We start from the raw sequence: 72,089 nt of genomic DNA, 5'->3' as shown, positions 1-72,089 counted from the left end.
TTACTAGGTCTTTTTTTTTTTTTTTTTTTTTTTACCTTTCTTTCATTTTGGCATAACAAATAGAACTACTATTTCTTTGAAGATGGTCCCATTGTTGTTCCTGACTGTGGCCTCCTCTTTCTATATGCACTTTAAAATGCACATTTGTCCCTTTCAGGAGACTATCTCTTTGCTGGCACCTGCAGAAAAATATCCAATGGTTATTTGGACTCTTTATCTGTATGGAAACTGCAAGGAACAGAGAACACTGAATAGCAAGATGCTGGTTGGTAGCTACAAGTGAATCGTGCATCAGGGTGCAAGTACACATGACCTGCACCTCACTGATGGGTCCAGAAATGCATTGACATTTGATTGTCTATAAGCACTATTTCTGAAAATATGGCTTTAGAGAGTTACATATATATTGCATACACACATTTTAAGATTTATAATATAAATATGCATTAATTGCCTTAAGCAAAAAAATCCATAGATAAACAATAACACATGTATCAACACAACCAAACACTCCAGAAAAAAAAAGCCTATAAATACTGAAGAAAAGACATGGGTGAAGAAAAAACACAATCTTACCGATTTCAACCAGATACAAGTCTCTTAAAGTATTGGAGAGTAATTAGTATTAGTTTTAAACACAAAGAGTTGAGTTTTATGACTTAACTATGCTCCTGATATATGTACAATTGTATCTGGAGCCCAAATAATTGTACTTGTCCATTAAAATATTATAATCCAAATGACCCCACAACCAAAATCCATGATTCAATTCCATCCTGACAGGAAGCAGCCCTATCTTGTAACAGTAAGGCCCACACTGGCTCCCTAGTCTACCCTGCTTACATGCTCAGCCTGAGAACTTACAGGGCACTATTTCACCCATGACACCCTTCACTGTCTACCAGCCATACCCTTGAGGTTAATTTACCCAAGTTATGCTAACTAGACTCCTGTTACTCATCTGAATCTGCTTTTTGTGTGTGACACAGAAAACATACTTATCCCTCTTAACCTGATCTCTCTGTCTTGATCGTTAGATTTAAGTGCAAGACTTCATCTTGAATATTTTTACCCCTTGCCAAATCTAGCAGATTTTGGAACAGATAAATAGCAGGTAGATAAGGCAATTCCAATTTGTGATATAATTTAAGACATTACTGTGGCTTGGCAATAAATCAAAGTACAAGTAGAATGCACTTGGAGTTTGAGGTAGTCTGTTACTTTATTTTAAATGTCTTAAAAATTTACTTTAAGGGGTGATTATAAAGCCTTTATAACAGGTGATTACCATCTGTGGTAACTAAAGTGCTTTATTTTTTTTTCAATTGCTCTGCTTTAAAGAAAACAAGATTAATGGTTACGAGAGTGTCCTGTGAAATGTTTTGATTTTATCAAAATTTTCTATTTGAAATTGATTAGCATTGTAACTCTTCATTGATAGGTGCATTCATATGAAATAAGATTCATAGGAATTTTTTTGTTTTAATTACAGCGTGGAACTCAATAAAAGGTCCCCAAAAGAATTTTTAATAAGCCTATCCATGAATTGTCCTAATTGAACACACTTATATGTGGCAGCTGAGAACTAAGAGAACAATTATTGGAGGATAATAGATATGATTTATAAAATAACCAGAATTAACAGATTCAGAGGCCTTCTCAAGTCCTCTTTTTAAACAAAAGTGCATATACCTTCTATCATATTAATATATTTTCTGCCTAAAGCTCTTGGAACATTTTTTTATTTTTCTGTCTTCTCTCCCTCTCTCCTACCTCCCCTCTTCCCTCTCTCTTTCCTTTCTTCCCCCTTCTCTCATTGAGTAGGTAAAAAGAATTATTTATTTACTTATTATCAGTTTTTATATAGATAGGACTACATATGCAAATTCTGATTTCTTTGTAACCATTTAAAATATTTTTATTTATTATTGCAGGGGGAGCGAGAGAGAGAGAGAAAGGAAGAGAGAGAGAGACAGACTGGCTACACTATGGACTGTTGTCACTGAAAATGAATTCCAGATGCATGGGTGTTGGGGTCTCAAAATACCAGCAGCATTATTCTTTTCAGAAAGGAACTTTTTTAAAAATAAAAATGTTATCAGGTGTGTTGGCACACACCTTTACTCCCAGTACACATGAAGCTGATGTAAGAGGATCGTTGTGAGTTCGAGGCCAACCTGAGAGCACACAGAAAATTCCAGGCCAGGCTGTGCAGAGCAAGACCCTACCTTAGAAACATAAGACAATAAAAATAAAACTGTTGATCCTCACTCCAGAGCTACTGATTCATGCATTTTAGGGCTGTAGTCCAGGGACATTTGTACAAGTCTTCTAGTGGCACAAATGCCATTCTCAAGTTCCAGAACACAGATTTTTTTTTTTTTTTCTTGGAAGGAAAAAACATGGAATCTAGAATGCCACATTTTAAGTGTTCTGGCCATTTTTTTCTTACCTTCAGAAATCTAGTACAGAAGTGCAATAAAAATTCAGCTAGCATAGCTGACCATAGAGGGGTATAAGAAAATGCCACTTTGATGGTTCAGATTTTTTCTCTGTCATGACACTTTGTACTCAGGGTGGTTCTACTCATCTCTAGAGGGGAAGACAAACAATATGATTCATATTAACTAGCAGCTGAAAGCAGTTAACATTTATAAAAGGGCACAGAACAATATTCAAATAATTTATGCTTATGTGGGTGCTAGTGTGGGAAAGTTTGAAAACTTCACTTGAGGCATGGCAGACATTTTTTTTTTTTTTTTCTCGAGGTAGGGTCTCACTCTAGTCCAGGCTGACCTGGAATTCACTATGTAGTCTCAGGGTGGCCTTGAACTCATGGCGATCCTCCTACCTCTGCCTCCTGAGTGCTGGGATTAAAGGCGTGCGCCACCACGCCCGGCTAGCAGACATTTTTTAATCCTTGTGTTTTTGATACAACAGAAATAGTATATAACCATTTGCAATATCTATTGACACATAAATGCACTTTCATTTTTTTCTCCTCAGTTAATTTCCATGGCAGTTTTTCTAAATTCCCTTTCTATAATTGAATGCTCTGATTTGAAGGCATGTATTATATATAATCAAGAATAGAAACTTTCAAAAATTGTTTAATCTAACAAACAAACTTCAAAGTTCTTAACATATGGTTTTTGTTGATTAAATTTATCTAGCATAACACAAAACTAAGATATGATTTCATTCAGCAAAAACAAAGAGAAAGGAGCACACTGTAAAGCATCACTTTATGGAAGCCATTAGCTAGGACTAAAGTATGAGGTAGCAGGAGAAATGCAAATAACAACATAATTAAACTGTCAAATGTGATAGCAAAATTTATGTGAAAATGGATGCATCCCCACTTTTCTCTCATTTTTTTTTCCCCAAGTTTTCAAGACAACATCAAAACAGTTACTTCTGAGAATATTTATAATTTGTCGGGAAACAAGACTAGAGACTCTGGCTCTGCCTCCCTGAAGTTATGTTAGTTAGGTTCAAAGCACTATTGATGTAAACATTGCCTTTTTACTGTCTTGCAGAATAGGCTGCTATGTTGATAAGTTTAATTGTGCTACCAACATAATTATCTAAGAGCTACTGATATTTAAAACACAAATGCATTTTTTGTAGTAGAAGTATACATTTAGGATCATCTTTAATATAGAGGATGAGTTTTTTCTTTATTAGCTATGTACATACTCAGTGTGTAAACAGCAAATGTGGATACCATTCTTACCCTCATACCTAACACCCCTCAGCCCCCACTCTGCAAGGACCCTCCTCATTGAGGATGCCAGTTATCCCCATGGGGATTGTGGGCTGTGCATTGTGGGCATAGCCATCAGTTATGGGGAAGAGGCAATGTCTCTGTGCATAATGTCCCAACTTTCCACACCCTCTTCCATGAATTTCCCTCAGCAATGTTGGGTTCGTTTTAGGTAGACATCAGTGATGAGATCTTGGGAGCCTCTGTGTCTCTGGATCTGTGGTTTGGTAGAAGTTGAGTGTTCTCTGTGTCTATCTCTTTCATTCTTATGTTGATACCAGGTTCTCCAAGAATACAACCATTATTTTTATGTGGAGAAATAATATTACAATAAAAAAGATGCTGTAGGTGTGGATGTTTGACATCAATGATGGAAGATGGTTTTTATACAGATTCTTACATAAGGATAGTGCTGTTTTTGCTAGACTACACAGAATTTGGGACATTTCTAGATATTCACTGTTATACATAGACATCCATTCAGCTCAATGGTTTTCATATGCATACTGAGGTTATTATAAGAAGTAGGAAAATTCCTCTATGTTTATAAAATTAGATCACTGAACATACAATATATTACAGAATCTACTGCCTCTGTAAACAAGAAGGAAACCTTACTGATGGGTCGTATGTATTGTTTCTACAAACTAAGAGGTGGCAAGATGGAAGGAACACTTTGAATAACAATGAACATAGTAAAAAGGAAATGGGTATGTATCTTTGACTATGATACTTATTTTTCAATGTAATTCTTGTGGTACTGAGAGAAACTGTCACTTGAGCAAGCCATCAGCTGTTGTTATGGAACAAATATGAAACCTGCTTGCAGATAAGTTTTGTGATGCACTTTCATGATTTAGCTTTAATTTAATCACTAAAATAAATTCCAAATAGTAGGTCTTTTCACAAGCATTGTGAAGAAAAAGTAAGATATGATATGAACATGCACCATGTGAAAGTGTACTTTCATATGAAGTGTTATCTCTGTGGTCTAGAGAAACATATTTCTCAGATTTGTCAAAATGTCAAATGCCCTTAATGCAGCAGGATGAAAGATGCAATAGTGGATTTGAGTTATGTGGCTGTGACCAGTCGGAAGCACTTATCAAGGTCACATCCCTTCTCTACCTCTGTTAAATAGTCATTGATGCTACACCTTTTCCTAAGAAATAGGCTGTGGGTTTTCTTTTTTTCATTTTTATGGGGAAGGGAGGCATGTTCTCACTGGCCTGAACTTGTGATCCTCCTGCATCAGTCTTCCCAGTGACAGGATGATATATATGCATGTGCCACTATACAGATAATTTATATCCATCTTTATAATAAAAACTAACAAGACAAACAAAATGTGAAGGATCAGAAGAAATGATTCAGTGGTTAAGGTACTTGCCTGCAAAGCCTGCTGATCTGGGTTTGATTTCCCAGTAAGCCAGATCTACAAAGTAGTCCATGCATCTGAGGTTTGTTTGCAGTTGCTTACAGGTCCTGGCACACCCATACTATCTCTCTCTCTCTCTCTCTCTCTCTCTCTCTCTCTCTCTGTATCTCTCTGCTTGCAAATAAATTTAAAAAAATGTTTAAAGAAAGAATATGAAGAGAGACAAAGAAGGAGTGGGGATTTTAGAGATTGATTTGCTTCAATGAAAAGAAATCTCTAAAATAGTGAGGCTTTTTAGATTTACCCAAACCCAGGAGATATCTTTAATCCTTATTTTCCTTTATGTCCACCTCTACTTTGTTTTCTCACACTTTTAATCCATTTCATATTAATCCTCATGATGAAACCAACAATAAAATATGATGTCTTAATATAACACACTTGTTCACTGATTACGATGCAGAGATAATTTTCCAATGGGATATTTTATTTCTCCAAGAAAACTTGTCACTGTCAATTAACTTATAAATTGGCATTAAATTTGTTTGTTTATTATAAAAGAGGACAGTGTAAGAATCCTTATGGTATGGTTTCCCTAAATTCACATTAAATTTACTATAAATCAACACATTGTCTTACATGTCTGAGGACTAGGAATAAGAATCAGTGTTTAGATGCTAAAAAGAAAAAAAAATCTATTGTCCTATAATTCATGTAGTTTACTGTTATATAACTCCTCTTCCTTACACTAGAAAGTAAAGAAGATGCTCACATCCTCTAAATGGCATCCACAGAGTATATATATGAGCAGTATGCTGCTAGCCATTATACATTATCACCTCCAACTAATTCTAAGAGGACACCTTGTAATAATAATAACAGTGATACTGTCATGCAGTACTTTGAATTATAATAGTTTATCTTCATTACTCAGCACACATGCACTGTCAATGGGACAGAGACATGTGATAAGCTGATGTGGTCTATTAGTTTAGGTATGTTTATTCTGAAAACTCTCCTGAAAATTAACTTTTAATAAACTTATAAAAGATATTACCTCTTACTTTGGAATGATTTGAAATCCCATCAGACGTGACAAGTAAGCCTCCAGCAACTAGCAGTCTGAGAGGCTTTCTGAAGTATATAGGAGTGATAGTATCCCATCTCCCACGGTTACAGTTTTATTGTGATACTAAAACTAGGAATACTAACAAGTAGTCCTATTCTTTTGAACTTAGAGGTCATGTGATTAACATTTTTCTGAGGTTCTGCCATCTAAGTGGTGGGATCAATAGGGTTACAATGTTCACCTTCTTTAATTTTGAAGTATTGAGCTGAAGAGAGAGATTTTCATTATCATTATGGGAATAATTTCCCTGTCTGTGTCATTGGTACTTACTGAGCTTTCTTGTGATTTCTACTGAAAGGTTGTGATACTCTGTGCTAAACTCAATGGGGTGCATTAACTTCTCCTCCCACCCCATGCCTACATGTATAGCATAATAGGGCTTGGCAGAAGTATCAGTGTTGGAAAGCAATGTGAAAGAAAGGGTTAGGAAAGGAATGCAAGTATGCACAGCTTTAGGAAATACTGCCACAGACAAGATCAGATGGCACACCTTGTTTGGGGTTCAGACACAATTTTCAAAACAGCAGGGTTTTCTTCTCAGATCTTCAGTTCTTGCAGCCTGTGAATTCTTCATCAAGATGGGAAATGAAATCCTTTTGCTTTTTTTTTTTTTTTTGAAAATGTGAAGAATCTTTTGAATCTGAGTTTGCCAATGGTTCAAAAGAGAAGGAATATAGTCAAATAATTTGCAAAATTTTATTTAAAGAGTTACTTGAGTGATTGATTTACCAACTTACAGGAATATTGGATGATAATTATAATATTTTGTCAACATTGTTATATTTAATAACTAAGGCAAATAACATAATCCTATAAAGAACTTCTATGTGGACCAGGCATGCTGGCTCATACCTGAGATTTCAGAACATGGGAGGTGGAGGCAGTAAGCTCAAGGTTATATTTTGCTACATACTGAATTTAAGGCCAGACTGGACAACATGAAAACCCGTTTCAAAATGAAAAAAAAAAAAAAAAAAAACCCAAACTTTCATGTAATGAAAAAAAAAGGGGGGTTGACCACTGTCAAAGGCTGATGTTTTAAGGCTTGACCACTAAGCTATAGCAATATTAATAGCTATTAAAACTGTCTTTAAGAAGTAAAGATTTAGCAGTTAAAGAGTTTGCCTTCAAAGGCTAATGACCTAGATATGATTCTCCAGTACCCATGTAAAGCCAGATAAACATGGTGGTGCATGCATCTAGCATTCCTTTGCAGTGGCTAGAGGCCCTGGAATGCCCATTCTCTCTGCATATCTCTCTCTCTCTCCTCAAATAAATAATAAATAAATAAAATGCTTTAATAAAAGAAGTGAAGCCTAACAGGAGGAATTTAAGTCACAAGGCAAGTGCCCTCAAAGAGGTACTAAAGATCAGTCTCTGTCTTTGCAACCTGGTGGTCATGATTTGAGGAGCTTCCTGCAGGCTCTTAGCATGATGCCCTGTACTGACACAGACCCAAAACTAATGGCACCAAGTAACCATTAATAGGAGTTCTGAAACAAGAAGCCAAAGTGTATCTTCCTTCTGTTTGTGTGGATTATCTCAGGTAATTTGTTGTCACAGCAACACAAGGTATGGGTTTGCATTCTGGAATACTAACTTGATGATGGCATAACAAAACCAACATAATTTGTATGGAGAAAATACCTGTATTTCATACTACCATGTGACTTCCTAAGCTTGTTTACAATACCTGACTTTACATGGTTTATTTTGGCAGCCTTTAAGTTACAACCTATTCTCACACTGTATTCAAAGTCTTTTGTCAGTAAATAATTGATTCTCTTTCCATAGATCTATTGAATTTTTAGATTAGATAATTAAAAATGGTATGCTTTGTCAGTTATTGTAATTTATATCATCAAGTATACAGGAGACTAGCATATGCCTCCCTCGGATATGAAGAATAGCTGAAGAAGATAATGAAGATTCAGAGATGGAGGAGACCTCTGTGCCTTCCCTCTGTCTGCCTAAAATTGTGCTTTTCACAATAAAGATGCTTTGTAAGTATGAATTCACAGTCACTCTTTTGAGAACTACCAGTTCTGTGGGTGTCACATTTTGTGTGACTGGTTTTGCGCAGATATGAACAATTGTTTATTCATCCCAGATAGGGCAACAATGTCAGACCATACAAACAATTCCATGAAATCTAGCTCCATGAACTAATCTTTTGGGGTTACTTTCAGGGGCATGTGTGACTTTCCACAGCTGCATCCCTGAATCATATAGTATGCATTGGAGACTACTCATAAAAGCTGTGTCTTGGAACTCCTTGGTGAACTTGTAGGTAGCTCTTCAACAATTACTGAATATATAACCTTGAGAGAGGCCTTGTGAATCATGAACTTTCTGAGCTTCCCAAAAGTTCTAAGTTTCCTGGGTGTCATGGGCCACCCTGCAGAAAGGAGTGTAACAGTTCAGAGGAAGTATCTACTAGGTACACAACAGTCTGGCAGTGTACATGGGAAAAGGACATATAGATAAATGTATACCCTGTAACGCTACATGTTCCAATTATGAACCTTTGAATTATTTTCCACTATAAGTGGTATTTCCAAAGCATTGTAGCTGACAGTAGGAAGTTCATCTATCTAAACTTAAGGAAGTCTTATGTATTTGAAATTAGTTATTCTAATCTCAAATTTTGAGCATACATTTTCATATAAATGTCTTGAGATTTAAAAGATTTAAAACTTTTTCAAATGGATCACATTCTAACTCTTGACTATTTTTTATTTATGTAAAATTAAGAATATATAAAGTACTAATAATCAGGGTTAGTGTAAATATTAACATGATCATTCATGCTAGGTACAATGTAGACTTTTGTTCTTATTAGAATTTTTATTACATTTTCTCCTTTTATAAATTTGTTCACACATATTTTCTTGTTTGACCATCTGAAGAGCCTTTTGAGGTAGGAAAGATCAAATATATATATCCTGATTTGAAAATAAAAGATCTGTAGAGGTTCTCATTTCTAGAGGACCTGAGAAATCTTATAAAACCAGATGCAATCAAGAATAAAATGTGCCAACTGTATTTTATTGAATATTCCCAGCAGCATTTGTCACATCATTCATGCCACTACTCAGTGCACACAAAGGTTAAATTGTCAATGAGACCTAGGGTTTTGTGTGGTCTAAATATGAAGCATGCAGGGCTGGAAGGCATGTTCACATGTGTTCCATTCTACTTATATATGGAATAGTTTCTGGAGCATGCAAAAAGTGTCCAACAGATGATTTTAAGTCAATACTGGAAAACCCTTAGATCTTCTCATCCAAAAATATTCTCACAAGTGAAAACATAAATTTGGAAAGTCCTCTGTAGCAAAATACAAACTCTATACTACTGACTTTTCTTTTCCAGGAATTACTAATGAAGCGCATATAGAATTGAAGGAGAGTGAGCAGCATGATTGACAACAGGACTAGGAATATCTGAAATAGGTGGATCCAGGTTTCCATTTTGGCTTCCCACCTACAAACTAAACAAGACACCTACTTTCCAATATTTTTCTTGGTTGCAAGACAGGTAAAATAAATTCAGTCATTAGGTTTGTTGAAAGGAAATAGTACAGAGCAAATATTTTGGAATATTAAAAGCATTGTATTATGTATTATATTATATAATATTTATTATAATTATTATTTTAATATAATATTGTATATTATATTAAAAGCTATTATATATCACTATTATCTGAAAAATTCACCAAGATGTGATGATAGACTGAGGAACAGTTGGTGTGAGTTTGAGAATAACTTAGGCTTCATAGTAAGTTCTGAGCTAGCCTGGGCTGCACTTTAATACCTATTCTCTTTGTCTCTTCTATTTCTGCTAGTAAATTAATAAATAAAAATTTAAAAATGACCAAAAAACGAATTAGTGTTAGTTGGGCTTGTTATGACCTTTCACTTTCAATACTGATGGTAAGTAATATTCAGCTCCAAAGTTGTACATACTGAAAAACTGGAGCTTAAGCAGTAGTTATTTAGAAAATTATATTTTCTAAGAAATGCTTAAAGATCATTGAACAATAGTTTAAATAATTTTACTTTTTCTGTTAGAACTCATGAATACTGCATATTTACCAAACAAGTTGATATTTCAAAATAATTTGAACTGCCTGGAACTGGCATCAAATTCTTATTTGAGGTGAGCCCATTCTCATTTTTCTTGTTTTATGATGATTGTTAACTATGTTGCCATTATGTTCATTTTCAGACCCCTAAATGGTAGTTTTAATACAATAAAAACAAATATAATATTTGACTGAAAATTGATTTTTCTTTTTGATGAAATATTTTGAGTTTAAACTCCACATATTTTTTTCAATATACAAAATATTTTGGATTTTATTTTATTTTAAGAAAAAATGGTTAATACATTTTAAACAGTAGTTGTCATAAATTAAAAACAATACATTGGGCTAGAGAGATGGTTTAAAGTTTAAGGTGCTCGCCTGTGAATCCCAAAGACCCGGGTTCTATTTCTATTCCGCAGTACCCACATAAAGCCAGATGCATATGGTGGTGCAAGCATCTGGAGTTTCTTTGCAGTGGCTAGAAGCAATGGAATGCACATTCTCTCTCTATCTGCCTCTTTCTTTCTCTCTAATAAGTATATAACATATGCAAGTATATATATATATATATATATAAAACTAATAAGTTTATAAATATTTAAAAAATAAAATACTAAATTAAATCAAGGAATCATCATTTGGAGGTAAACTTTGTGATAGATACACTGGCCAACTGTACTTAGAATTTAACCAAATGTAGTGCTAATTCTTCATCATAATCTGTAGCAATGATCTTGGAAAGCAGAGTCCATTTTCTAAAAGCAGAGTGCATTCAGTACAACAAAATCTAAATTAATGATCCCAATTCTGCATTTGAAAGACTGTATGTACTCAGCCTTACTGCAACTGGTTGTGAAGTAACCCTAAGTGGGGGAAAAAAAGCCCTTTGAGCCACTTGACTCTTAAGTATCTTTAAATAAAAACATATTAATTAATTTTACTTCTAAAATCCATCTATGATATAGTAAAGGACATGCAGAATCGCTATGATTATACCAGAAGCATGTGATTTCAGTTGCTCCGTTTATTTTAAATATTATTTTGAATATGATTCACCCAGTAGCTAAGGCTTGAACACTTGAGAAGTTGAGAGCTTTTCCTGAAAATGTTATGACTAATATACATGAAATGAGTTGGTGAATTGAGAGTTAATATTTAAAATGCATAACAATACTTTTGGTGATGGATCCTACTCCTAGTTAAAAACTTTGTTAACAAAATACTATGTGATTATTTCATGTGTATAAATCTCTGTAAATTTACTAATTTCACATACACATACATTCTCTCTCTCTCTCTCTCTCTCTCTCTCTCTCTCTCTCTCTCTCTCTCTGTGTCTCTCACATGCACACACACACACACACACACACACACACACACACACACACACACACAAGTTTTGTGTACTTCAATTATGGGTAAATGACCACCAAATCTAAGATGAAAATAAATGGAGACTGTATAAAAACAAGAGAGGGCTACAGAGATTGCTTAGCAGTTATGGTGTTTCCCTGCAAAGCTAAAGAACCTTGGGTAGACTCCCCAGGACCAACTTAAGCCAAATGCATGAGGTGGCTCATGTGTCTGGAGTTTGTTTGCAGTAGCAGGAGGCCCTGGTGTGTCCATTCTCAATCTCTCTCTCTCTCCCTCTTTCTCTCAAGTAAATAAATAAATAAAATTTAAAAAAGAAGAGAAAGCTGTACATTTTTCCCCATCACAAGAATACAAAAGTAAGTCTTAGAATCAAAGAAGAGAAATAATTTGATCTTACGACCACCAGTAGAAGTCAGGGATCCTAACGGTTTCCCTGCTTTCAGGTATTTCCTGGGGAGGAGAATGGCAGGTAAGAAAGGAAACAGAAGGAAAAGGGATAGCATTTCAGTTGGGAGTAGAGGTGAGGATGTATCATACCCCAGGATTTTACTTACTCACTAGACTTTAAAGACTAGACTTGTAGACATGCCCAGCATTTCTAACCTAAGCTAAGGAAAGTGTAAGTGTAATTCTAGATATATTCCATAAATTTGTAATTGGCAAAAGATTAGAAAAGATTTCTGTGTCCAAGTTATGAGAAGGATAGAGTAGAGAAGGCTGGCCAAAAAAAAAAAAAAAAAATCAACCAATATATTAGAAGGAGAGCTATACTGAGGATTAGTAAGATGATTAAAGTATGGGTATAGAAATGATTACAATTAATCAGGTACCAAAAAAAGACAAAAAGAATGTTACTAACCAAGGAAGCAGAAAAGAAAAGAAGCATGGAGGACATGGAACTCAGATACCTCCACATTCACACATGATTGAATGTCAGGAAACTTTGTGTTTTATCTTGGAGCAGGAGAGAATCCTTAACCCAGTGACACTTGTATTACTTATTATTGTCAAAGAGACACATGATTAAAATTTGACTATAAAGACAGAATACCTGTAAGGTCAATTGAAACTGAAAATAAAATCATGTATTTGGCCATATATTATACAAAGATTATCAGAGAAATTATTGAGAAAACATGGACAAGTACTTTAAAAAGCATTCAAACAAAAAGATTCTTCTGACATGTGTATCTGTATTATGCAGCATATTTGAACCCTATTATATCTGCAGAGCAGTATTCTGCAATTCTTTGCTGCATTTGTAGTTTCTGTTATGTGGAACTTTATTTGAAACAAAATGAAATAAGAGAACTATGCATTTATTAATAAAATTGGAAAGAGAATGAACAATATCAGTGAAAAAATGACTTGAGATATATATTATCTCAGAGTTCTATGGGAAAAGATTAGAAAATATTTTTTAGTATATGCTATTAATTTTTCTGTTCATATACACATGCCAAGAAATATAGGTATATATACACACACACACACACATATATATAGGTATATATACATATATATATATATACACATATACATACATTATATATTATATTATATATGTATGTATATATACCTATATATATGTGTGTGTGTATATTTACATACATTAGTATATGAATTATAGATGGTCATTGTTTCTTAAAACTATGTTTTAATATGTAAAATCTAAGTTTTATCTTAATAGGTTTGGTTCTATACTTACCAAATTATTTTGAGGTTTATTTTATTCTTTTTTATTTATTTTTTAGATAAATTAAGCTGAAATGTAAGTTATAATGATACAAATGAATAAATAACAGTTTTTTAATGTCTTGTAGTTTAGTATATACCAGAATTTGAATTCTGTGGTAGTCTATTTTTAATCAAATAAAAGAAATTGCTTGTTATGTGTGCTTTTATGCCAGATTTTTCTTCACATGACCCTAGACTAATTGCTTTGAAATTCACAGCTCCTACACTCTGCCATGATTCAGTTTACGAAGCTTTAAAGCAGCTTAGTGTTCTCTTAAATCATTCTGTCACTTGAGATCCACCCCTAATTCTTCACATTTCATCCATTAATGTGCAGCCTTTACATTATAATAAGTCCTTGGGAAATTCACAAACGCCTCCCCCCCCCCTCACATTTTTTCACTTGCTTTATTTAAAATTTTTTCTATTTAAATATGTTGCTGCCTTAAGGATCAGAGCTGATGTAATGCTGTTAAATGAGGTTTAAAAATTCTTCATATGTGTTGTTTGATTGGATTTGAGCAGATATTTCCAGTAACTGAAATGTGAGTTCTTATGGACCACCATACCTATGTCAGAGTCATCACGTACGTAAGGAAGTGTGTGTAAGGTGGATGTTACTGGGTTGTCTGAAGAGATGCTAGTGAAGTCACGCGGTGTTGAGGTTTGTGAGCATGGTCTTGTGCTAGTCTTCATTCTGCGTGGTCGTTCTCTGCACAGCACACATAGGCACTACCCTGATTTTATTGGGAGCAAATCAGTGGCAGAAAACAATTTAGTCTTTTGATGTTTGGCTCTTAATATATGTTTCATACATGTTTCATGATGACTAAGCAAAATAATTGGGTGTGTAGTGTACATGTATTTTGTTATATATATTGTCCTTGTGTATATGGGTACATATGTGTACAAGTGTGTTGCAGTCAGGTTTGCATTGCTGGTAGAAATCATCCAACCAAAAGCAGCTTGTGGGACAAAACAAGGTTTATTTTGGCTTACAGGCTCAAGGCAGAGGCTCCATGATAGCAAGGAAAATGACAGCATGAGCAGAGGGTGGACATCATACCCTGGCCAACATAAGGTGGACAATAGCAACAGGAGAGTGTGCCCAACACTGGCAAGGGGAAACTGGCTATAACACCTATAAGCCCGCCCCCAACAATACACTCCCTCCAAGAGGCATTAATCCCCAAATCTCTATCAGCTGAGACTGTAGATTCAGAACACCTAAGTTGAAGGGGGACACCTGAATCAAACCACCACAATGTGTATAAGTGTGTATGTGTGTATAATTTGGGGTAAGAGATACCTAGTATCTTCCACAATCCTTCTACCCTACTTTTTGCGGGGGAGACATTGCCTTCCACAAAACCAGAGAGTCACTGATTCTAGACTAGCCATCAAGCAAGTCTCCGGGATCCTCCTGCCTCTGCATCTCAAGCATTAAAAGCTATCCTTGCTTTTACATGGGTTGTGTAAATCCAAAATCATGTCCTCATTCTTGGATAGCAAGCATTACCCCCACTGAGCTAACTCCCTATTCCCAAATAAATACTGTTGATAAATAAATAAAAATAAAATATTAAAGAAAAGAAAGGGCTGAAGGGATGGCTTAGCAGTTAAGGCATTTGTCTGCAAAGCCAAAAGACCCAGATTTGATTCCCCATGACCCATGTTAGCGAGATGTACAAGGGGGTGCACACATCTGGACTTCATTTGTAGTGGTTGGAGGCCCAGGAGTACCCAGTCACTTCCCCCTCTCTCCTTCCCTCTTTCTCTGTCACATAAATAAATAAATAAAAATAAAATATTTAAAGACTGTTGAATACAGGATGGCAAAGAAATTATAAAGGTTCTGAATGTAGGCGTGACATGAAAGACTGTTGACCTGAAATGGAGAGAGATTTGGGTCACTGAAGACTAAATCCTTCACCAATTACTTAACATTGACACATACTGGCTTCAGAATCAAATAGTGAAATGGGAGCTCTGAGAGAGTGTCCTCCATACATTGTACTCTCCTAGCCCATCAGTGTGTGCTAGTTCATTTACAATTGGTTACCTTATTAACTTGCAATAGTAGTCCTTAATGTATAAATGAGATAATGGCATTAAAAGTCTTTCATGTAGTAGTGTCAGCCGAAAGTTCTCTTAGCATGCATTCTTTCTTCTTCTATGATGTGGTGTTCAACTTGAGGAAGTTCACTTAGCTATATGATAGAATATCTTTCTTTTTTCCAAAGAAAAACCTCCTATGTCACTGATACAACTCTCTCTCTCTCTCTCTCTCTCTCTCTCTCTCTCTCTCTCTCTATATATATATATATATATATATATACATCATTTATGTTTTCTCTTATTCATAAATATTTATCACAGCAGTATCCACAATAACTAAGTTATGGGACAAAGTTAGGCATCTAACAAGGGAGAACAGACACAGAAAATGTGGTTTATAGGCACATCGGACTTTTTTCAGACATAAAAAAGAATAAATCTGTGTCATCTGACAGAAAATGAATGCAATTTTTGATAATCATATGAAGCAAATTCAATAATAACTATAAAGTATGCAGAGCCCATGATTAATGCAAGATTATTTATGATGAAAATTAATTTGAAAAATATTAGGAAAATTGAACATGTTTATAGCTGGTAGAAAATATTAATTTCAGATTAACTCCAAACACTTATTTTTCTATAGTACCAATAATTGCAACAAATATGTCTACTCTCTTGATTATTCTCATCCTGTCAAGCATTTTAGGAGTCATGTAGATGATTTCTCAATCTGTTTCATTATTTTTCCCAGCCCTTCATCTCCTCTGATAAGTTATTTGCTCTGGCTTGGTGGCCTTACTACTATGCATTAATAGTAGGCAACTGTAAGGATACTTAATAATTATTGAAAGTTTACAGCTCTTATTGTCAAATACCATGTTTAAATTTGAATATTTATGAAGGATTGCAAACGTGTGCATGTAAACCTTCACATTCAAATTTTAATTTTTTGTTATTTTTATTTATTTGAGAGCAACAGACACAGGGAGAAAGAGGCAGGGAGAGAGAGAGAGAGAGAGAAAGAATGGGTGCACCAGGGCCTCCCGCCACTGCAAACGAACTCCAGATGCGTACAGCCCCTTGTGCATCTGGCTAACATAGGCCCTAGGTAATTGAGCCTTGAACTAGAATCCTTAGGCTTCACAGGCAAGTGCTTAACCACTAAGCAATCTCTCCAGCCCAACCTTCGCATTCAAGACTCAAATTAACACAAGTAAAAAATTGGAGCACACTTAGGAGAAATTTTTAAAGGTAAGAAAAAATGGAAGTAGTCACTTGTTTATACTTGTTCTCTAAACATAGCTTTTACCATTACTACATGCATGAGTACTGAGATGACTTTCTATTAAGAAGGGAAAAGGGGCTGGAGAGATGGCTTAGCGGTTAAGTGCTTGTCTGTGAAGCCTAAGGACCCCAGTTCGAGGCTCGGTTCCCCAGGTCCCACGTTAGCCAGATGCACAAGGGGGCGCACGTGTCTGGAGTTCGTTTGCAGTGGCTGGAAGCCCTGGCGCGCCTATTCTCTCTCTTTCCCTCTATGTGTCTTTCTCTCTATGTCTGTCGCTCTCAAATAAATAAATAAAAAATGAACCAAAAAAAAAAAAAAAAGGGAAAAGGCAAAATAAAGTTAGAAAAGATTAGAGGTGTATGTAATATACCTATATGCACAGTTTATTGACCTCATGTATATTCTGTCAATATGCAGTACTTGACAGTCACTTAAACTTCCTAACTTCTTTCAATGACATGGAATTCAGTTAGAGTTTTCTCAAGGAGAGATAGAGGGAGGAGAGGAGAGGAGAGGAGAGGAGAGGAGAGGAGAGGAGAGGAGAGGAGAGGAGAGGAGAGGAGAGGAGAGGAGAGGAGAGGAGAGGAGAGGAGAGGAGAGGAGAGGAGAGGAGAGCGATCATTGGCCTGTTACCTAAATGTAGCATGTTGATTTGCAAGATTATTTTTGTTCTGCAGCACCAAAGTTTATCATATCATAGAAAGCTAAAATAGGCTGGGTGCTTTTTCCCTATTCTTCAACAATTAGGGAATATTTTGGTAACATTTCTTTTTTTACCCTCTTCTTGAGTATAAGCTCTTTTCTCTTCTTTTCTTTGGTATCTGAGAGTTAATATACCTGAATAAGGAAAGATTTATTTTCTTTTGTACTTTTTGCCATAAACTGTTTTGTGATATTTCATCAGACTGCATTCTTATAAAACTAAATTATACTGAATGGAGAAAACAAATTTATTTTGCCTTTTGCAGAAGAATATACTGTAAATACCAATAAAATTACCAGACCTGTCAGTTGGCTGCTGAGTAAATATGTGAAATATTCATGCCATTTTCTCTCTGAAAGTAGCACCGCAGAGATTTATGGTTAAGTATATGACTAATAAGAAACTGACAAATAAAAACACCTGAACTGATAATTTAAGAAAATACTCAAAATAGAAATAAAGTCACTGAAGCTTCACAATTAATGTAGTCATGGATGGATAATTGTTAAGTAGAGAACATCGGTGTGTTTTATTGTTTTACTGGAGATGAGGCAGAGAATGTGAACCCAGCTCTGCACCAGTGAAAGAGACTCTTCTGGGGAAAGACGCATTTCACACCTGAGTGGTTTTTTGCAAAATGAAATTGGTGCATCTTTCTTTTAAAGAATTCTGGTCCTCAGTGTTTATCTTTGTTGAAAATATACCTTAGAGATGGTTTTACATCTTGATTTTTAAGTTCAGTTTCCTGAAGAGAAATTAAAGGTGCATTTGTGCCACACTATTTTCCTAATTTTATTACTTTCAGATTTTTAACAATTCTGAAGCTAATTCAAGCAACTTGGTGAGATAATCAATGAATTAATATATTTATTTATGTGAACGCAGGTGTGATTGCATTTGCTGCTGATCATGAGCAAGAAGAGACTTTATTCATCATAATTCTGGGTTGAATAATTCATATTAGTATATGTACTTCTTTCCTTTTGGAAATGTATGTAACAATCTTGCAACACTTAATAGTGCTTCACAGAGCTAGTCTCTGTTATTAACACTGAAGCTAAAATTAAATTTGAAGCAATAAATAAATTTTATACAACTAGTTATTAGGTATTATCCCCCAAGTATTCTGAATTTGAAACTTCAGCTATAGGAACAGTAATAAGAAAACAATAAGCATTCAAAATTAATGGTAGAGAGACAAGTATAATAACATGAAACCATTTTAGGGTCAGGTACCTAACTTGAAGATTATATTGGTGGATGTTTTCTTAGGATATATTTTCTACCATGGTAGAGTCAGAGAAAGAAAGGAACAGCAGAGAAAATATATGTTAATTAACTATTGAGATTTTTTTAAGTGTTCACCTTAGGGAAACTCATTTTGTAAGTGCTTAATATTTTGGTTGGGTTTTAAACAAAATTGGTTTATGAGGTAGTGCTTAGTGTGGTGTGTAGTAACTGAATCTCAGAATATTCTGTGACAGAAATGTTCCTCCCATTGTGTTTTTTGCCTCTCTAAAAATGCCTGCAAAGGGCCATGTCCATGAGCTGGCTCTTTCATTCTCTATGATTACTTGAGATGATATAGTGACCACTGTACTAAAGATAATAATAGATTTTTATCTTAGATATCATAGCTCCAATTTAATAGCAATTCTTAGTACAGAATTCTCTCATCATATGATTGACAATAAGGAATTTATCTGCCTCTCAAAATACATTGCAGCTAGGCCAAGGATTTTGTATATGAAGTCTTGCATTTGTGATATCAATGTATTAAGAAGCAATATGAACTGGGAGTGGTGGCGCACACCTTTAATCCCAGCACCCGGGAGGCAGAGGTAGGAGGATTGCCATGAGTTCGAGGCCACCCTGAGACTACATAGTGAATTCCAGGTCAGCCTGAGCTAGAGTGTGTCCCTACCTCAGAAATCAAAAAAAAAAAAAAAAAAAAAAAGAAAGAAAGAAAGGAAGGAAGAAAGAAGCAATATGAATTAAGAATTAAGATGCATTACTAATGAAAATTTCAAAGTACACCACATTGCAATTTGAGGTAGTTTCACTACCTTTTAGGTATTATCTCCTGACAATAAGTTCTTTAGGCTCTATATTATCTACCACTGTCTAAATAAGTAACACTTTTCTCAGGTAATACTCAGCTATGTAGACTGATAAAGCTAAAGGATTTTCCTTAGTTGCCTTCAAGTTCATGGTCTAGTTGTTGCCATAATGCAAGGCAATGAAAACAGACTTGTTGATCAGATAGATCTTGCCATGGTGTTATATGGTTAGGTCCAAGTGAGTCAAAGCAGCAGAGCAGGCCTAGCTGAGATTTAGTGACAGTTAGGAAATGGTTAACATAGAGATGACAACTATACCTTTATGAGTGAGTCAAGTCCAAGTAATTCACTATCACTCATTGCCAGAACACAACAAATATGGAAACAAGGGCATTCATGGTAATAAATCATTTTGTCCCATTTTAATAACCTGTGTTTATATCTTTAGTTGCATTTATTATATTTCACTGATTATCTCGTAGAAGCAATGAGTTTATTAATATCATGAACTGTACCTTTGGGTTTTATTTTTCTAATTCTTATAATATTGTCAGTTAAATATGTTTGTGGTCAGTTGTTGTATAAGAAATGCTGATTTTCAAAGGTTTCTTTGTTGAAAAAAGTACTTTTAACTGTCCTATTTAGGGCCATTTCTTTCCCTTCTCCTTGGAAAATTAAATTATATCATCAAATTCCAAATGTCTGTAGCTTACAAAGAATTGATCATATTGTGTGTTGGCTATAGGTCAAAAAGATGATTCAATTCAAATTTTGTCCAGTGTTTGAAATAGTTACAGGAATTTGGTAAACATTTTATTTTTCAGATTATGAAGTAGCTTGATGGTCATATCCTATATCAAATAACTTTTTGCTTAAATTAGAATGCTGCTGGAATCTTATTGTCTATTGTTCTATTTATTTTATTAAATAATCATGTAAAATGTGTTATTAATCTAGGTTCTTGTTTTATTCTGACTAGAGGTATATTCCCTACTCAGTTTAAGATCATTCGTACCTGAATTGTTCTTACAAACATGAAGTTACATTTTCTTGCACATTTTGACACACTGGGGATATGAACAGTAGTCTGTTTAAGGTCTGAAAAAATGCAGTGTGTTTAATCAGTATATAAAGCCTTATCATGATATTCATTCCTGCAGAGTAAAATAAGAGTTGGTTTTGATTGAAATGAATTGATTAACACTGAAAACAATTTAAAATATACCTATAGTTCTGGATGTATCATGAAAAACAGAATTTTCGACTTATATATTAGGAGAAAGGTAGAAGAAAACAGTGTTCTTAAAAAAATAGAAGCTTAAATCCTATTTTACATACCATGGTACATCAGAATTTTCTAGAAGATGGAAGGTTTTTCAAATGAGTACATTAGGTACTGGAGCAAAAAACAAATTGGAGGTTATTTAAACCATTATAACGCATTGATATTCCCAGACACTTTTCTACTTAGACAAAATCCATTAAAACAGAAATTCTCTGGAGGAAGTAAAACTCCCCATTCATGATTTTGAAGTTAAGACAACATCCCTAGTTCCTGTTTTTTGGTTTTTTTTTTTTTCTTTTTCTTCTTGTTCCTTTCTTCCTTTCGTCTGATTTCTTCAACTTTTAATTAGGATGTTTGACTCATCACAAAGTCTGATAATTTGATAGATAACAAAATCATATTGAACACTTTACAAGGAAAATATTTTGTATTTGATAAACTACAGGGTCATTATGACAGAATGCTGTAATTTTCCATGTGAAAATACATTGTGTGGGAAGATCTGAAGGTATAAGATTATTGATGCCATTTTCTTCACAGTATTTGTTCACTAGCGATAATTTTCTTTTTCTTACTTTTTGGAACATGTTTATAATATGTGAACAAATCAAACTATATATCAAATAGAACTCGTGCTTTAAATATCTCCCATTCAACATTATAATGTTCAGCCCTATAAATAAATATGTTGAAAGAATTTAGGTTGTACTTACATTTTAAGAATTTGGATATCTTCTTAAATTGCCCATAATAAATCATAAACTATAAAACATTTGGATAACTAAAATATATTCAGTTATTTCAGTAGGTAAGATCCTCTTGTGGATATATGTATGCATACAGATACACACATATGTATATGTGCGTATATATGTGTGCATATATATACATACATATATATATATATATATATATATATATATATATATATATATATATATATATATATATCTTTTGTCACCATCTTTTTGGTTCCCTGTGTATTACTCACTATGAAGAGATCCTTTAATGTCTAGATGCTAAGTATTGCTTCTCATCAGAATGTCAGCTTATGAAGGGCAAATATTTTATGGCATTTAAAGTTTCATCACTCTCTAGCAGTATAATTGGGACATAGTAAGAGATAAGTAGATAGCAAAGGAAAACATGAGATCGTGTTCCTATGTATATAATAGGCACTGTAAATTAACTGATTTCACAAAATTGATGGGTAAGTAAACAATGTTATTGAATCACACAGAGCAAATGATCTTTTTGTAGCACATATGACCATATCATCACATTTTTATGAGACAGTATGTGAGCTTCTGATATTCTGTCACAAATATTACATGTCCTAAACAGATAAGAGAGGAGCCATAGAGTTTTATAGAACAGTTCTTTGTTTTTCCTTGAACCTGAGGCTAGCCATTCTCATTTGCTATTAGTACACAAGCACAATTTTATGGCAACTCAGTGACTCTATCCATAGCTTGATGCATTTTTCATAGACACTTCTCCTTAATTAGCTGACTTGGACTCTGTTTGCATATATGAACATTCATCAATAGTCTGAAAATGCAATAACAGGATTACAGCAGATATCTAGGTCAACTTAATCTATGAATTATTTTATTCTTAATTGAAATATGTAGGAGGTAATATATGAGTGAATGAAATGATTAATTGTTGCGTAAATTCCATGCCAAATAGGTTTAGTTCTAAAGTGTGTAAGAATACTTATATCTATATTCATTCAACTTATTTTAATCACAGTATATAAATAGCAATGCTTGATATCACAATACAGTTTCAGCATTTCTTCATCAATTTCACTTAATAATCATAATAATTCTAAGAAGTAGGTATTGCCTGTGATGTCTATGCTAATGAGAGGAAATTCAAGACTGGACAGAGGTGTTCCATTCTTTTAAAAATATTTTTGTTATTTGTGTGTGGAGAGAGAGAGGAAGAAAGACGAAGAGAGAGAAATATGGGCTTTGCAGTACCTCTTGCTATAGCAAATTAACTCCAGACAATGCACTACTTTGTGCATCTGGCCTTAAGTGGGTTCTGAATGATCAAACCCAGGCCAGCAAGTTTTGTAAATTAGTGCCTTAAAACCTGAGCCATTTCCCCAGTCTAGGTGTCCCATTCTTAATTTATTTTCTGTATAAAGGCTTTCCCTTCATGCTTATTTAGGCTATTAGCCTCAGATATGTGGACAACCTTATCACTCTGGCTTCTTTCATTTAAGGGTCAGGGTAATTTCACCTTGAATGTCAGCTTTAATAAGTTGATTAACTTGTTATTTAGATATATGACAAATAATTATCTCTGTGGTAGTTTGAATGGATGACTCCCATAAATTTAGTTTTATTAAAGTATCTTAGATCTCCTGCGACTTGACTGGAGGAGGTGTCACTCTGGGCAGATCCTGAGGTGTAGCCCTAAGGTGGATCTGAATTCCAGCTTAAGATATAAAGAGGTCTTAAGGTCTTCCTGGGCTCCTGGGGTATGCTTGCTTGTGCTTGTGGTTGCTTCTTTCTCTCTGTGTGAATCTTTGTGAAGCGGACAGCTTCTTCCACCATTATGGAACTTCCCCTGGATCAGTAAGCTTCAATAAATCATGTTCTTCCAATAAACTGTACCTTGTATAGAAGTTCATCCCATCAACTTGAAGCTGACTGCTATAATCTCTAATAAGTGGAGGTTGATTGAGATAGACATTACAAAATCTATTGTTTTCTTTTTTTTTGATTTCAATGATTTACTTAGGTTAACACATCAAATATTAATCATTTTAGCATGTGATACATGTTATGAATTATTACATATTTCATACTTTTATTCTCATGCTCAGTCTTCACAATCCAGCAGGAATTTTATATTACTGTGAATTTCTCTTTGAACCAGATATAGTCCATGTGCTCAGTAGTTAGCTTGTGGCTGTCATGTTAACAACTCAGATGTAAAGTAGCTGCTAGTCAAATTCTAGGTTAGAATAATAGTACTTGAATTCTTATGATGAATATATTAATTCTTGAATAATTACTCTAAGCTGGCAATGTCGGGTTCCCAAAATATTAAATACTACTTATGGTTTGGATGTCCTATCACATGAATTTGAATATCCCTTGTTTTCTTCCCCTCTTTTCTTTTGTATATTACTTCCTTCTTTACTATTCTGTTCTGACATAATTAATCTAAATACACTGCTTTCAGTTTACAAACACCTAGTAATAAAATTCTCCCTTCTCAATATTATATTCCCTCAAAATTAAAAATCTATCATATCATATTTTCATTTGTTATATTGCATAAGAAAAAAGTTAAATATTATTTTTTTCTGGTAATCTCAAAAAGAATTGAATTTGGGCTGCAGAGATGGCTCAGCAGTTAAGGTGCTTGCCTGTAAATCTTAGGACCCCAGGATTGATTCCCTCAAACTCACATAAAACAGATATTTGCACAGGGTGGCACATGCATCTGGATTTTGTACTGGCTACTGGCCCTGGCATGCCCATTCTCTCCCTCTCTTTCTATCTCTCACTCTCTCATAAATAAATAAATAAATAAATAAATAAATAAATAAATAAATAAATAAGATATTTTATAAAGAATCTATTTCTCACTAATAGTATCTTTAAGAGACATAATGGCATCACATAAAACTCTTGCACTCATGAGGGACTTGGACTCATGGTTGCCACTAAATTATTATAATATAGATTTCTGGACTTACCTCCATTTGGTGGTGTTTCTTGATCATTTGCCAAGAAGATTTCTAAGTCATGAGTTCTAATTCAGAAAATATTTTTTAACTTGTGAATATGGTATACAGCACTTAAATATAGGAAAGTGGCTATGTAAGCAAGTATAAGACTCTCCTAATGACCATTTTACTATGGCACAGATATTTCTTTGAGTAGTTGACATAATATTAGAAAATGCTAGTGATTTTTAAATAATCAAATTTCAGTTTTATCTTATTGCTTATGTATTGTTTTCTCTAGAAAGCATAAATTCAGTAATGTGTAAGTCACATGTTTAAATTTTTAGCTTATGTTTCAGACTGGTTGTTATCCCATGTTAGTAAGGGGCATTCAGAAAGATATTTCTATTCTCATGTCATTATATGTAGATGATGTATTCTGATAGTAATGTCACAATGACAATCAAGTGTTTTTCAGAATTTTTCCCATCCACATAGTGAATAATTGCCACAAATATAATGTATTATTCTCCATTGATAACAAAATACCTACAAAGTAAAAATACTTCTGAGAAATTGTACAAAATATCATTTAAAATGTCTTCAATCTTAGATCCTGAAATCACATGATGTTGCATTTTTAAATATACATGCATTAACATTTAATTTATTATTAGTGTTTAATCTTTTTCTCTAGTAACAGTGTCATAAATTATGTTCTACTATGGCAAAATATAAGTCAAGTGGGAGGCATAGGGCATGTCTTTCAATTATGATTAAATCAATGATATATTTCAAAGCATCAAGATGAAGGTCAATGTTCACTGCAATTTTTTAAAAAATTTCAAGAACTAAATTTAAGGTCCCCATACTATAGCAGGGAAGTTACAGCTCTATGATGAGTGTGAAAAGCATTTCAAAGGAGTTGCTGCAGCCATACTGGCCATTTCACTGAGAGGATATGTGTGTTATTCCGTATCATTGCAGTATAGTACCACGGACTGGACTGATTCTTTAGTGAAGAACAGCAACCAACCAAGCAATCAATGAAAACAATGCTAATTGCCTGACTACATCACTTGTATGAGGCACTTTGGACCAGAGATGATAATAGGAGTCACTACTTACTCCACAAGTTATATAGAAAAAGGAGATAGAACTGAATAGTGACATTGTATGTTCACCTCTTTATTTTATTTTTTTATTTTTCCTGAATGGGTGTGCCAGGGCTTCTAGCCACTGCAAACCAACTCTAGACACTTGTGCCCCTTGTGCATCTGGATAACGTGGGTCCTGGGGAATTGAGCCTTGAACTGGGGTCTTTTGGCTTCACAGGCAAGCACTTAACCACTAAGCCATCTGTTCAGACCATGTTCACCTCTTTAATTTCATTACATACTGACTTCATATCCATCTTCTGTGTATTTCACTGACTTCTAAAAATTAATAAATAAATACTTATGATTCCTTCATTTAAACCTATCTTTGATCTAAAAATAAAAAAAGAAATAAGAAAAATCCTGTGTTCTTGGCCAAGGATTTAGCTCAGTAATACAGCACTTGCATGGATGGGCATGAGTGATCCCTAGGTTTGATCACTAGAACCACAAGGGGAAAATTTTATATATATATATGGTCTATGTCCCCATTATTTGGATATTGCTTTCTTAAAAGTAGCATACTTATTCTATTAGGCATTTTAGCCTATATTTTTGTAACATTTTATTAACCACTTTCATACATATATAAAAATATCATGATCATAATTCCCTCCCATAAGCCTCCCTTTTCCCACTCTTAAATCTTCCCTTCACAGAATCCCTTCTTTTCAACTAGTCTTTCCTCTATTTTGATGTCATCCTAGTATGCATGTCTGGTGTATGTAGCATCAGGCACTGTAAAGTCATCAATATCAAGCCCACTGTGCCTGGAAGACAGTATTGTAACACTTCTCCCTTCCTTTGGTTCTTACGTTCTTTTCACCATCTCTTCTGCAATCCTCCCTGAGCCTTGGAGGGCATAATAGATATGTATCACTTAGTGTGGAACACTCCCCTGTCCCTTCTCAGCACTTTGGTGAGCTTTGAGTCATTTTAGTGGTCACTACCATGTGAAAAGAGAAGCTTGTCTAACCACCCCCCCCCCAAAAAAGGAATATCAATAACTTAGGGCACCAGTGATCTCCCTGTCCAACAAATTGTTGGAGGGCATCCCATACCCTAGTCTATATTTTTTAAAATTTTTTGTTTAGTTTTATGTATTTATTTGAGCATGACAGAGAGAGAAAGAGGGAGAGAGAGAGAGAGAGAGAATGAACGAACTCCAGATGCAGGCACCACCTTGTAACCACCTTGTGCATCTATCTTACGTGGGTCCTGGGGAATCGAACCTCAAACCAAGGTCCTTAGGCTTCACATGCAAGCATGTAACCACTAAGTCATCTCTCCAGCCCCCTAGTCTACATTTTTATGAGACTTATAAGTTTATGGTATCAGTGATGACTGATTCTGTGATGAAAATGCATGTTACCAGAAAAAAATCTTTGTGAAGGAACTGGATTTAAGGAAGAGAATGGAAGAAGAAGCAACATTGTAGCTGATAATAAAATAATTCATAGATCTTCCTTGGGCTGTTTAGAATGGAAGTTTATCCACTATGAAATCATGAGAAAGAACATCCCCCCTGACACCTAGATTCTCAACAATATTTACAATAAGTACATTATTAAAATAAAACTGAGAATAATCAAAAATTAAGAAAAATGCAAAATAAAATAAACACACTATATAGGTTATATTATAAAATCTTATGAAGTGACTAGCTTTCAGAGGAATTTGCAAAGGAATCAAAAATAGACTACAGACAGCAAATGATATGCAGAAGTGAAGGAAACCTTTCTGAGTAAGCCATCCAATGTTTCGTTTAATCCTTCTTTGTCTCTATAATACTTCAGTATAATTTAAATTTTTTTTGTGGGAAAAAGAGGTTTATTTTGGTGAATAGGTTCAAGGGGAAGCTCCACGATGGCAGGGGAAAATGATGGCATGAGCAAAGGGTGGACATCATCCCCTTACCAACATCAGGTAAACAATAGCAACAGGAGAGTGTGCCAAACACTGGCAAGGGGAAACTGGCTGTAACACCCATAAGCCTGCTCCCAACAATACACTGCCTCCAGGAGGCATTAATTCCCAAATCTCTATCATCTGGGAACCTAGCATTCAGAACACGTAAATTTTTGGGGGACACCTGAATCAACCCACCACATTCCGCTGCTGGCCCCCATAAACTGATACCTATACATGATGTAAAATGCAGTGCATTCATCTAACTTTAAAAGTCTCCATAGTTTTTATCACTGCTAATGATGTTCAACATCCCCATAGTCCAAGGTCTTTTTTTTTTAAATTTTTATTAACATTTTCCATGATTATAAAATATATCCCATGGTAATTCCCTCCCTCCCCACCCCCACACTTTCCCATTTGAAATTCCATTCTCCATCATATTACCTCCCCATTACAATCATTGTAATTACATATATACAATATCAACCTATTAAGTATCCTCCTCCATTCCTTTCTCTACCCTTTATGTCTCCTTTTTACCTTACTGGCCACTGCTACTACGTATTTTCATTCTCACGCAGAAGCCCAGTCATCTGTAGCTAGGATCCACATATGAGAGAGAACATGTGGCGCTTGGCTTTCTGGGCCTGGGTTACCTCACTTAGTATAATCCTTTCCAGGTCCATCCATTTTTCTGCAAATTTCATAACTTCATTTTTCTTTACTGCTGAGTAGAACTCCATTGTATAAATGTGCCACATCTTCATTATCCACTCATCTGATGAGGGACATCTAGGCTGGTTCCATTTCCCAGCTATTATAAATTGAGCAGCAATAAACATGGTTGAGCACGTACTTCTCAGGAAATGAGATGAGTCCTTTGGATATATGCCTAGGAGTGCTATAGCTGGGTCATATGGTAGATCAGTCTTTAGCTGTTTTAGGAACCTCCACACTGTTTTCCACAATGGCTGGACCAGATTGCATTCCCACCAGCAGTGTAGAAGGGTTCCTTTTTTTCCCACATCCCCAAGACAGCAACAAAGGAAATAATCAATATACTGAAGAACTTTGGCTCCTTGAAGCCTTTTATAGAGAACACTTGTGACCCACAGACTCTGAAAGAACATGATCTACTGCCTTGGCATCTGCATTTATGCTAACTTCTAATGGATTCATTGTAAATCCATAATGATGCTCAGATCCAATTATATTTGCTGGAGATAAATGCCAGTTAAATTATTCATTACTATTCATATGTACATTTTCCTCCACAACTTTTAAATACTTTCTAACCTTTGAATGTATCCTTTCTGGTTTCATTAACTTCTAAATTTCCTGGTATTTTTAGGTGGTTTTACAGACAGCTCTGTGAGGCATTTCTTTGAGTGTAGAGAACATGTGTTCAAAGGTTAATGGATAGGAAAAAAAAATATGTGAACTAAAACAACTGAAAGTAGTATTTTAGAGAAAACATGACTAGTTGGATGGAAAAACACTTTTAAAGGAATTCCTCTTGAGTATGCAAAGTGGTTAATAGAAACTCAGTGGAAATGAATTACACTGGCATGGTGGGAGACAGATACTTGAGCCTTCTGAGAGACCAAGTGTACTTAAGTACTAAGAAAAACTGCTGTTACACAGAAATTTTTAACCTACTCACTGAGATAATATATGTTTTACTAGTCAGTTATTTACATGTTATTTAAAAATGAAGATATGAACATATATGTGAAATATGATACTGTGTATATATTTTTGTTTTTATGGAAATATTCCCCACTAGTTTCTGTCCTGTTCTCTCTATTTTTTTGGAGGTAGAGCATCACTCTAGCCCCTCTAGCCCAGCTATCCTAGAACACATTCTGTAGACGCATGCTGGTCTTGAAATGATAGCAATCCTCATACCTTAGTCTCTTGAATGCTGGTATTAAAGGTGTGCACCATCACATCCAATTGGATATTTCTATTTAAATATATTATCTATATATAAAGTTGTATCCCATTATTTTTTTCTAAAAATATAAAATATCAAAGGACATTGTACTTACTAAGAACAAATTAACCTCAAGGAGGTACCTAATAATGATACCAACTATGAAAACTCTACATTTTAAATAAGTATAATTACTATGAGGAAGGTAGAAACTATGTTGTCTCTTTTCAAGCCTTATGCTATGATTATTTTTAATGTTACTTGAGACTGACTTGGCTTTGTATTCTACTAGCACAGGAAGAAGTTTAAAAATATTTCCCACTTTAGATCTCTAAGGAATAGGTACTAATTAGATTGTTTATGGGTAAAAACAAAACAAAATAGAGCAGAAGATGTTATGTGGCACTGCAAAATAATTAAGTGAATTTTTACTATGAAAAATGTAACTTATCTTGAAATATTAGGCAATGATCTATTGACATAAAGAAACAAAGGCACCTACGCAAACTGACTCTCTTATAAACAAGCTGATTGCTTTTAGTAAAGCAAATTTATCATATTGCTAGGTCAGAGTGTGAATTATTCTTCCCCTGTCAGTTTTGTCTCAAAATGTTGCAAGTGGCTGATTTGAAGAAATTTATATATAGCTCTTGGCAGTGAACTTGAATTCTTGGTCCAAGGATTTGGACTTGAAATTTAGAGACTTGACTTTATTTAAGAGATTTATAAAATATCATTGACATCCAAAATTATATTTATTGAAAAATAATCAAATTAATGCTCTTTGTGAACATAACTGTGATGATTGTCAAATATACCTACTCAAAATGACAGGGTGGGGGTGGCACAATATAGGCTGGACTTTTTCTCCAGTACCATGCAGTACTGTGGTAATGCAGTAGTTTCTACAGGGTGGGTTGGGCTCTCCATCTGTAGATGCCTCAGGTGTCTGGCCTATGAGTGGACCTTTGCCAAGGGCCTTTTGTTTATTCATTTCTTTCCAAAGGAAGCCTTTCTTGGTTTACGATTGACTTCAAAAAGTGAAAATGTAAATTCTAGGTGTTTAGGTCACATGTGTTTTTTTCATAGTTAGATTTTAAGGTTAGCAAAGTGGTGGGTTTCATTATGACATCATAGATAGTTATTCTTATTGGTTGCCCTCCTCCACCTTGGCCATCTCTTGTGCGTATATGTGTGTGTGTCAGTATAATTTTTTTACATTTCCATACTTTTTTTTTGAAATGTTATGGTCCCATAATTAGTTATGACTAAATAAGATTTTGTAGTTGTTGTAATAATAAACACAGATGTGCTAGTGTGTATTTCTATTGTGTACACACACACACACACACACACACACACACACACACACACAGGAGTAGTAGAGCTGGGTCATATAGTCACTGTGCTTTCAGTTGCTGGTAAATGCCAGTACTAAATTCCACAGCTGTTGCTCAGTTTACATTACCTCCAGCACTGAATAAGTGTCTCTCGGGTTCCTGTTTCCCACATCCTCTCCAACATGTCTGGTCATCTGTTTATATATATATATATAAAATAACCGTTAGGACTTGACTGAAAAAGAAACTCACTATAGTTTTAATTTGCATTTCCACAATGGCTAAATATGTTGAACACATTTGCAGTATTTATTGGCCATTTGTTTTTCTTCTTTTGGGAGCCTATTTCTTAGGTGAAATAGCTGACAAACATTTATTAATTTGAATCTATTTATAGTATTATTTAACTTGAGAGATTTTTTGTTGAATTTTAATTTGGAAAATATATCTCAAGATGAATGTGCAATATTGTAGCCATTTATTTTATGATAACCTATCTGATCTTTTATGACTTTTAGTGTATTTTCATTATTGTTAAGTAGAAACTTTGAGTGAATACATCATGTATTGGTACTATCATACTATCATTTTCATCCTCCCTGCCCTGATTTCACTGAGGGCCCTCCTTAGTGAAAGCAGGGATTTCTGGTATTCACTATGGGGTTGTGGGTTAGGAGTCACAAGAAAAACAGTCAATAATTGAGTGAAGGGTAATACTGGGGATTTCCTCCCATCCTGTGGCTCTTAAAATCTTTCTGCTTCCTCTTCCACAAAATTCTCTGAGCCAAAATGGGTGTTTTCTTTTTTTTAAAATTTTTATGTATGTATTTGAGAGCAATAGACAGAGAGAGAAAGAGGGAGAGATTGAGAGAGACTGGGCATGCCAGGGCTTCCAGTCACTGCAAACAAACTCCTAATACGTGTGCCCCCTTGTGCATCTGGCTAATGTGGGTCCTGGAGAATTGAGCCTTGAACCAGGTCCTTAGGCTTCACAGGAAAGCGCTAAGCTATCTCTCCAGCCTCATAATGGGTGTTTTAAGTTTACATTAGTGTTGAGCTCTCAGCAGCTTCTGTATTTCTGCTTTTGTACATTTTGAGTATCTGTAGTGTCTTTCTCCATCACCCTGACACAGGTTGTTGAAGCAGTACTCTTTTTGATACAAGCTCAATACACTGCCTTTTTTTGTTGTTGTTGTTGTTGTTGTTTTGTTTTTTGGTAATGCTAGACTGAGAGAGAGAGAGAGAAAATTGGAAATTAAGGGCCTCCAGCCACTGAAATCTAATTCCAGATGCATGTGTAACCCTATGCACATGGGTGACCTTGTGTGCTTGAATCACTGTGCATCTGGTTTAAGTGGTACCTGGAGAGTTGAACACGAGTCCTTAAGGTTTGCAGAGAAATGCTGTAACTGCTCTCTAGCCCTGAAGCAGCATTCTTTCTCATCTTGCTGATTCCACTGTAGTTTCACCTGGGCATCAGCTGATGTGTGAGGGGTGGTTCATCTCCTGCCAGGGAGTCAGCTATCTTTTCATGTCTTGTTGATAGAGTTGGGTTGTCATTAGTTCTTGCTGCCTTCTGCCCCAAGAACATAGGCCCCAAGCCTTTTACTGGTTTCTAATGAAACTGAAACATCCAAAATTCAGTGTGTAAACAGACACAACTAAATGTTTTGAAAGAAAATATTCTTCTACTAATATGGAATGGCTCTCTTTATCACTTCTAATCAATTTGTTTTGAAGACTACTTTATCAGATTACAGAATATATACATATATATATATACATATATATATTACAGAATATATACATATATATATACACACACACACACACACATATATATATATATATATTTAAAAAGATAACGTGGACAATATATATGTATATGTTAAAGGATATACATACACACATATATACATATATACATACATACATACATAATGTGCCCAGCTTGGTTTTTCCTTCTGTTTTGCTTGCTGGTTACTTTCCATCTTTAACTTGCATATGGGTGTCTTCAAAGGTGAGGTCTGTTATTACTGAATGGGGCTTGTTATGGTTTCTGATAATATTTTTCCAGTTGGCTTGACTACTGTATGTTGCTTTCTTCTTAAGAGTGTGTTGGGTTACACTTTTTTTTGTTTTATTTTATTTTATTTATTTATTTTTTTATTAGTTTTCTATTCAGCAAATACAGGCAGTTTGGTAGCCCAGTGGTTATATGACCAATATGCAATATGTTCATATAGTAGAGCTTATAATTAACAAATTAATAAAAAGGAACTTTTAACTGGAATGGAAAAAAGGGGGGAAGGAGAAAAAAGGAAAAAGAAGAAAAAAGGAAAAAAAGAAAAAAAAAGAGTGTGTTGGTTTGATGAATTAGATGATTGGTTCTTTCCTGCCTCTCTTTTGTTTATCTGTTTCTGTCATGAAATTTATTCATTATTGTGTCCTTGTCAGTAAGACTGTCTTTCTTCCTCCTCTGTATAATATTAGTTTAAGTATTTTCAAGGGGACTGGCATGCTTGGCATAAATTACCTTAGTTTTGGTTATGCTTTGATGTTTTTGTTTGTCCATCAAGTTTAAAAGATAACTTGGACACTTGTAGAAATCTTGGTTGCAGTTATTTACTTTTATAGCTTGAAATGTATTATATTCCATGGTTTCCTGGCTTTTAGGGCCACTGATGAAATCTGAGTTATTTCGGTATGTCTGCCTTTGCAGATGAATTGACATTTTTCATTTAGTGGTTTCCAGATTGCTTCTTTACTTTGTATTGTTGATACCTTGGCTATGATTTGGCAGGGAGAGCTTTTCTGGTCAGTCCTACTAGTGATTCTAATGACTCACATTTGTATCAATACTTGTTTCTCTAATTTTGGGACTTTCCTGCTATAATTACATTAAATAAATGGTCTATGCCTTTAAACATTATTTCAGTTCTTTCTTCCATCCAATAGATTATTATGTTTGACCTCAAAATGTATCTCAAATCTTGCAAATTTTTTTCACACTCATTTTTATCTAAATATATGTTGCATGTATTATGGTCTCTAAGGCCTGAGATCCCCCTGGCACTTATCTTGTTGGTTTCTGTTTCGTTCTGCTGCACAGTTTTTTCAAGGTAGGGTTTCACTCTAGCCCAGTCTGACCTGGCACTCCTCCTGTAGCTCAAGCTGTCTTTGAATTCATGGAGATCCTCCAATTTCAGCCTTCCCAGTGCTGGGGTTAAATGTGTGCTTCCAACATGTCTGGCTCCACTGTACATTTTCTTTATAAATTTGATAAATTAATTCATTTTATTTCAAGTATTTTTGTGTGCTTGTTTTTCAGAAGCTTGATCTCCTTACTGATTATTTTTCTTCATTTTTAAAAATCTTTCATTAAAATTGCTATTTCAGCTACATTTCTACTCCAGTACTTTGTTAAATTCTTTACTTTACACATGTTAATACATATGTTTTAGCCTTGTATGTGGTCATTGGTCCTTTTCAAAAGTAAATGTTGAAAACTGTTTGTTTTTGAGTGTCTTATTACCTCTGTTTTCTGGTGTTCAGGAGTTGTGAGCTTGTGGCAGTAACCTAGTGTCTTATTTTCTCATATTTGTTTGTGTCTCTTGTATTTTATATATTTGTTGCTATGGCTATATCCTCCTGACTTTTTTTTTTCTCTTTTTCTACTCATATTGTTTGTGTCATTTTATATGCCATCCTGGTGACCTGTCTTCACGTGAACTTATGTTCCTCACAACTAGTTAGATGTGAAGCCGATTTTAGTAACAGTTTAATGACTTGACAACAATCCTGATGTTGCCCTGTGTTATAATGTACTTGTGTACTTCTTATATGTTCCCAATGGGATTGAGAGAACAGCACTATGACAGTGAAAAGGGAAAAGTGAGTTTATAGTTTTTTATGAGGAAATGCTGTTGATAAGTACTGAAACAATGTATGAATGAGAAAAGGGACAAAGAGGATTAAACTATGAAGGACAAGGAAAGTGTGAGTCAAAGTTATGAGAGATGATGGAGAAAATGTAGAGCAGGAGCAGAGACAGAGAACAGCTTTAGAAGCCACTCAGGCAAGCTCTGAACAAAACAACTAAACGCAAAAGTGTAAATAAAACTAAGAAATAAAATAGACATTACCAGAACCTTGGGTAGTGTTTCTTCTTGCTTTAGATGAAGGGGCCTTTTGCCCACCTCAACTATGGTCTGCAGCAATCTCTGCAGGCCAGGCCAGGATTGTTTGTCTCAGTAACTATGTAAATTCAGTCAGTTTGTCCTTCCTGTGGAAAAGGTTGCTCTTTGGGGAATCCACTTTTTTACCAGGATTCTGTCTGAGAATACCAGCCTGCTAGTTACGACGTTCTCTCTGGTGTTTTCAGGGCATTGTTTCCATATGGAAGGGAAGGGTGCTTTCTATGGCTGAGGCACTGAGTGGCATAGACAGCTTGTTAGCCAATATTTATCTTTGTGCTCTGTTTCTGATCTTGCAGGCATGCCTGGGCCAAGTTCCACAGGCCATTTCTAACATTTGAGTATTTCTCTCAGGCAGGCTATGGAAAGGATTATGTTTTCTCAAGGTATTAACTCAATAGTGTCTATGGGAAATCTCACCTTCAGACTCCTGAGCCATACCTTTTCCTCTGTCTCTCTCTCTGCTCTGGTTATATCTAGACATTGGTCATGTCTGCATGCATGGCCGGGTTTCTCAATTCCCCCACCCTCCTCTCTGTCTCTCTCTCTCTCTCATTCCTAAATCTTGGTTTACAGGTGGGGAGAGCAGCTCCCTGGCAGCTACTTCGGACCCCTCCTGGGGCCAACATTAGAGGTGAAGCTGATCATTGGTAGACACTGCTGGTTGCATTATTTTCCACAATGCAGAACATTAATACCCCTCCCCCCCATGCATAGTATCTTTTATATTTCATTCATGTATCTGAACACAGCAGTAGTTTGTTCCTTGTTATCAATGGAGAAATATTCAATGCAGAGATATAGTGCAATTTATTTATCCATTCTTCAGTTAATAGATAAATGGACTATAGTCAGTGTAAAGCAATTGGCAATAAACTTCTGATAATCTGTAGGCATTTCTGTGTCAATAGGATTTTTCATTTGTTTGTATATTGATATATATGTAAGAGCATATATTTTGATATGGCATATCATTATGTTGGGGACCACCCTTAAGAAATGCTTCATCTTTTCCTTACCCCCTCCTCCACCCCCGCTGCATTCTGGCTAAAGAATAAACATTCTGCTCTGCGCCTGCAGTATCAAGGCCCCTGAGTTATGACGTCCCAGAACAACCACAATGTCTCTGGCCTGAGGCCAAGAAGAGTTTGTAACCTTCCACCACCTAGGTCACCCTGACCCCCTTCCATATGATTCATGTCTGCCATATGATTCATGCCTTGTGCAAGAAGATTCTGTACTGTCTCACCCTCTACTCCCCTTACCCCTCCCCTACCTAAAACTGACTTTAAAAGATGAGCCTTCTGGCTGAATAAACGACTCTCGACAAGCGTTGGTTTGCCTGAGTCCATTTCCCTCTCTCGCCCATTTTCTTTGCAGGCTAAGGTCCTCCTGGTGCCCTCACGAATAACTATGTCCCGCTGGTCGGGGCATCATTATATCTACAGAAAACCTTTTTTACCTTTTCTAATAAATATATAACTATCTCATCACATTTGGAAAATACTGACCAATATTGATGAACACTTTATGTGCTTGTTTGTTAGAATTATTTTTGCTGCTTTCTGTTGTTAATTTTTGTGTGTATGATGAGTGTGTATATTCATGTGTTTGAATGGGGTTCTATGAGTGCCACAGTCTAGTTTATAGCTCAAAGGACAATCTCCTGTGCCTCACCTTACCTTTTACTTTGTTTGAAGCAGGGTCTTTTGCTCACTGCTCTGTTCACGAGAGGAGGTCGTCTGTGAACTTCCAGGAATTCTCCAGTCTCTGCCTTCCACATTGCTGTGGGTGCATTTGGGATATCAGATGTGCACTATTTTTCATCCACTTTACTTGGGATCTGGAGATCTGAATACAGGACCTCATGCTTGTGAAGTAAGCATTTTATCAACTGCACCATCTTTGCAGCCGTAGCTCAAACATTCTTGACTATTATTTTTATATGGTGATGTTCTCTTGTTATTAGAATAATTGCAAATTATTAAAATGTATATGTTAGGGCTGGAGAGATGGCTTAGCGGTTAAGCACTTGCCTGCGAAGCCTAAGGATCCCGGTTTGAGGCTCGGTTCCCCAGGTCCCACGTTAGCACAAGGGGGCGCACGCGTCTGGAGTTCGTTTGCAGAGGCTGGAAGCCCTGGCGTGCCCATTCTCTCTCTCTCCCTCTATCTGTCTTTCTCTCTGTGTCTGTTGCTCTCAAATAAATAAATAAATAAATGATTGAAAAAAATATTTAAAAAAAATGTATATGTCAGAAGGTCCTTTTGTTTAGGTATGCATTTTATAAATAAATCCCTGTCTGAATCGAAGGCCTTTTGTTTTTATCCTCTTCCCAGCAATAGTAGCCCTTTGACACACAGCAGCATCAGAGGACTTTAATTCTATGCCCCTTCAAGAGGCAACACAAGGCTTTCCTGGTGATTATGCCTTTCACTTGATAGGCAAGACGAACCCATGAAATACTGGGAATGTTGTATTGGTGGTACCATAGAGGTTGATAAGCATTGTTGGTTTTTGTGTCATGCCTACTCCTCTCTCATGAGCACCGCTGGAAAAGAACTGGGAAATACATGTTAGCACATTTTATACCCGAGCTCCGAGAATTCTGAGTTCCAGCCTAATCTACCCATGACATTGATGAATTTGCTAAGATTAATAATAGCTTTACTTCTCCAAGTTTATGGGCCTTATTTCTTCTACCTTTGTCATACCAAAGATGGAGTAGTTATATATACTACTTGTGCATGGTTATGGTCCTATCTCATTTCCAAACCCTGTTTGCCATCTCGTGTAATGTAATTCCCTGGTTGCTTTGCTTGATATTACATTTTTGGACTCAATCTCGATTTTTGTTGTTTTTGTCTCATGACACCAATGTCCTGTCATAGGTAGAAGAGAGGGTACCATGGCAGATTATGTTGTACAGAAAATCTTATGGTGTAGATAGGTAGGGATAGGTCATAACCAGGTTGTTTGTTTGTGAAGGTATTTTGGACATCTCTACTGGCATTAGCCAATAAAATAGACTTTATAAAAATTAAAGTCCTTGTATAATGCTGATGCTTGTGGGTCCTTTTTTTTCTTCCAAATTCAGCATTGTAAAAGTTAAACCAAAAATTTACGTTAAAAGTATTCACAGTTAACTTGCTCCTCATTTAAGTTGTATAAACTGAATATTAAGAATAATAAAAATGCCTAGTGGAGCAGTTTCTCCTGTTGATATTTTAGAAATTTAGTAGTTATTGCACTAAGCAAATAAACATACTGAAAATTGAATTTTTATATTACATTTATATGGCATCATATATATTAAATTTATAGTTAGTAAAGAGCACTTATACAATTATAGTCATAAATTCATTAAAATGATGTATTGTGGCAATTTCCCACTGAATTGTAGTATAAATAAATGTATTATAAATACTGAACCAAACATTTATTAAAAAACATATCAACAGTTAGCTTGCTACTTTTCTGTTGTGATACACAATCTTGGGTGTCTGATATCCAAAAAATTCAGTTATTAAAGTGTCTGGAGATTTTTTATTGTTTTGAGAGATTTCTCTTAATTACCAACCTCATACTAGAAGTTATCTTCCAACTACATTTGACTTTATTCCCCCAAAGATCTATTTCTGAGTTAAAACCAATAAGTGACTGCAAAGACTATATCAATTAAGCATAGTATTCAATATATATGACCTCAAAGAGAACATAGACAATAGTGTAAGGAGCTACACAGAATTCCTGACACACAAATTACTTTATCAGGACTATTGAAGAAGTCCTCTTATCTTTCCAAGTATGATCTTTCCTGTGTTTGTTTTTCTGGACCCTCTTCTGTCCTTTATGGATGGAAAATATGTAACAGCACATAGGCCCTAGGAGGGTCACTTTACATTCATCCCATTCTGCCCCACTTCAGCTTCGCCATCATGATCTGGGTTGGTCCTCTGGACTACAACACACTAGGTTGATTGCGGCTTACCTAATCAGTGAATCAGCAGGGGCTTGAACATGAGCTGAGTCATGTTCCTTTTGGTTGACCTTAATTCTGAATATCAGCCTAGAAGTACACATATTTAACAAAATGTTGGGGAATAGCTTAAAAAATTACAGCACACAAGATTTGTATGAATTCTATGTTATATATGGATAGCTTAAGGGAAAAGTACAGTAAACACAATAGGTTGAGCACCTTAAAAATAACATGATAGCTTAGGCTCATTTCTCTTCAGGTTTTTACCCCACTTTATCTAGACTAAATGCCCTCTCTAAATATATGGCCTTGTGCTAGAGTCCATTTTCTTTTATCTTTCAAGTAACTAGAATTATGTTTTCCAACATCAAAATGGCTGTTTATTTTAATCTATGGTTAAGTAGAAAATAAGAAAGTGGGAACAAAGGAAGGAGAACATTGGAAGTTATGTGAGCAATAACTGGTTATTTCTGGATCATTCATAGTGAGCTGCATGCATCTCTATGTGAGCAAAAGGGCATTCCAGAGTCAGTTTGACCATACCAAGTCTAGTTCCCATGATCCATGACTGTAAGGCAAAGAACAGCTATTGATTCTAACAATGGTGGATCCAATTTATTCAAGGATCACACAGCACTGCAAACATATCTACTTCATTCCACATGCACAGATATTCATCTCCAAGAGGAAAACACTTATTGTCCATCAGTGTACAGCCTTGATCACAACAAAATAATTTTGTGTGGTGTGATAATTAATTGATTCCATTTTGGTACTCATATATGTATTGTCATTCTTTTGGAAATAATATTGTGGGTATGTTTTAGGGAAGAATATACAGAAAGAACATTGATGAAAAAACCTTCCTTCAATGATTAAGAGACAGTCCATACAATACACATAGCCATTGATAGTGGGGCACTGACTTGGAGTGGGAGCATACCATTTGTCACATGTGTTAGAAGGAAGATTGGTATCTTACATGAGAGGAGGAGTTCATTAATGTAGGAGAGAAAAGTGCCTGTGTCTAGACAATAGAATTAAAGATGCATCATCAAAGATTATGGGTGTGGGTTTTATATGTGATACACAACTTTCTTCTTGTTTGAGGGGCTGAAGAGTTCTGGAGGCTGGCTTAACATTTCTATTAAATTATTTATTTATTTATTTTTATTTACACATGCACACATTTGCATAGACATTGAGATCAAATGCATCCAGATGACATGATTCTATACATAAAGGACCCTAAAGACTCTACTAGCAAGCTGTTAGAGCTGATCAAAACCTACAGCAATGTAGCAGGATACAAAATAAATACACAGAAATCAGTAGCCTTCATATATGCTAACAACAAACACACAGAGGATGAAATCAGAGAATCACTCCCATTCACAATTGCATCAAAAAAAATAAAATACCTTGGAATAAACCTAACCAAGGAAGTAAAGAATCTACACAATGAGAACTTTAAAACACTCAAGCGAGAAATTGCAGAAGACACTCGAAAGTGGAGAAACATCCCTTGTTCCTGGATTGGAAGAATCAATACCGTGAAAATGGCAATCTTACCTAAAGCAATCTACACATTTAATGCAATCCCTATCAAAATTCCAAAGGCTTTCTTCATGGAAATAGAAAAAACAATCCAAAAATTCATTTGGAATCACAAAAAACCTCGAATATCTAAAATAATACTGAGCAACAAAAAAGAGGCTGGTGGTATCACCATACCTGATTTTAACCTATACTACAGAGCCATAGTAACAAAAACAGCATGGTACTGGCACAAAAACAGACATGTAGATCAGTGGAACAGAATAGAGGACCCAGATGTAAGCCCAAGTAGCTATAGCCACCTGATATTTGATAAAAATGCCAAAAATACTCATTGGAGAAGAGACAGCCTCTTCAGCAAATGGTGTTTTGAAAACTGGATATATATCTGCAGAAGGATGAAAATAGATTCTTCTCTCTCGCCATGCACAAGAATTAAGTCCAAATGGATTAAAGACCTTAACATCAGACCGGAAACTTTGAAATTGCTAGAGGAAAAAGTAGGGGAAACCCTTCAACATATTGGTCTTGGCAAAGACTTTCTGAATACAACCCCAATTGCTCAGGCAATAAAACCACAGATTAACCACTGGGACCTAATGAAATTACAAAGATTTTTGCACCGCAAAGGACACAGTGAAAATAGCAAAGAGGCAACCTACAGAATGGGAAAAAATCTTCGCCAGCTATATATCTGATAGAGGATTAATATCTAGGATATACAAAGAACTCAAAAAGTTAAATAATAAGGAATCAAAGAAGCCAATCAAAAAATGGGCTATGGAGCTAAATAGAGAGTTCTCAAAGGAAGAAATACGAATGGCATATAAGCATCTAAAAAAATGTGCTACGTCACTAGTCATCAGGGAAATGCAGATTAAAACTACATTGAGATTCCATCTCACTCCTGTCAGATTGGCCACCATCATGAAAACAAATGATCATAAATGTTGGCGGGGATGTGGAAAAAAAGGAACCCTTCTACACTGCTGGTGGGAATGCAATCTGGTCCAGCCATTGTGGAAAACAGTGTGGAGGTTCCTAAAACAGCTAGAGATTGATCTACCATATGACCCAGCTATAGCACTCCTAGGCATATATCCAAAGGACTCATCTCATTTCCTTAGAAGTACATGCTCAACCATGTTTATTGCTGTTCAATTTATAATAGCTGGGAAATGGAACCAGCCTAGATGTCCCTCAACAGATGAGTGGATAATGAAGATGTGGCACATTTATACAATGGAGTTCTACTCAGTGGTAAAGAAAAATGAAGTTATGAAATTTGCAGAAAAATGGACTGATCAGGAAAGGATTATACTAAGTCAGGTAACCCAGGCCCAGAAAGCCAAGCGCCACATGTTCTCTCTCATATGTGTATTCTAGCTACAGATGACTGGGCTTCTGTGTGAGAAGGAAAATACTTAGTAACAGAGGCCAGTAAGTTAAAAAGGAGACATAAAGGGAAGAGAAAGGAATGGAGGAGGATACTTAATAGGTTGATATTGTATATATGTAATTACAATGATTGTAATGGGGAGGTAATATGATGGAGAATGGAATTTCAAATGGGAAAGTGTGGGGGTGGGGAGGGAGGGAATTACCATGGGATATATTTTATAATCATGGAAAATGTTAATAAAAATTAAAAAAAAATGCATCCTTCTATCTTTTTTGAATCCACGCCCCCCCCCCCCTCCACCAGTTGTATCCCATAGAAGAGAGCCATTTACGAGGCACTTCAGGACATTCACTTCCTCTACATACTCTAATCTCCCCTAAGGAATGAAGGTAGGAGACACTGGCCAGAACAGAGGCTCACAGTGAATCTAAGCTTCATCTGCACCACATGCCTTTGCAAGACAGTGTTATGACACAGACTTATGACTCATAATTTGGTCCTAATACAGAGATTGCAAGACTGGCTCTGGCAGGAAAAAAAAAAACAAAAAACAACCTTTGGCTGCCCAGAAATCCAAATGATTACATGAAGCTTTTTATTTTTTTATGCAATTATAATGAAGTAAAAGTGAAATGCTCTGGGTGATCCCAAGACTCAGGCACTTGGGTCTTTAACTTTCATAGGCCATCCCCCTAATATGTTCAGTACAGAGTGTGCTTCACTTGCATATGGCATCCCAACTCCATACTGCTTTTACTGTTGAGGTAAGATTATGTCCTATAGATTTAGCTTAACTACATATGAAGATTATTCAGTGAGTGTACCAAAGAGCTGGTCAGCTGAGGTCTTCTGTGTTTCTGTGGCCATTCCAGCAAGTGATGTGACCACTAAGAGGATGGAAAACTTCACCTGAGCCATGGATTCAGATTCTCAACAGGCTTTGATGCAGAGCTATAAAGACAATAGCAATTTGGTAATTTGGTAACTAGGGACAGAAGGACAAATTTCATATATATATATATATATATATATATATATATATCTCACACACACACATATGTATGTATGTATAAAGATTTGATTTAAGGCTTAAATCCAATAGTTTTTCTACTTAGATTAAGTTAAGGTAATCAGCACTATAAAAGCATCTTCAATATATTCAATAAAACTAAATATCTTAACAAATATAAATTTATTGCCAACAATGATCAACTTCATTTCTTTTACTTGCTTTCAGAAGTGCATATGTTGTTGCATGCCTGTAACTTCAGTAATCTGAAGGCTGAGAAAAGAAAATCAAGAATTCAAAGCCAGCCTCTGATATATAGAAAGCTCTAGGTAGCTTGGGCTACATGAGATTTTCATCTCAAACTATTCCCACAATACCAAAATATTATTTTAATATTTAAATAAATTATGTTATTCATTTTGTTTATTTTAATTGGAATTTTTGAAATACAGTACCATTATTTCCAGTATGTTGGTATTAATAGTTATTTCATATTTATTGTAAAAATGATAAACTTTTCTTTTTAGTTATAATAATTAGTTTTTCTTCAAAAACAAATTCATTTAAGGATCATAAGGTGTATTAATTTATGTGAGTCCCATTGGTGGATATCTAGCAACACAAAAATTAAAATGATAAAAATAATATATTTGTTTAAGTTTAAAGTGTTGATTAAATAAAAATATTAATTAAATACCACTAAAGCAGATCAAGCTATGGCAAAATCTTGAACATTGGAACATTGTTTAGCAATTACAAAGTTTCAGAAAAAAACTAGTTTTGGGAGACAAAAGTCTAAATGTGAGATAGTCTTGGTAGAATTCTACAAATAATTTGAAGAAACTTTGATATGATTATGTAGGGATACCTGGGGTGATATTAGCCCACTTCAGAGTCCTGTATAATTTCAGGCTACATAGACTACAAAAGTCCCCTCATAACCATTTTTCATACCTTGAGTCAAAGCTCTTTCTGTACTATGATATCTTCAGAATTCTCCCAGGGATTTGAGAGGAAAAATCAACTCTGCCATTTCTTTGGGAAAGTCTGTACTTTTATGTGAATATTTAAATTACCAACTTTGGGTTGAATTTCATAAATTCAGCTTACATTAGCTCTGGGAAAATGTCAAAATTCTTAAATTCTCTTTCCATTTCTTATATATGAATGTAGGATAATAATTCCTAAATCAGTTAATGTTAATTAAAAACATATATGTGATATGTATATACAATCTGACTTTATTAATCTGAACATCATAGAGTTATTTTCTGTTAACATAATCTTAAATTCTTGGAGAAAGAGAGTTCCTCTTTTTGTTAGAATTTAAAAAATGTTAAATGGGTCATAAAATGATCATGTTTATTTTCAGCTCATATATATATTTTTTCCCAAAGTGAACAATAGTGTGATTAAGTTTGGACCACACACCATATATATCACAAATTTGTTTAAATCATACCTAAGGGGAAAAAAATCAAAGCATTCTGATATATCCATAGCACAGTTCATAAGATGTCATATTACATATATTTTCTACTTACAATGATGCTAAGTGTATAAGAACACAGTTGTAAGACTTGGGGAAAAATATTAAAATGTGTCTTGGGCTGGAGACATGGCTCTGAGGTTAAAGGCACTTACATTCAAAGACTAAGGTCCCAAGTTCCATTACCTAGTACCCATGTAAAGCCATATGCAAAAGGTGGCACATGAATCTGAAGTTTGCTTGCAGTGCATTGGATCCTGGCACTCTCATAATCTCTCCGACTCTATCATCTGTTTCTCTCTCAATGAATAAAAATAATTATAAAAATAAATAAAAATAAATGAATAAAAAAAATTAAAATATGGGTCTTAACATTTCAGAATGTTGGTCCTCCATGCTGATAAGCAGTTTTTTTGAATGTCTTCTGGGGAAAAAAAAAAATACTGACATTCCTTACTAGTTAAGTAAAGTTGAAACAACCTACCCAGTTAGAAGGAGCAGATCTAAAATAGGGCTTTTACAACCAAGTAACCTGTCTGTTGTGCCCTTGACTAGGTTTTGTATAGAGCTCGCACAGTTGTCGACTTTTTGATTATGTGAAACAGTAGTACACACAGTCTATTGATAAACTGCTGTTGGTTGACTACCATGTCTTCTTTATGTGACACAGTTAGCTGGTAATCGAAAATGAAGACCATAGCCAGAGAAGAAGGTCAGAAATAGTTTAAATTAGAATCACAATTGAGCTTAGGGTAGATAGCCTTAAGGCAGATCTTCCCCCAAAGCATCAAAGGAAATGTGAGAATCTTATGTTAAGCAAAGGGACACAGAGGACCCTGAACATTAGTCTGTTCATCATTGTCTCCTTTATATTTCTGGAATTATGTGAGCATATTGAAACTTATAAAATTATTGTGGATGTGTGTATGGTATTCATGGAGCATTGTATGCAAGTTCCTATGTGTATGTGTGTGGATACATGTGCACACGTGTGCATGTGCATATGGAGGTCAGAGATGACTATTACGTTTCTTATTTGATTGTTCTCTGCCTTATTCTTTCCAAAAGGTGATCTCATTGCACCTGGAGCTCAACTAAACTTGCTAGTCAGTGAGCCTTAGAGGTGCCATTTATATTTTCTATAGTTATGTATCATTCCTTAAGCCTAGGAATTATAGCCATGCACTGCCATATCCAGCTTTTACATGGATACTGGGGATCGAAACTCAGGTCCACATGCTTGTGATGCAAGCATTTTAGTCACTGAGATATCTCCCCAGTCATGACTGAATGGATCAAAACTAAGACAATTTGACAAAATTAAATAGCTGTTTTTCCCTCACCTGTTGCACTATATTTTCCTTCTAAATTTATCCTACACTCATGTTTTCTGCTCTTTCTAACCTGGCATGCAAAAGGCACTTATTTAAGAGATTTATTTTATAGGATCTTGAGATTACTTTGCGACGAGTTATAAGCAATCACTCTGAAAAGAAGTAGAGGATGGATGCAGCCATATGCTAACTGTTCTGTATTTCCCCATTCAGGAAGAAAACACACTGGCATTCCAGAATCCTTCATTTTTCCTCTACTTTGGCTGTATGAACTGCATCCTAGGAGATGCAATAAAAATGATAATTCAAGAGAGCTTCCAATTAAGCTACGGAACTAAGAAAACAAGTCAAGATGACTAAATTTTTACTTCTGCTCCTTCACTTAATATTCCCTCTTATTTTTCCTTGGACTACTGTAAAGTCTCTGACTTTGCCAGAAGTTCAAAAGTGACATGGAATTGTATCTGTGGCCCAATGATCTTGTCTAAGTCTTCAACTGGTAGAACTTGCCAATAATTGTTACCTATGCTTTTAAATATATTAAAGCAGTCCATCCTGGACATGTATAAAATTAACTGATTTTTATAAACTATCAAGTTTAAACCTTAATATGTTATTTTTGCCACATATAGATGTTCTCATTTTATCAATATTTTATTTGGTTATAATAAAGCTCTTAAGAGACATTCCTTTAAAAAGTAAATAACTACTGGTAGGGCCCTTATTTCCTAGTCTCTGTGGTGATGGTAAGACCTTAAATGTAACAATGTCCAATTTAAGACACATTTGTGGCAGCATTGCATTGATCTAACTATCCATTAATTCTAATAGGTTGCCACTATTTAACTCAAGAGCTTTCCAATTCTTCTACGTTTCCTTCCAATTGAATTGAGTTTTACCTCTCTATCATTGCAGTGGTCTTAACTCTGCTGTGGGAGCTGTGAATGAAGCCTTTTCTGTCTATCAAATTCCACAGAATTGGTTGACAATACACAAAAACTGACTATGTTAACAACACATTTAGAATTACTTTCTAGGGTGAAATTGTGAGGATAGATATGGCCATGAATAATTTAAGATAGACTTCCATACTCTCAAAGGAATAATAATTTATAATACATGTGACAGTCTTGCTCTAACAAAGTCATCGTCTTTTTGTAAAACTGAACATACCTAATAGTTGTACTAGGGAAAAATCTATTGAAAATTTATTTTAAGCACCTTCACATGGGTATTGTACTTCTGATTTTCATAAGTATGATCTACAAAATATTTGATACAGCATTATTATGCCTATTGAGTATGAAAAAATGAACTTGAGCAAGGTTGAATGGATTCCTTCATGTCATTTGGTTGATAAATAAAGAATTTCACAATCTTGTGTCTGCTCCTCTAACTCATGTTATAAAGAGCTCCTGCCTGCTAGATCTGTGCATACAGAGTATTCTTGTGCCTATTCTGTGAGCTGTTTAACAGTTTCTCAATAATATTTGGGAAGAGGGTTGTGAGAAATGTGAATGTTTCTTCTGAATTGTTATCAGTTAGTAGGGAACAGACTAAGAAAAGGAAGTTGGCAGAAAATTGAAGTTGAGTGAAAGACAATGCAGAGTAAAGCAATTTTTGCCCACTTTGGCACAACTACATTATTTGACTGTATTCAAATTAATAGCCTTAACATTTGTGAATAAGTTTAAAGTCCCATAGTTTCAAGAAGCTTTCATGAAGCTGCTTGACTGGTAGTTTATAATAAATAATGAATAAACTAATGGTATCTAGAATCAGATGTAGGTTATGTCTGAAAATTCTAAAGAGTATGAATATCATAAGAAAGACCAAAAAAATGCAGAAAAGAGAACTATAACACATCAGATTTGAAAGCTGGTAGTTTCAAAACAGTGGAAGATACCTAGGAAAGAAAGCTGTAGGAAAGCACATCATGTGAATACACATTTAAGAAAAAAAAATTAAAAAATCACTCTAGTATGATTTGCCTAGTGATACAATACATAAGAGAATTAAAGGAGCAAGGCAAATTTAAGGATTATCCTTCTAAAATTCTTATTTTAAAAGAAATAAAATGCCCTCAAACAATTACTATATTGTTTTCCTGAATTAGAAAAGTCACTATTGTTAAGACAATAGCATCCCTTTAATGTATAAATAGAATAAAATAAATCATTAAAAATTATAACACCTTTTAAAAGATATTGAAAAGTAATTCTGAAATTTATGTGAAAATACAAAAAACAAAATACCAAATGGAAAAAGAAAACAAACCCTATAATGTCTTAACTTTGTAGGAGAACAAAGTTGGAGGAGTAACACCAATTGAAATTATGATTCATGGGTTAGCTATATCAACTCAAAACTTGTAGTGTGTTATTGACATGATTGTAGGGAAATTGTTGGAAAAGCAGATAAATGCTAGACCTTCACATATTTGGATAATTGATTTTCAATAATGGTACAGAAATAGCTTACCAGAGAAAAGATTGCTTTTGATAAATGGGGATGAAACGATGAGAAATCTATATGTTAAAGAAAAACAAAAAAACTTTGTTCAAATCACAACAGAATACCACAACACATCACATAACAATGATTACTCAAAAAAGACCCTATTAAGTATTATCAAGAATGTGGAGGGGCTGGAGAGATGGCTTAGTGGTTAAGCGCTTGCCTGTGAAGCCTAAGGACACCGGTTCGAGGCTCAATTCCCCAGGACCCACATTAGCCAGTTGCACAAGGCAGCACATGAGTCTAGAGTTCGTTTGCAGTGGCTGGAGGCCCTGGCGCGCCCATTCGCCCTCTCTCTCTCTCTCTCTCTCTCTCTCTCTTTCTCTCTCTCTATCTGCCTCTTTCTCTCTCTGTTACTCTCAAATAAATAAATAAAAATAAAAACAAAAAAAATTAAAAAGAATGTGGGAAATAGACACTGCCTTGTTAGTGGTAATATAAAATAGTGCAGGCATTGTGGAAAAAAGCAGAGAAACACATCCTCGTGTTACTTCCCACATCAGGAAGCACATATCCCACTATTCACATTCTGTTGTTGAAAACAAGTAATACAAACAGGTAAGCTAAGGAGCAAACCTTAAGGGGTTACTCATTCTCAGCGCGGTCTAATACAAATCAATATTTGTATTGTACTAAGTACAAGTGTCCCCTTAAATTTCACATTGCAGGTGCCATGTATGACTCACTCTTATAAACTGCTCAAAACCAAACTTGAAAGCACCAGAGGCTAAGAAACATTTCTGAACCAAGAGTCTTCCTCTCAGTGACCATGCTTCATGACAAAAGGAGAGTAAATTTGGATGAATAGCTTACTGTCTGTTTTGTTTTTGTTTTCTTTCCTTTCTTTTCCTTTTCTTTTTTTTTTGTTTTCTTATTCCTTCCCTTCTTTCTTTCTTTCTTTCTTTCTTTCTTTCTTTCTTTCTTTCTTTCTTTCTTTCTTTCTTTCTTTCTTTCTTTCTTTCTTCCTCTCTCTCTTTCCTTCTTTCTTTCTTTCTTTCTTTCTTTCTTTCTTTCTTTCTTTCTTTCTTTCTTTCTTTCTTTCTTTCTTTCTTTGTTTTCTTTTCTTTTCTTTCTTTCATCCAGTACTGTGAGAAATCGCTGAAGAACATGGTCTTACTTAGAGTTATCCAGAGAAGCACAGTAAACAGGTTATATATAATGACGTAAGAGGGGATTCATGTTTGGAATTAGCTGTTGGGATTATAGAGGACAAGGAATCCCACTACATGCTATCTGTGAGCTAGAGAACCAGGAAAACTTGCACCATAGACAATCCAGTGCAAGTGGGAAAGGGCTGAGAACAAGGCTAGGAGAGCGTGGCGATCTCAGGCAGAGGACAAGCTGGGAGCTCTGAGCTCTCTGAGAAGGTGTGCCAACTCCAGGAAAGAGCAAACTCCCCTTGTGCCTCTTATTATTTATTTTTACATAGCCAATGGATTCAAAAGCTGGTATCTTCCTAAAACTTCCAGAAATAGTGTCTTATAGCTGTGTGAGCATACTAAACCCAGGAAAGTTGACAAAGACTTTACCATCACATACTGTTTATTCCTCTTACTCTTATTCTCAGAATGTAAGATGATGATCAGTGAAAGGAAGATAAAATTCTCATGTGAAGAAAGGAGGGAGGGAGAGACGGAGGGAGAGGGACAGAAAAATGGAGAGAGAGAGAAAGGGAGGGACAGAGAGAAAGAGCAAAAAAGACAGAGAGAGAAAGTTGGAAGTGGGGAAGGCCTTTTACAACACTGGCAATATACTAAATTTAATAAATTGTAGTCAATACAAAAATTATTTCAAAATTGTTTAACTCATTTTTCATAAAAATCATGGCAGAAGTAAAATCAAGTATTTTGTTATCAGTTTCCAAAGAGAAAAATTGAGATCTGATGATAATCATGCTTCTTTCAGAATACAAAGTGTTTAATTTAAATCTTTGAATTAATATTATATACAATTACATTTTGTGAGCATGTGTAGTAATTTATTATCTTTTACATATTAAGGCAAAGGGGCCAATTTGTACAAAAAGATTTTCTTTTGTAATTGTAAATACTGTTATTCAATATCTTTAAAATACTTCCTCTATTGACTACATCATAATGTAAATTCCTTATTAAAATATTTTAGTAAAAGTCATTTCTTTTTTAGTATCATCATACTAGGGATTTCTACTGGTAAAAAAAATTGCTTCTATTATTCACAGATATTAATTTTAAAGCACTAACTTTACATTTCTGGTTATGACAATAGTTATAATTTTAGGGCTGGAGGAATAGCTTAGCAGTAAAGGCATTTGTCTGCAAAGCCAAAGGAACCAGGTTTGATTCCCCAAGACCCATGTTAGCCAGATGCACAAGGGGTGCACGCATCTGGAGTTCATTTGCAGTGGATGGAGGCTCTGGCATGCCCATTCTCTCTCTATCTCTCTCCCTCTTTCTCTGTCCAATAAATAAATAAAAATAAAATATTAAAAATAGCTAAATTTTTACATAACAATTATAGCACTCTCATTTAAATAGCCAGATTCTTTTAGTGTTTTCAATATGCAGAGCATAATGAATTTAAAAGACAAATGACAAGACCATGGGTGTTTTGGTCAAATTTGTTCTATCTTCTCTATACAGATGATTGAATGAATCCCAAGCCTGCTATAATTTGAAACATGCCTATGCCTCCTTACATCTTGTGGTGGTTTGATTCAGGTGTTCCCCATAAACCTATATGTTGTGAATGCTAGGTTCCCAGCTGACAGAGATTTGGTAATTAATGCCTTCTGGAGGGAGTGTATTGTTTGGGGCAGGCTTATGGGTATTATAGCCAGTTTCCCCTTGCCAGTGTTTGGCACACCCTCCTGTTGCTATGGTCCACGTTATGTTGGTCAGGGGGTATGTACACCCTCTGCTCATGCCATCATTTTCCCCTGCCATCGTGGAGCTTCCCCTCAAGCCTGTAAGTCAAAATAAATGTCTTTTTCCCAGAAGCTCCTCTTGGTTGGGTGATTTCTACCAGCAATGTGAACCAGACTGTAACACATCCTATCAGGTTACCATAAAGGCTGTTAAAAAATGCATTTATATTTGGATATATAAGGCCTCCCTCACTCCCTCCTTTCTTTCTTCACAGCTCTGTTGGGATTTTTATTGGTATTGCATTAAATCTGTATATTGCCTATGGTAAGATTGCCATTTTCAGAATGATAAATCTGCCTATCCAGGAGGATGGGAGGTCTTTCCATTTTCTCAAGTCCTCCTCTATTTCTTTCTATTCATTGTATAGGTCTTTCACAGCTTTGGTTAATGTTATTTGAAGGTATTTTATTGCTATTGAAAATGGGACAATGTTGCTTAATTCTTTCTCTGTATCTTTCTTTTTTGCATAAAGAAAAGATCCTGATTTTGTGCATTGGTTTGGTATCCTGCTACTTTACTGAAGAAGTAATCACCTTTAAGAATTTTGCAATGGAGGTGCTTGGGTCACTTATGTATAGAATCTTGTCATCTGCAAATAAAGATAACTTATTTTTTCCTTTCCAATTTGTATGCCTTCTATTTCTTTCTCCTGTCTTATTACTTGAGCTAGGCTTTCCAGTACTAGAAGAGCAGAGGTGAGAGTGGGTACCCTGTCTTGTTCCTGATCTCAATGGGAATTCCTTCAGTCTCTCCCCATTAACTATTATGTGGGCTTTAGGAGCTTGAGATATAGCCTTTATTATGTTGAGATATAAACCATCCATGCCTATTCTGTCCTATGTTTAGCTCATGAAGTCATGTTCTATTTTGTCAAAGGCCTTTTCTGCATCTATCAAAATGATCATGTGGTTTTTGTGTTTAAGATTATTTATGTGGCATTTTACATTGACAGATGAGCATATCCTTAGCAAAAGAAACACATCTGGAGGCATCAACATACCTTATTTAAAGCTATATTACAAAGCCATAGTAATAAAAACAGTATGGTACTGGCATCAAAACACAATTATAGACCAATGATACAGAATTGAGGACCCAGACTTTGGGTGAAGTAACTACAGCTACTTGATATTTGACAAAGGCCCTAACAATGTATACACACCTATGGAATTTTGTAAAGCAATATGATGATGTGTAAACAGATAATTGCAATGCCTATAGAAAATGTCATATTGAGGACTTCTGGTTAAGATGGCGATGTAGGTACCATGCCAAAGCAGCCTAGGGGGGAAACAGACCAAAAAAACTCAGCAAAATACACACTTTTACTAAAAAGTGAAGTGTATAGGAAATTAAAAAGACAGGGGAGAAGTAGAAGAGATCCAGAGCATCCAGAGCCTGCATAGACTGGCAAAAGTGGCCCTGGCAGGTATGCCAACTGCGGCAGCGGTGGTGTACCAGAAAGCCACCAGGCTCAGCTTGAGCCACAGGAAAAGCCAGGTGTGGGAGCTTCCACTCACACAGGAGCTCTCCACAACTCAAGAAGCATGAAGGGAGAGTGGCAGTGAACAACAGAGGAGCAGACCATGAGGTAGAAGAACATGTGGAATAGCGAAAGAACTAGAGAAGCTGTGACTCCCTCCCCTCTCCAATCACCTGAGCCCAGCTCCAGCAAACAGCGCAGTGGTCCCAGGACCCAGCCATGCCAACTTGAGCCTACAGCAGGAACCAAACAGGAGCAGGGTCTGGCAGCAACATCAGTGGCTCCGGCACCAGCAATAGCGGCCCCAGCAGTGGAGGATCCAGTAGCGGCAGCTTCAGAGGCAGCAGCAGCAGATCCAGCAGTGGCAGCTTCAGAGGCAGTAGTGGCGGAATCAGCAGTGGCAGCTACAGCAGCAGCAGCAGCAGCTTCAGCAGCAGCTGTGGCAGATCCAGCAGCAGCAGCTTCAGCAGCAGCAGCAGCAGTTCCAGTAGTGGGGGTGCTGATCTGCAGGGCCACAGTTGCCAACCTCAGTGTGCCCACAGGAAAGGCCAGTGCCCAGCTCCAGAAATCATGATAGAAGCCCAATGAACCAGCTAGCAACTTGACTGAAACCAAAATCATCCAAAAAGGTAACTGGGATTGATTGCAACAGGGAAGGGTCTCACTTGGTCACAAGCTGACTTGGATCCCCCAATAGACCAGAAATCTTAACCTTGTTGATAGAGGGTCTAGTTGTTATAATAACTACTCTTGCATAAATATTTGGTGCTGATTTTGATTTAATGTGTACAGTGTTTAGTTCAATTTTAGAATCTACCAGTATTTTATTACACTCAGCCTACTTGAATACTCCCACAACAGGGAAACTCAACCCCTAGGAACACCTTTGTAGATACTCTGAGAGCCTTAAGAGCCACACCTAACACCTTAAGCTCCTATCCTGAAGATATATAACATCAAGTCAATTGATACAGCTAAGAATACCTAGCTAGCTAGAAAATCCAAGCATTAACTTAATCCAAGATGCAAAAATATATACATTATAACACAAGGAACACTAAAAAGCAAGACAATATAAACCCGCCTAACAGTATTAATGCATCAGAAATGACCTCCAGTGAGAACGAGTTAGAGGAAATGCCTGAGAAAGATTTCAAAAGAATAATTGTAAATATGTTCAAAGAAGTCAGAACAAATCAAAGGAGTCAAAGAGAAACTCAAAGAGGGAATCAAAGGAATCAAAGAAGACGCAGGATACCAATTTCATGAAATAAAGAAGGCAATACAAGACATAAATAAGGAAATAGAAATAATAAAGAAAAACCAGTCAGAATTACTAGCAATGAAGAAAACAGTTAATGAAATAAAAAACTCTGTAGAAAATCTCACCAGTAGAATGGATGAAAGAGAGGACAGAATATCTAAGTTAGAAGACCAGATGGCAGATCTAATACAGGCCAACAAAGAGAAAGACAAACTTATAGAAAAGTATGAGTGGGAATTTCAAGATATTTGGGACCCTATGAAAAGATCCAATATAAGAATTCAGGGCAGTGAGCCGGGCGTGGTGGCGCACGCCTTTAATCCCAGCACTCGAGAGGCAGAGGTAGGAGGATCGCCGTGAGTTCAAGGCCACCCTGAGACTACAGAGTTAATTCCAGGTCAGCCTGGACCAGAGTGAGACCCTACCTCGAAAAACCAAAGAAAAAAAAAAAAGAATTCAGGGCATAGTAGAAGGAGAAGAATTCCACTCCAAAGGCATAGTAGGCATCTTCAACAAAATCATAGAAGAAAACATCCCCCAAATTGGTAAAGAGGTGCCAGTGCAGATACAGGAAGCATTTAGAACACCAGCCAGACAAAACCTGGAAAGAACCTCTCCTAGCCATATTATAATCAAACTACCAAACACAGAAACCAAAGAAAAATATTGAAAGCAGTTAGAGAGAAAAATCAAGTTACCTACAAAGGTAAGCCCATCAGGATTACAGCAGATTATTCAACACAAACTTTAAAAGCCAGAGTGCTTGGTGTGATGTATTCCATGTTCTGAAAGATAACAACTATCAACCAAGGTTACTTTATCCTGCAAAGCTATCCATTCAAATAGACAGAGAAATAAGGACATTCCATGAAAAAAGCAGGTTAAAGGAATATTTTAAGACAAAACGAGCTCTACGGAAAACACTTGATAGAATCCTCCATGCTGAATTAAAAATGGCAAACATAAATATACACCTTTCAATAATATTTCTTAATATCAATGGCTTCAACGCCCCAACCAAAAGACATAGGTTTGCAGACTGGGTTAAAAAGCAGGATCCTACAATTTGTTGTCTCCAAGAAACTCACCTTTCTACAAAGGGTGGACATTATCTTAGGGTGAAAGGTTGGAAAATGGTGTTTCAAGCAAATGGGCCTAGACAACAAGCAGGGGTTGCTATCCTAATATCTGACAAGGTAGACTTCAGTCCAATGTTAGTCAAAAAAGATAAGGAAGGTCACTTTATATTGATTAAGAGCACACTCCAACAGGAGGACATTACAATCCTAAACACATATGCACCTAACATGGGGGCTCCCAAATTCATCAAACAAACACTATTTTAGAACTAAGGTCAGGGAGGGAGGGAATTACCATGGGATATTTTTTTTATAATCATGGAAAATGTTAATAAAAATTTAAAAATTAAAATAATAATAATAAAAACCCCACAAAGAAAAAAGAACTAAGGTCTTCCATATGACCCAGCTATATAGCACTCCTAGGCATATATCCAAAGGACTCATCTCATTTCCTTAGAAGTACATGCTCAACCATATTTATTGCTGCTCAATTTATAATAGCTGGGAAATGGAACCAGCCTAGATGTCCCTCAACAGATGAGTGGATAATGAAGATGTGGCACATTTATACAATGGAGTTCTACTCAGCGGTAAAGAAAAATGAAGTTATGAAACTTGCAGTGAAATGGATGGATCTGGAAAGGATTATACTAAGTGAGATAACCCAGGCCCAGAAAGCCAACCGCCACATGTTCTCTCTCATATGTGGATCCTAGCTACAGATGATTGGGCTGTTGTGTGAGAAGGAAAATACTTAGTAGCAGAGGCCAGTAAGTTAAAAAGGAGACATAAAGGGAAGAGAAAGGAAGGGTTGAGGGTACTTAATCAATTGGTATTGTATATATGTAAGTACAATGATTGAGATGGGGAGGTAATATGATGAAGAGTGGAATTTCAAAGTGGAAAGTGTGGGGGGGAGGTATTACCATGGGGTATTTTTTATAATTATGGCAAATGTTAATAAAAATTGTGAAAATAAATAAATAAAAAATAAATAAACAGAAAAAAATATAAATACCTGAAGAAAAAAAGAAAGAAAATGTCATATTGAACAAACATACATGTAATCAAATGTTTACTAGAAGCATCATGAAACCTAGGATTCATTAGTGGCAAAATAATTGCATGGATACTAAGTGAAATAGAAGCAGAATTCGCTACTAATTGGAACAGTAAGAAGACAGGCTGGGTTAGTCCAGAGAGGATTTGGGCACCTGGTAAAAAAGAAAAAGGAAAAAATAACTTTATGGCACCAGTACTAGTAACCAGTAAGAATGCCAGAGATAACCTCTCACAACATTAATGAAGAAAGTGTGTGACTAGAACAAGAGATTGACATAGGGTGTTAGTATGTGCTGTGGAGAGACTGTGGTCTTGAATATTATCATACAGATTTAACTGTTGAAAAATTGTAGCACACCTTTACACTCACAATTCTTTAAACACCATCCCAGAAACATAAAGAGCAGAAATATGTGTTGACCCTTATTTCATAGTTTTCCCCAGTGCATCTATGCTCATTGTTCAATGATTTTCCCGACTCTTACATCCTTCTTAGCTTTCCTCCATGCCCGAGATTTGGCATCCTGTCCTTTCCCTTGCCACTCTAGATACTGACTTGTACTCCTGTAATTATTTATATCTCTTTTCTGCATGGTCTAGGGAAAATAAAAGCCTTCTGGCTCTGGCCTCATAGATTTCTCAGTAGCTGGCTCCATGGAAGGGAATCAAGTCACCAGACATACAAATAATAGTCTATTCCATCTTATGTGCCCAACACTATAAATAGCCAGAAGAAAGAAGAAATTATATATCCGCATCCAACCTTTATTTTTGTTTTCATTTTTAAAATACAATAGTTGAAACACAGAAGAATCATATTCCATTTTAACACCACCACAGTGGTATATTCTGTCTCTATTTAATTTTCCATGTTCTTATCTGTTGTTTTCTGAAGTAGACTGCTGACAAGACCACTGCCTTACCACAGCACACATTCTCTGCTGCTCCCATTCCAAGCCATTTCATCATTTATCTTCAAATAGCTTCCTCAATCTTCTTTCCAAAAATATGCCTGTAGCTTCTCCAAGAACTTACTGACTACTCTCCTTTCTTTCTGACAGTTTGTAAAACGGCTCTCCAAAAATGTGGTCTAGCACTCTAGTCATTCCAGATAATACTTTCACTGATGCTGTGTCAGATTCTCAAAGTGCCCTTTCCTCTGCCCTGTTCTTGTCTAGAGTTTATCCATTTATCCTGCTTCAGCACCAGCTCACATCTATCTTCATGGACCGGACCACCCCAGCCTGAAGTGAGTATGCCCTCTCCTGAACTCTTGTAAAATTTATCGTCTAAATAATTCATCTGGAAATGAATCATTCTCTGCTTGGTGACATCTCTTTTGTAATTGTCTTGTGCTGTTATTTAAACATTTTTCTCCTTTCATATGATTATGCATTTTCTTTCCTCAGTAAACAGTGCATGTAATTTATATTTTCACATTTTGTAGGTGCTGGAAAGTAGACATTGAATAAGTACCTATTGATTTGAAGTGACTTATTTCATTAAAATTTGTATGGTCATCATTTTGCATATGTGCTTCTTGTCTTTGTTAAGGCTTATGGCTGCTTCATCTAGTTCCTTAAATAACCATTTCTGCCTGAGTTCATTCCATCAATGAGTGCCTTGATTCTAATCAGATAAAAAAGGATGCTAAAAATGAATAGGGCCTGGATACTCAAGATAGTAAAATTTCTCTGTGCAGTTAGATCATGGAGCATGATGAAGAGAAGGAGGGAGATAGTGTTGAGGTCATATAATAACTTAAAGTGAAATTCCACTTGAAGAAAAATTTAAAAAGGTCCCAATAGAACTTTTTGAATACTAATGATTTAAAACCAAATTCTAACATTTATTATTCCATTTTTGCTGGAACAGTTAATAAAATATTGATTTCTATAATGTGAGTAATAAAAAATAAAACACTATGTAAACATCCAAGTAATTGTTCAGTATTTCACAAAGAATGGTCAGCTGTGCAGTTCTATAGACATGGTGTTTATCAAATCTAGCTTAGCCTCCTTAGGATAGAGGTGAGAGAATGAGAGCACAGGCAAGGTGGTTCTGTACTAGGTAATAGTCTTTACCCACAGAGCTTATGAATGAATTGGAGCCAGCCTGGATAGAGGACTATGGAGACTTTATATAGGGCTCCTTCATAGTATTTTCACCTCTCAACATGTATTCATGGACTTAGACATCCTAAAATTCTTAAATTGCCTAGAAGCAAGGTTCTGTTGTAGACAGTTTTACAATCCTGGATTGAAAATCCAAACCCGACACAGTTCATGGGAGAAAGGGGTATATTTCAAGTTTACAGATTCAGGGGGAAGTTTCATCAATGGCAGAAGAAGCTGTTTCCATACATCAAAGAAGAGAGAAAATCTTCAGCAAGCAAAATGCCAGCATGAGCACACACACCAAAAAGCAGCAAGCAGGATTCCAGGCAGAGCTCAAACCTGTAGCTTACCTATGAGCTGGAAATAAGATCCACCCCAACACACCTTAGGGCTGGACCCAGAATCTGCCCCCAGTAACACCTCTTCCAACCAGACAACTAGAGACCCAAGTTACAAGATTATATAAAACACATGAATTTATGGGGGACATACATTCAAGCTACCACAGGAACATTGAAAATGTCAATTGAAATTGACAAATTAGAAGTCAATGTCAATTGGATTCTAATTTACCTAAACACAAAATAAGATAGGTGTTGTAGTCAGGTTTGCATTGCTGGTGGAAATCACCCAATCAAGAGCAGCTTCTGAGGAAAAACAGCTTACAGGCTCGAGAGGGAGCTCTATGATGGCAGGGGAAAACAACAGCATAAGCAGCAGGTGGACATCACCCCCTGCCCAGCATAAGGTGGACAATAGCAACAGGATAGTGTGCCAAACATTGGCATGGGGAAACTGGCTATAACACCCATAAGCCTGCCCCCAACAGTAGACTCCCTTCAAAAGACATTAATTCCCAAATCTCCATCAGCTGGGAACCTAGCATTCAGAAGACCTAAAGTTATGGGGGACACCTGAATGAAACCACCACATTCCACCCCTGGCCGCCATAAACTGATAACCATACAAGATGTAAAATGCAATGTATTCATCTAACTTTAAAAGTCCCCATAGTACAAGATTTTTTAACTAAGCCATAATGCCAAAAAAATACCCCCTAAAAACCCCTAATAGCACAAAATAAATATTCACATTGCAGAAGATAGCATTGGGCATATCAGAGAAGCATTCAACCAATACAAGATTTAAAACAACCAGGGAAAACATCAAACTCTGTAGCTTCAGGTCCAACAATTCTAGCCAGTGACAAATCTCCAAGTTCAATAATTCTAACGAGCAAAAAGTCTCTGGCATTACAATTCCACCTGACTAGCTAGGCTACTCACAGTCCTGGAAAACTTCATCGGGCTGGCAGATTTCCTTAGCAGCCATCTCATGGTCTTGGCATCTCCACTAGTTCTCCACTGCAATCCATGGTTCATACTCATGGCCCCATGGGGTCTCCATGCAGGTATCCAGCAAACCTGCTTCACACTGCCCATGGCCATTTCCAAAACACAAGACCATGTTGCAAACTCAATGACCCTCTCTTTCCTGCATTTCTTATACTCCACAATACCTGGCAGGGAGCCAATTTGTTAATCCAGGGGGAATAAAGCAGACTTTGAAAGAATAGGACATTCCTTGAGTACTCAGGCCCCTTTAAGAGAGTCCACATTCTTCTGTTGCCCCATGACTGGTCAGCTGGCCCAATACCAATAGTTGTTATCTCTCAAAAAATTTGCAGGTGAACAGGCAGCAGTTCACCCAAAGACTTTTCTTTCTGTGCCTTATCTCTCTGCTCATACCAGTTCACTTCTGCACAAAGCAATCCTGCCCAACTTCTCAGGACAAGGGCATAAAAACAAGCTTCTCACACAAACTGTTAGCCCAGTCCTAGCAAAGCTCTTTCTCACCCTCATAAACCAAACCTCACAGTCCATAGTTCTTACTGCATTCTGGTCTTTCAACTCTGATCAGAATAGTCCATCAAGCTGTACTTACAGCACTTCAAGGTGTCTCCTAGGCCAACGTTTCAAACCCTTCCACATTCCTTTTGAAAATCAGTTCCAAAAGGCCAAAGCCACACAATCAGATATTTAGCAGCAATCCCACTCCTTGGTACCACTTTATTGTTGCAGTCAGGTTTGCATTGCTGGTAGAAATCACCCAACCAAGAGCAGCTTCTGGGAAAAAGAGGTTTATTTTGGCTTATAGGCTTGAGGGGAAGCTCCATGATGGCAGGGAAAGACAATGGCATAAGCAGAGTGTCGACATCACCCGCTGGCCAACATAAAGTGGACAATAGCAACAGCAGAGTGTGCCAAACATTGGCATGGGGAAACTGTCTATGACACCCATAAGCCTGCCCCCAACAATACACTACCTCCAGGAGGTATTAATGCACAAATCTCCATCAGCTGGGAACCTAGCATTCAGAACACCTAAGTTTATGGGAGACACCTGAATCAAACCACCACTTGAATCTCGTTCTTCAGAATGAATTACGCAGAAAATGGGTAGCAGAGACATATGTAAATATGTAGATAAACTTTGAGTCGTCTAAAGCTCTATCTAAATTAGGCCAGTAACTTGAGTTTTGAGTACTATGTGAAATAAATTTTGCTTCACTTCTGTTTCAATTTGAATTTATTGATGGTACATTCACTAGCATATTTAGAGGACTCACAGCTGGCCAAACAGTAGATAAGAGGGATTGCAGGTTATTAGTCTTTAAATGAATAATGCCTTGGAGGCCTAAATAGCTGCCTTCAGATACTTGAATAAATGTCACAGGAAAGAAGGATGACATTCATTGTGTCATAGCCCTGGAGATCAGAGCAGGAATCAGTGGATAGGAGTTATGTGGAGATAGAGTTGTTTAAATACAAGGAAGTACTGGCATTCAGAGTTTAATCAAATGATCTAACTACTGTTCATCAGGGAAAATTCCCATGGTAGTCTCAAAGATGCCTGCATATAGGTACTCATGGCTGTTTAGAATCCCTTCTTTCAAGCACCATATTTCCAGCAGTTTGATTCAGCAGACTTGGTAAATATCATGCTCATGATTAGGTTAAAAGTGGATCTTATAGGCAAACTTTCTGAATTGCTTTCAAACCTTCCAGACTTACTCCAGAAAGAGTAAGCTGACATGTTGGGGAGGCTCAGTTGTCATGGACTTAGGGGGCAGGTTCTGATGAAAACTCAGTAAGAAATATCCAGTTCACCATTTGAACAATCACATGAATGTGGCAGAAGCAATTTTCCCCTTGGATGAAATTTAGGATAACAACACTCCAACTGACACCTTGACTGAGGGAATAACATTTCTGATCCATAAAGGGGATGAGTTCATAAATCCGTTTAATCTCTAGGTTTGTTACTAATGTGTATACTCTCATGTATCACTTTATGATAGGGACACATTCTGAGAAATGTGTGACTGGGTGCTTATGGTCCTTGGCTACTCAAGTATCACAGAGTGTACATGTGCAAACTTAGGTGGTACAGGGTTGTTACCTCTTGAGTCCGTTCAGTGTAATTATGAAACTTGGTAAATGTAAGATTATGAGTCTTCTTTAAACATAATGTTGCATACTATTTTACAGTAAGCTTTATGTTTTAAATAAATAGGCATATATATTCTATAGTAATTGTGAAAAGTATAGGAAAGGCTATGTTATTGGTTTATATTGTATTTACTTATTATCATTGCTGTTTTATGTATTCTACATGATTGTAAATGCTATGTTTTTATACAAGTGGAAGTACAGTATGTCTGCTTATTTTATATTAGGATTACCACAAACACATGAGTGATACTTTGAATTATGACATTATAGTGACTGTGACATAAAACAATAAGAAATTTCCATCTCCATGGAATCTAACAGATCCACTGTTGTATATGTGGTCCATTATTGTTCAATATATTGTTATTTCACATATGTATAATCATACATACTTTGTAGGATTATTGGGAAGTTGAAATGACAAATGAACTATATTTAATAAATAGCAGGATAATGGGTATTATCTCCTATCTCTTGTACTCTTGTACCCTTTTTTCCTTCTATTTTTTCCTCTGTGTGTATGTGTGTGTGTGTGTGTGTGTGTGTGTGTGTGTGTGTGTGTGTTACGTGATTTGCATATAATCTGATGTGCATGTGAGAGTGTGGCATGGGGGAAGTGTCTGTGTATGTACTAATGTGGCTCCCTACATGCTTACCTAAAGAAGGCTGCACTAGCCTGCCATGCTTGGAAAAGAACATTGGGTTCTCACTCCATTGCTCTTCTGCCCAAGTTTATTTGAGCCATTGTCTCTAACTGACCCAGGATTTGGCCAGTTTTTTTTTTTTTTTTTTCATGAGTTCTGAGATTTTCTGCTCGCTGCTCCCTTATAACACTGGGATTATAGATGCCTATGGCCATATGGCGCTATATATGAGGATCCCAGGTATTGAACTCCAACAGTTTTTCAGATCACTTTTGGCCCTCATGTATTAACAGTAATAGTTCTGTAACTGTTGACCCATTTGTCCATCTGGGCCTTTTCCTTTTAATTTTTCATATTTTAGTTTCTTATATTCCCAGATTTCAATATTTTTGAATAATTGAAGGAACTAAAGAAAGAGTAACATGCAGGTAGATAGTATGAAACAGAGTAAATTCTTTTTTTCCTGTAGTATTTTTTATTTTGTAAGTGTGGCACATTGCCTTTTCCTGAGCTATTAATATCATCTAGTGTTGACCAGAAGCTTTGTTGGGGATATGTAAGGGATATGATTGCAGGCAAGGATGACTGGCAGGTCAGGGAAGAGCTGCTATCACTACCTTTCAGTCCAGGTGATGAGGGCTGAAAGGAGGATTTGTCAGTTAGGGATCTCGGGTTTGTGCTATGGATCCCTAAATCACATGTGTACCATGAAAGTCCCATAGCTGTAGGAGAACATCACCGAGGAAGTAAGACTGAGGGCTGGAGGCCAGAGATGGAAGCTGCTTTTAGAATATTCTTGCATAGAGATAGTCATAACCTGGCTGGAAGAGATTGCTTCATCTACATCTTAGCTTAGAATAAAGATCAGAAGTACCAACAGAACCCCAAACATAGAAATATACATTTGGGGCTGGAGAGATGGCTTAGTGGTTAAGCGCTTGCCTGTGAAGCCTAAGGATCCTGGTTCAAGGCTTGATTCTCCAGGACCCACGTTAGCCAGATGCACAAGGGGGTGCACACGTCTGGAGTTCATTTGCAGTGGCTGGAAGCCCTGGCGCACCCATTCTCTCTCTGTCTCTCTGTATCTGCCTCTTTCTGTCTCTGTCACTCTCAAATAAATAAATAAAAATGAACAAAAATTATTTAAAAAAAAAGAAATATACATTTGGACAAAATTTAACAATTCAAGGTAACATCTTGGGAATGACTAATGTGGCAATCTTGCTGCAAGAAAAATTACAAAACGACTAAAAGTAAGTGGGATCTGTTTAAAGATTAACTAAAAAGAGTGAAAATGTGACACAATAGCTATTAACATTAGAAGTTAAAAGAGGTCACAAGGCATAAAACATATGTGTAACAAACAATACAGAAACATTGTATGTGAGCCAGAAAAAAACCATCTTGAAAGAAGAGGAAAATCTGACACAAATCTGAAAAATAATACCACATTAAATATACATAGCCTTCTTGGTTAAAATTAATGAGGGACATAACTGCTACTAATATCTGAAGGGTGTTAACAGGAAGAAGGGAGCATAATTACTTAGCACCATACCAGTAAACATAATTAGGAATAATGGTATGCAATTAAGAAAAGAAAAATTCAGTCACAACATAGTGAAAATTCTTCCATGCTGGTGACATCTATTAACTTGTGGCATCGTTTCCCAAAGCAGTTGGGAGGAGTCCTCTTCCCTGAAGCACACAGAATAAATGATACCACGCTGCAAAAAGCACACCTTTTAGTGCCAATAAAAAAGATTACAAAGAGGCTCTAGAATTCTTAATAGATCTGTTTCACTGATTTTGTGTTCCTTTGAATTGGGGTCTTTGAGAACAGAATTGAGTAGCAGGATTTCTATTGTTAATTCATGTTACTATTTGTTGTTTGTGTCCTTACTGTTCTGAGTGCCTATGAAAACCGAAGTATTTGAGTAAAGCCTAATCACAACACTGTATTGATTCAGTGCAAGGCTCTGAGGTCTTTTCTGTATTTCTAAGGTGAAAACTGACAATGAAAAGAGAATTTTAAGGGCAATTAAAGTGTTTAGTATTCTTTTCTCCCATCTGAAACATCTTGGTGAACTCCTTTTAAAAATAGATGGGGATTAAAGAGCGATCTGTTACTGGATAAGAGAAGGGCAAATGAGGGTGACTGCTCTGGCTTCAAGATTCCCAAGTAGTTACTGCAAAAGTGGCAAAAGAACGTGAGAATCAAAGGACTGTTAGCGAGATCTCAGGTTGTTAAATGGAAAACTAATGATAAAGAGAAAAGGGTAAAGGGAACTGAGTGGCAATTATTTTATAGTATTCTCTCAAAAATACCAGTGTTCCAATTCAGTCTTGATGTTTTAATAACTCATGAGACATTTAGTCTTTCACACTGGGTATGCACATTTAAGGAAGAGCAGTTGGCTGTAATGTAAATATTCTTTGACTGATTAATATGAAAATAGCCCTTCCTTCCCACTTCCCTTTGAGATACTAACAAGAAAGTGACCTGGTAGATATATGAATTATGTATTTCAGAAGACAGATGTGTTGAAAATTGGATATGAGAATGCTTACTTTGTATTGTTTTGTACTCCTCCCAACAGTGAATAACTACTTAAATCAGCGTAGTTAATTTATGAGGGCTGCCATCTTTTTGCTTCATCTTCAGGGCACACACCTTTATTCTTCACACCTTTGTTCCCACATTTTAAGATGTTTTCTAAAAAGCCAGCTGACCTGTGTCTCTTTACTGGGTAAAATGCAATTAGGGTGGTTATGATTCGGAAAACTACAAGATATTTATTCCACTCAACTTCTTTTTCCATCTAGAATGAGATATTTAAAGTCTTGAACTTAGATTCAACTTTTTGGACAGAAACAATTTACAAAAGTACCATTTTGATTTCTAACTCATTGTAACTTATCACTGTGTTTATCTTAAGGGTCCTGATAAGGATTAAATTGGATGATTTAATGCCCACAGAGTGTTGAGCACACTGTTTGGAAACATAGGAAGGAATTGAAATACATTATTCTTATAAAGGCTACAGTTATATTATGACTGTGATCTTTACATTACCTATGTAAGGGTGAGAGTCTCACTGTCTTCTAATATAACAGAGATCATTAACTTATAACTTATAAATTTTCTATAACATTTCTCCCCTCTTTGTTGGGACAGCCAAGTGCTGACTCAGCAGGATAGGTTAACTCAAGGGGACCTAGGTTATTTTAATTCTTGTATTTGAAGTCTAGCTGCACCTTTTCAGTAGGATACTTTTTAAGCATAAGTGTTCCAGAATAGTCCCTTTCATTATACACACTCACTTCTATAAATGTATTTAGCATTGCAGGTTTGGTATCTATGTGTGAAAGATGGTGGGTAACAGTGTTGGCAGATCATCTATGTTTTGACTAAGCTGTGGGATAATGGAGATGTTGGGGCCACATATTCCACATATTTCCAACTTGTAATATTTCCCCCAACAAACCCTACATCTTTATTGCATGTAGTGTGTATCAATAGATTCTTTGCAGAAGGGGTTGTGATGGGGATATATCTGTTAAAAAAAAAAAAGGATTTTTATGTTACCTAAAGGCACTGTGCTCTATGATAGCACATTTAGAAACTGGGAAGTATTCATAAAATGAAAATAACTGACAAAACATAAATTTCAGTTTTAGCTGGCTCTTGTCACAAGTAGCATACTTTTTGATATTATTCTACAGTGAAAATCCAGGTGTAAAATGTTACTTCCATTTCTTTCTCTTTTCTTTTGATCTTTGTCCTGAATCCTGAGTCAGGCTGCTAATTTTAATGCCCTTTAATTCAGTTGCCAGCAAAGACAGTATTAAGCAGATGAATTAGTAATGAGTTTTTCTGATCAAAACAGTATTATGGTCATTTAAAATATTACACATATACACAGGCACATATTACTGTCATCTATTTATAATTGGAAATTAATTTTCTACAGCTAATTAGAAATGAATGACCCACTATGAAATGAAAATGTAAGTATAATAAAGTCATATGAAATAAGAAATTGGAGAAATACCAACAAAGCATCCTCCCTCCACAAATGTTTAAGTGCAAACAAGTAGAAAAAAAAATCATGATGATCTAAGATGCATTAAATAAAGTACATTTAAGAGAAGGAAGAAATCTTTGTTTCAGTAAAGTCACTACAAGGGACAATATAAAGAGAAATGAAATCACTCTTATCTGACATTGAAGAATACCCATCTCTTAACAAAAGTATTAAAAATAAGTAGGTCATAAAGATGAGGATGTAAAAATGCTACGATATTGGCTTCTTATCTTGAAATGAAATTCTAATTTGACTGTTGCACAAGGAAAGGGAATGAGTATGGTATGTTTTCCCACATGAGCTGTCAAAATGATAAAACTGAATACTCTAAATCAGCTTTTCCATGGACAGCTGGTTTCTCATCATTAGTATGTATATCCTTATTAATATCTAGGCCACTCAATTCTGTGTGAACTAGATTGCCATTTTTTGAAATTTAGCACCAATCCCATCATTTGAAAGCATCTATCCAAAGTGCCATGCTATCATAGAATATAATTATTTATTCTTATTATTTCTATAATGGAAGCATATTGTGCATATCATTCTGCTTTAAAAACATTCTGAAGATTTTTTTTTTTTTTTTTTTTTTTTTTTTTTTTTGGTTTTTCGAGGTAAGGTCTCACTCTGGTCCAGGCTGACCTGGAATTCACTATGTAGTCTCAGGGTGGCCTTGAACTCATGCAGATCCTCCTACCTCTGCCTCCCGAGTGCTGGGATTAAAGGCGCTGAAGATTTTTTAATATTAACAGATATGTCTAACCTGTGGCCTGCAAGGCCCATGAATTGTTCAACATAGCTATAAATGAGGTCAACATATATGTAGATGACAAATCACAATTCAAAAGATTAGACACCCCTGCATAGAATGTGCCTTTCTATTTAGATGCCAGAATGTCTATGTATTCCTTTCAACAATGTCCCAAGGACCTACATGTACTCTGTGCCTGGGAGTGCTCTCTCAGTGGGCTGCCAAGGAGCACAGGTCTTTTAATTTTCAAATGAACTGGATTAAAATAATTGACCCTAAAATCTGAGTGGCTTCTTCAGTCACATTTCTTGTGGTCATTACCATCCTCAAACAGGAGCTACAAAAATCATGTCAAAGTTTAAGGGATCAATTCTAGCATTCATTACTGATATGTACATTGAGGCACAGGCAATTAAGAAAGACAATTTTAATGACAAAAACAAGAATAGGCCAAAAATTTGATCAAAAGCCCAGAAATCTTCCTTAGGAACAGATGCATTCATGAACATGAAAATTTATTCTTGTGTCTCTCTCCCATGTGCCCATATTTTTGCCATTGCTGTCATATGATTTCAAGTGAGTGAACTCTAAGGGTGTGGGGTAGCTAGAGAGAAGCCTATGCCTCTTCCCCACACCCCCACTTCACATGCTTACATCTTAATCAAATGGACACTAAGGCTAGCTTAGTAACAATACTCTGGTAAACTATAAAACCACAGTGTGAGCACAAGGACTTGAGTTTCCAACCCTAGCAGAATGGTGGTGTGGGCCTGTAATGCAGTGCCAGAGAAGTACAAACAAGAGGGCTAGCTGGCTAGCTAGTATAGCTGAATGTTCAGTGTGAACTGCTGTCTCAAAAACAAAAGTGAAAAGACAAAATTGAGGAAGACACCTGGCATAAACCTATGGCCTTTACATGCATGTGTACACATGTGCACACACACCCCTACATGCAGCCAAACACATGTAAGTATGCATACACTATACACATAAACACATCCACAGAGCACAATATACACCACAGAATGAAAGTCTTTCACATAGAAATTTTATGGCTCTCCTTTTATAACTATCTGCATTTGTTATGCAAAAGTACTGGTCAAATACATCTAGCTGAAGAAATAATGGTGGCCAGAATAGACAAAATCTTCAAGAAAGTTTTATTATAATATATATATATTTATATGTCTAAAACTTAAAAATATGTAACTAGAAGCTTGTAGAAGTTTATCATATTGTGTATATTTTTTTCTTATGAAAGCCTCACTAACTTTTTCTTAAATTTTATTAACTTTCTGGAAGGAAAATAGCAGGGAAGACAGCAGATTGGATTGTAATACCTCAGTCTTGTGTTGAAGAGGATGGAGTGGTGCTTAACGGATTAAAATATTTGTATTTTCAGTGTCTGAATGTGGGACCTGTGGACCTTATAGATGTAGAAAATGTTCATGTAGTTCTCAGGTTCATCAGAAAGGACAAGGAGAGAGACATGCTTAAGGGACTGCTGGAAAAGCTATAGACAGAAATCTTGGTACTCACACCCTCACTTCCTAAAAAGGGAGATGAGCTTATTCTTTGGAAAAATGGAGAAAAATATGCCCTTGACTTGAGCTTATGAAAAATGGCTAGACTGAAACAGGCAGTCAAAACAGGAATAAGTGGAAATCTGGACTATGAGACCCAGTTTTGTTTCTCAAATAAAGGATAGTCGTTTATATTGTACTCTGCAATTTCCTTTGAAGATTAAATGTTTCTCTCATGCATATTTACTGCTAGGAGAAAAGATTAGCTTCATCTGTGGGTGTCCCAGTTTCTCAAGCTTATTTATGTATTTGGTTATGGAGAGAGCAGCCAGAGGAGGTTCCAGGTCCTCTCCTCCTGCAGGGTGGGTTTCTTAATCTTTATAATGATGAGTTAGGGTAGGCAGTCTCTAATATATCTCCCAGAGCTCATATTTTATTGTCCCAAATTTTCTGAATATTTTGTGGGCATATAAAGATATTTTGCCTCAAAAATTGGAATTAAGGATAAATGTGAAACTTTTTTTTTTTTTCTTGTGCTGTCAAATACCAGTGCATCTAGGATTTAAGAGTCAAGTTTCATTTTGGGGTGTGACTCAGAGGTTTCCATGATCAACAAGTCATTAGGCGCTATCCCACCACTGGCAGTGGGGTTTATGTTTAGCGACTTATGGCTTCTGTGAGCAACATTATTTATCCTCATAGGAAGTTTCTGCCCTAAGGATCTCAATAAATCTCTCTCTCACACACACACACACATTCTTTTTTTAAAATTATATTTCTAATTAGCTAACAAGGAAATGGTTTTCCATTTGACTTTTTTCATGCCATCTTAACTTTTGATTATTTTTCTCCTCCCCCACCCACCCTATTCTTCTCTTCCAGTACTGTCCCCTGACTGCATTATAACTTTGTACTACCTGGCAGTCTGACATTCTGTTTACGTATCCACTGGACCCTTCCATTAATCCCCTCCTTTATGACTCCTTTTTGGCTTCTTGGCCTTTGCTGACTCAGTCTGCCTAACAGACCTAAAAATTTGAAATTTGGATCTGCATATAAGAGACAATATATGTCTTTCAGAGTCTGGGTGATTAGACCCATTTTCCTGTGAATTTCGTAATTTAGTTTTTTTTCCAGCTTTATATACATACATACATATATGAATATATATATATTCATGAATATATATTCATATATATATATATCCATATCTTCATTAAAGCTGATCCCATTTCCTTGCTATTGTGAATAGAAAAATAAAAAACATGGATGAGCAAGTATCTGTGCAATGAAGTATAGAGTTCATAGAGCATATGCCCAGGAGTGGTATTGCTGAGTCATATTTCAGTGTTTTCAGGAACCTCCACATGGTGTCTATGCCAACAGTGAATAAGGGTTCTTGCTCCACATCCTCAGCAGCATTTGTTGCCATTGTTTTTATTTATTTGTTTAGGATAGAGACAGAGAAAAGTAGGTAGACAGAAAGAAGTGAGTGTTGGTGCACAAAGGCCTCCTGCCACTTCAAACAAATTTTAGATATATGTACCACTTTGTGTATCTGGCTTTATGTGGGTACTGGAAAATCAGAACATGGGCCCTTAGACTTTGTAGGAATGTATCTTTAATGATGGAGCAATTTCTCTAGTCTCTTGATTAAAAAAACAACAAAAAAAAAACAAAAAACAAACAAACAACAACAAAAAAAACAAACTAAGAAAAATTGGCGAAACAAGCAAGGGTGCTGTTTTCCTGATGAAGATACCAGCACAAGGGGGAAGGAGACCAACACAGAGAAAAATCAACTCCTACCCAACCAGAGAGCCAGAGCCTCAGAGGCCCCCAACACTGCAGCACTGAAGCAGACCAAAAATGAACCCAACATGGCTCAGGGAAATTTTGCAGAAGAGGGGATGGAAACAATGTCAGAGCCACATGTTGGGTCAGGATATGCAGAGACATTTTTCTTACCCATAACTGTGAGCTAACTCCGCAATGCACGACCTATATACCTCAACAAGGAGGGGCCAATGGGGAGAGGTAGGTCACGAATAGGCCTAATAATGGTACCAAACTGACTGTATTTGCTGAATACAAATCTAATTAATAAAAAAAATGTTCATTTATTTATTCATTTATTTGAGAGTGACAAACATAGAGAGAAAGACAGATAAAGAGAGAAAGAGAGAATGGGTGCACCAGGGCCTCCAGCCACTTCAAACAAACTCCAGACATGTGCACCCCTTTGTGCACCTGGCTAATGTGGGTCCTGGGGAATCAAGCCTTGAACTGGGGTCCTTAGGCTTCACAGGCAACTACCTAACCACTAAGCCATTTCTCCAGCCCTCTTGATTTTTGTAAAATAATGATCATTCTGACTGTAGTGAAATGGACGTTGAGAAAAGTTTTAATTTGCATTTCCCTGATGGCCAGAGATGTTGAAAAAATTTTAAGTATTTTTATTTATATAAAAAATTATATATATAAATTTATATAGGTATAGTTATTTTATTGGACATCTGTATTTTTTATATTTTGAGAAGTCTGTTCAGTTACATAACCAAATTTGTTTTGATTGGGTTGTTTGGTTTTTGATTGTTTGGTTTTTTTTTCCTTTATTATTATTATTAACAACATATTTTTTTGGATACATCATGTGTTGTTACCCTCTTTTCCCTCATTCCTGCCCCCATTGCACTGGGGATCCTCCTCAGTGGGGTTGTAGGTTTTTCCCTATGAGGTTGTTTTGTGGGAATAGCAGTCAGTTATTTTTGCTGGGATAGAATGTCTCTGGGCATGATGTCTCAACCTGTGGCACTTATAATCTTTCTACCCACTCTTCCACAAAATTTCCTAAGCCATGATGGGTGAGTTTTAAGTCTATCTCAGTGATGAGCTCTTAGTAGCCTCTAGATCTTTGCTTTGGTAGATGTTAAGTATCCCCAGGGTCTGTCCTTTCAGCCTGGCACTGATTATTGGATTCAGCATGGAAGCAGTACTCTTGCTCATCTCCCCAGTTCCTCTTTGTTTTCAGCTGTGTCTCCTCAGGTCTCACTACCTTCTGAGAAAGAAGAATAGATTTTACACTGGAGTGAAGTCAGCATATTTTAAAATGGATAAGCATAATTAAGTTAGGAAGAATTTGAAGCATGTAAGCCCTTCTTTTAGCCAAAAACTAGTGAGAACTTGACATTGGAAAGCATAACCTTTATTTCCATAGGTTTCTGATCTGGTTCCCAATTCCAAGTATGGGTTCCTTTATAC

The sequence above is a fragment of the Jaculus jaculus genome, chromosome 1 (assembly GCF_020740685.1).
Source record: "Jaculus jaculus isolate mJacJac1 chromosome 1, mJacJac1.mat.Y.cur, whole genome shotgun sequence".
NCBI lineage: Eukaryota > Metazoa > Chordata > Mammalia > Rodentia > Dipodidae > Jaculus > Jaculus jaculus.
This window is presented reverse-complemented; position numbering follows the sequence as displayed.